General features: G+C 25.4%; 1 protein-coding gene across 1 annotated transcript; it reads right to left on the bottom strand.

Annotated features, from left to right (window-relative positions):
* Nucleotides 1-12705: 12705 nt before the first annotated feature.
* Nucleotides 12706-32837, bottom strand: LOC112604131. The gene is made up of 17 exons (XM_025353026.1): nucleotides 32772-32837; nucleotides 31876-32044; nucleotides 31669-31808; nucleotides 30650-30851; nucleotides 30419-30577; nucleotides 29790-30071; nucleotides 27902-28153; nucleotides 27087-27262; nucleotides 26850-27002; nucleotides 25655-25961; nucleotides 22741-22941; nucleotides 22491-22641; nucleotides 21632-21860; nucleotides 18851-18980; nucleotides 18484-18619; nucleotides 17660-17863; nucleotides 12706-13520 (listed from the first exon to the last, which is right to left on the bottom strand). The coding sequence occupies exons 1-17, from the start codon at nucleotides 32813-32815 to the stop codon at nucleotides 12916-12918; spliced, it is 3540 nt and encodes a 1179-aa protein (XP_025208811.1). The 5' UTR covers nucleotides 32816-32837; the 3' UTR covers nucleotides 12706-12915.
* Between the last annotated feature and the right edge of the window lie 18575 nt (nucleotides 32838-51412).

Below are 51412 nucleotides of genomic sequence, written 5' to 3'. Positions count from 1 at the left end.
AAATCCAACCTGACAATGAAAATGTACGTGTGAACGTGGTGTGATTGCGTGAGGCACAAGCTGAACAAAATCAAAAGACGATTAGAAGCGCGTCAATTCGTAGTTGACACACGCATAAATGACCGACAACGCCACAAATACATAAATTTACATCCATCATTCCTTCGTCTAGGTATTCGAGTATGGGCCTGATATTAAATATTACGCTCATTCGAAAGTAGAGATCGTGCTATGGCATAGGAATGTCCTATTGTAATGCGCTCAAGTTCGTGTGAGCCAGCCGGCCGGTTGGCGTCAGAAAGTGCAACTATTACCGGAAATTGAAACACCACCTGAACCATTGAACGGTTTACTTATTGGCTACGGATCCAGATTCTAACCTATTCCTGAAGTCAATTCGAACATTCAATCTATGTTTCCAAATGACATCGTTTGGAGCAACAGAAATAGTTAAAATAATGCTGCAAATGGTCAACAATTAATTCAACATTCAAAATCAAAGGCCGTTTATCATAGAGGGCTCATTACTACCAATGCCTAAACGAATCACATAAATTTTTAAATTTACTTTATGGGCGGTGAGGATATTTGGTATTTTGTTATTTTTATAGGCCGTCATCATTCACAGTGCTCCATTTCATCTCAGTCATATACCAATATACGACATTCCCTCTCACTTACAATAATTTAATTATTTTTATTTGAATACCAAAATATTCATTAGATATAATTTATATGGCAAAACAATGTTTGCCGGATCAGCTTGTAATACTATAATACTATAGCAATAATTCTTCCTGAAATTACTAATACATTATACAAATTATATTATTTTTGATATTATTATGAGTTATGGTTTATAATTTATATTAATTTATGTAATATTTAAAATATTGAGACTTACAGCATCCATTTTTAAAAAATTTTTGTAAAATTCGTAATAAAACATCACGTGCTAAAACTTTGAATCAAATTTTATTGGCACATTTACTAGAAACGCTGCCACTTATGTATAGAATTGATAATTATCTAAGTAGTACGAATAGTAGACTACATATCATACGTATTTAGTGAAAGTAAATATTACTTTTAGTAAGTATCTACATAATATTTATAGGTATATTGTCGTGATATATAATATTGTATACTATGTTACCTATTTTGTAGAAGTATACCAAATAGTTTATTTTATTTCAATTCATACAATTCCACACTTAAAACACTTCGCAACTGAATCTACATCCATACCTGTAGCTCCTTTGACCAGCTAAAAATAAGTATTTTCAGGTATAGGTATATTTGTATTTTGTCTTTGACAAACTATACATCACAATCCCAATACGAATTTCAATAAATAATAATTTTTTTGGATTTACGAGTATACTCAATAAAAGTTGCTTATAAAAGTTATATCTTAGAATAAATATGTGATTAAAATTAAAGTTTATTTGTAGGTTCTAAATATAGTATCATAATCAGTATTTAGCTTATTTTAACCATTGACCGTCAACACTACTACAGTACGCATAGGAGTACCATCAATATTAATTGAACAGACTCTATTAACAATATTATTACTAACTCATCAGAAGTTCACATTTCTTTTCCAGCGATTAAATGGATTTTAAACGTCTTCTTCTACAAATAATTCTGAGATAGACTTAAAACTATAACTAATACTAATAGTTTTACTGCTGACTGATTAATTGGTATAGAAGTGTCGAGATTTTTATATATTCAATGAAATTGCGTTACATATTTTACACATGCATTGAAACTATGCTTAATTTAAACAAATCATTTTAATATATACAATAGATATAATAATAATTATGTTTTCCCAATATTACTCCAAATAATTTAAACATATTATTATTTAATACTATAGATAGATAAATAATAATTTATTAATAAAACTATTATTTTACATTATTCTAATACATGAAAGTTATATTTATACGATACGTTTATAGAAATCTAAAACACAGATTTCTATAAAATAAGTATTTTTCAAATTTCATAAAAAAATTTTATTTTATTTTTTTAGATATATTTAAGCAAATAATTGTGACTATTAATTATGATATTATAAAATATGTCAATTATGCTGTAAACTTATGTGTAAAATATAATTTGCAATTATTGTACCTATTTACTGTATCCCACATTACACTAATTAATGCATTGACAGCGTAATCAACTGGGACGATATCTACTTTTTTATTCACGGACATTGGTATTGATCTTAAAAATCCAACTATGAGTGAAGTAACTATAGCAGCTAATCCTTGCATATTATCCAACCACCCTGGTTCAGGTTCATATCGTGTGCAACCTACTATACCATAGTTTAATATCTTTGATTACACATTTCAAACAAAATAAGTAAATTATTAACAATTAAAATGAATTATTGGTTAGTTAAATACATAATTAACAATTAAAATAAAACCGACCTTTCCCTAAATAAAATCGACATTCTCTTATTGAAATATTGGGGAAGACTTCTGCTCAAGCACTTTGTATTGGTGGTTCAAAATCTTTAAAAATGTCATTATAGTCGTATAGAAAAGCACGATATACCAATGGATATGAAGTGACAAATTACATGTTGAAATGCATACTTAAACGTAGTATTGTATGAAAATATAACTTTTCATACATGTCGGACATTTCGTTTATCGTTATTTGTTTTCGCTATGTATATCCAACATATAGGTAATGATAATTACTCGTGCCACAACTCACCCACAGCCTAGTGAGCACACGATATATATTATACAGGTTTTAGACCCCCTTCCGAAAAAAATAAAACTGGATATTATGGCCTTGACTATGACTATGAATCTACGCTTTAGTTTCAACCTCATAGTCGAATTTTTAAATAATAGAATATGTGATTATATTATTTTTTTTACATTTTATTACCTATCTTTTCACTTCGTTAATTTAGCTATACATTTTGTATAGGCGTATAGTAGGGTGGTCATTATTTTTTTGACTTTCAAATTTTTTATCGAGCACCCTTCCATTTTGTTTATTATTATAAAGAAATAATTTAGGTTAAATTTTATGATGATATCTCACCCCCTTCAAGTGCCAAAAAAGGGTTAAATTACGCCATATAAGCATAGTATCTTTTGCTAATGACCATTTTTTGGCTTATCGGCTTGCCTTCGGGTCTGTTATTTTTCAAAGGTGGAAACACTCTTCTATCATGTGTGCGTTGTAATATAAACAACTTATAGTTACATTCTTGAAATAATTGTTGTGATTTGCTATTATGTATTTTAGTTTTAAAATGTGTTTTAGTATATGAATGTGTTAATTGTGAGCAGTGGTTTCTAGGTATTACATAATACGTTATTAGACACATTAGAACTGATTCTGAACTGCAAAACTAGCTATTTTGTTGTTGCATAACCAAAACATATCTATCAACTATTACTATGATTACCTTGTATTATAAAAAATTCACGTAGGATATATGGTAGTTTATACTAAATTTACAAATTATTGTAATTGTAGTACCTAGGCTTTTTACTTATATGATACCAATTATTTTTTTTTTTAAATAATGGATATTATATCCATATTATAATTTGTTTTTAAATTACGTGATATAAATATCTCATTGCGTAGATTTAGTTGTAGAAGTTTTTAATATTTCTGTTACATAAATGGAATCCGTATCACTATTGTGTATGTACTATTTTATTAAAATCACAAACAAAAATTTTAGTAACTATCAAATAAAATATTTTGTCACTATTCAATAAATTATTTGTTAGCATACACGTTGGATTTTCAGCGATATGTATAAATTATTATCCGTAAATATTGTTAATCTTTAGACAGGATATTTCCTATTCGTTTAATTTCTGATAAAAACTTATCTGCAGGTGTAATTTATTTAGTTAGTTGAACGTTTGATTGTTTGATATCATTATTTGTGACCTTGTTAAAAATATATTTAATTAAATATATTATTTTCAACTAGGGATATTATGAATTTAAATTTAATAATTTGTTTATATTCATCTACTAATTTCATATTTATGTCATCAATAGTGATTTCAATTTTTTTTTCATATTTTTAACAATTAATATTTTATTATCATTTAATATTGTTATGGTTTAGTTAAAATTTATTATTGTGCTCTTTAAAATAAAGATTTGGTCTTGAAATGTGTATCATGTCTTTTTTATTATTTACTAATTTGTTAATCTTACCATCATACTTTTATACATCATTAACATCGGCAATACCGAAAATCACTCTATATAGAACCAAACATCCGACTCAAATGATTTCATAACTTTTTTGCTATGTCTAGTCTATTTAATTTTTACATGTTTCTCCAATTTATTAACAGTTATTTGGTTGGTGTTATTACTTATTTATTGTTTATATGGGTAAATTGTTTTTAACATGATCCTTACATAATTTATTAAATATTTTTAATCTAGGTATACCTAAATGTAGTTATGGTCTAACAATTTATGTAATTTACTTCCTCTAATATCTTGTACTGTAATACTAGAATGTTAGTGATAAGAGTTAGGTTGAACAATGCATTGTATTTATTTTCAATGAAAATTATATGATTGGTTAGCAGTAAAGTAGCATGGTACAAAAAATAACGTTCCAGATATCCGTTTAAACTTTAGTAAACATAAATATTAAATACAATTATAATATTATTATTAATAATAAAAAATATAAATATGAAGTATTATAGGATCGTAATTTAATAGTTTGATATTATATTACAGGTACTTTAGCTAAATTTTATTTCAAAAATAATTTGATAGATGTAAAAAAAATACAAACGTAAAAAGTAACTTTATGTAGCATTATCGTACGTATTTTATAAAAGGTAGTTAAATACACAAAAATTACAAATATCTAAACAACTCTGATATACTCGATTATATTGACTGCAGTCTTTTATTTATCTATCCTTCCACTCAAAAATGTTTTTGGTATCTTTTTTATTATTGTTATTAAGATAAGCAACATTATTTTAGCCATTGGTAGACCATTGCTCACTCAATAGAGATTTTGCTATATCAGTATTTTTTTTAAATACAACAATAAATTAAGTTGTTTGGATTAACTATTTTATAGTGATACGTATAAATGCATATACTGTATATTTGTGTTTTCAATATTTATCAATATCAAGAATCCAAAAAATGTATCAAACACTGCTGAATCTTCGAAAATTGGACTACAACCAGGCAAGTGGCATAAAATCAAACAAAACTAGTATTAGATGACATTGAATGGTAAGAGACACATACAAATTTATTACCTATATTATATAGTGATAAAACCTATCATGCAAATTGAATACTTCACATAGGTAAAATTATATAAAAATGTATTTAAGTTTACTGGAAAACATCGATATATAATGCTTCTTTGGTTAACTATTTACAATATTTACATTTTAATATTACTAAACCACTGAAAAAGGAAATCCAAAAACCACAGTTTATTTCTAAAAAAAATTTGTTAGATATGTTGAAAGATCGTTTAAAAATGTTTAAAAACTCCGTCAATATAAGAAATAGTGAATGATCAATAAAATATTGGATCAATTAAGTAATTAAAACAATTTTTAAGATTATATAAATACAGTAAAACCTCGTTAAGATCAAAGATGCTTCCGAAGGGGAAATCGTAAATATACATATTATGCAGGATGGTGTAATAAACAGAATGCTGGACACAAGACACAATAAATTAGAAAACTAGTTTATGATATCCCATGTAATTTATTTCATAAAGAAAAAAAAAACATCTAATTAAATATGTTTATAGGCACATATTTACAATGTTGTTATACTATTATTACATATACATATTATTAGGTTATATTAGATTATACTATTATATAATAATAATGTATTATTTAAAAAAAAAAATCTACGTATCACACATTCACCACTTTAACGCTCGAATACGATTACTATTAAGTATTAGATATGTAGTAATATAATTCGCTGTTGAAGGTTTTTGCGATTCGCAAATACGCGGTATTTAAGCCATGCCCACTGCTCGCAGTCAGTGGCCGACGGAGTTGAGTGACTCGTTTGGAAGCTCCGTTTATTAATTATTAATTATTGTTCTATTAAAATGTAAGCCACTGTTTACCTAAATATATGTACTAATTTATAAATCGTAGAAACAGTAGGTATTATAAGTTATAACTTATAACATAATATGATAACCAGATAACGTAAACATAATCAAAATTATCAATAGTAAATGCCATCGCCCATCACAATATTTTTAAAACCCTGCACACATCTAGTTATCAATCTAATTAAATCGTAATGAATTAATTATTTTATAAAGTAATTGAGTTATAAATGTAAACCAAGTCCTATGGTTATAAATTGTTATGCATTTTATATCAGTGAACAAGATTATTTTATAATAAATAGGCCACTTTTACGTGTGCATTTGTAACGAATAGACGTACATTCCAATGTTGTCCGAACAGCCATATTACACTGTTAGGATATATTAACCCAAGTAATATTATGCATTATATATTACACGGGTTACAATAATATTAAGATAGTTATGTAATGATATTTACATTATCAAGTCACATTGCTTTATAATTAAATATCATCATAATATTATTTATTATTTCATCTTAATGCTTGAGTAAGTAATCATATCCATAAACAATGTTATAATAATCAAAATTATATTTTTAATATTTATATCAATAATTATAATATTATATATTACAAATTACAATATCTCACAAGTTACCAATAATACCCGATAAACATGTGTATTTACAAACTACAATAATATATTAAAATAATTACAAAACATTAAGTAATAATATAATATTTATTTGTTAAGTAATTTATATCATAAAAAACATGTTTTTATAATACAAATGTATTCATACAAAATAAACAATAACAAATTAAAACAGAACAACAAGCGAAAGATCAAGTCTATAAGTAGAACCCTCATTCTAACATTAAAGTCAGTCAAGTGTCCATCAAAGATTCTGTCTCCACTGAGTAGTCTACATCCAGTCATCAGCCTTTCTTCATAGAAGCTCATTGCAATTATTCTCAAAAGCAAGAGAGTATTAATTCAACAGTCTAAACTCTAAATTAATCTTTCACTCATTGTAAAGTTTTAAATTAATGTCATAAACCTTATTCGAATTATTGTTTTTATTTTATTTATTTAATGTATGTTAAATTCACATATTAATCCTATTGGCATCTTGTTATAAATGCCTATTAGGTAAGAAAATATATTTATATACTTTAGTACATCAAGGGTAGAAATAATATCATTAGGAGTAAAAATAATATACGTAGACTCCGGTGTTGCAAGGAAGGTAAAACAATTTATATTAATAAATCTGTATCTGTAATCCTGAATAAATTAATAATATATAGGCTTAAATAAATAAAAAAACGAAGAAAAAACTTCGACACTCTTTAGTTCCATCGTTTATGTTTGAGGAAACCTAACTATAACATCTAAAAAATTAATATAGGTATTATTATAAGATAAAATTCCATCAATAACGTAGGCCAAGTTTATTTTTGATTCATTACAGCTATATACCTGTAAGAAAAACAGCTACAATATCTGAAAAAATCTCTATTTAAGGCTTAGGTAGAAAACACAGAGTCATTAAAAATCTTCCAGAAATTCATCGACATTATACGGAATGATTTTATTGACCATAAAATTGTTCATACTGATGGATAAAAATTCAACAATAAATCAGGATAAGCTTTAATATTAGATGAAGGAATATTCAAATTTTCTTCAGAATATAATTCTACATTCGCCATCGAAGCTCTTGCTATTCTAACCGCAATTTAATTAATTGAACGTAATTGGAAAAACACAGAGTTATTTTGAATAGCCAGAGATTCCCTTAACTCTATCTTAACTATAAAAAACCACCAGTTAACTAGCGAAATAATATCCAAAAAGGAGCTTTTTCCTTATCCTCACGGTTGATAACTTCCTTTTTGATACCCGTTCACAAAAACTTAACTGGAAATAAAAAATCCGATGAAGTAGCTAAAGAAGCTTTTACCAATAATAGTACACACAAAATAGAACTATTATCTCTTTAAAACACAATCAGATGTGTCTAGGAAAGGTGCGAAAAATCATATAAACTTCTATGGGATTAAAAATTCAATAATAAATTTCACCAAATAAATAATTTTTAACTCCGAACCCGTATTCTCTTTCCTGTATAACATGAGAACAAATAATAGAGTCTCGTTTAAAAATTTGCGACACATACATTACCCACGTTTACTTAATGAAAAAAGAACCAAAATCTTTGTGCGAAATCTGCAATACTTCTTTATTATCTATAAAACATCTTTTTTAATGCCCATATTTAGCGAAAGAGAGAAAAATCTTTCCACAACTAACAGATCTTTAAAATAATGTATCAATAAAAAACTATATTATACTTATGTATTTTCTTAAAAGAAACTAATTTGTTTAATCGAATTAAAATTTTTCACATAAGTGTGCAATTATATGTTATAACTATTATTATTTACAAAGCACATTTGTCATATAGGTATATGATTACTATGATGAATGTACGTACGTATTATTATAACATATAATTTTACATACATGAAAAATTTTATTTTTAATTTTATTATTTAAAATATGAAATGTAAATCGTTATTTCCTGGCTAATGATGTCATTGTTAAGCTCTAATAAATATAAATAAATAGCTCGAGCACGCCTAATTTTTAAGATAGAAATACCAATTATGTACATAATTTCATTCATCAAAACGCACAAAAGTTCGTGAAATAATGATTCGCCCCTCCTATAATAATGCTGAAAGAATACCACAATGGGTGTGGTTACGGACTGAAGTGTTTCGCCTTCTTTACCTATTAATTACAAAATATTTAAGATTTACGAAGAAAGTTCGAAGTATTAACTCAGATTCTTAATGCAAGTCGACTGTAATCGTTGTACACTGGTACCTGTGGCTCTTTTTCAAATTGTTTAATAAATAAACTTATAGAAAGAATTCAATTTATAATTCAAAAAAATGTCTAATTGAATTAACTTTAAATTATCTATTAGGTTATTTAAAGTTCCTTTTAAATTTAAAAATTATAGTGAAACCTCGGGGTAGTGAAAATTCTCCGTTATAAAAATTTTGTCTGTTATTGAGAAGGGAGGGGTTATATGTTTGTATGGGCGTCCCCAGATATTTTTCTAGGAGGGGGGGGGGCAACATTTTTTATACATTTTGCTTAAAGTAGATTATTATAATTCGTCATTATTACTTTTAGGTAAAATATTTAAGATTCAAGAGGGGACAGTGCCCTGTATTACCCCCTCCCTGGGAACGCCCATGTATGTATGGAAATCGTAAAGGTAAATATGTAAAATGAGCGAAGTGATGAATTATGCCATAGTTTTATAACGATGGTTATTTTTTTGTCTGTCTTCATTTTTTGGAGTAGTAAGAATTCTCCTATTTTTAACTTTGGAGGTAGTTTCTAGGAAAAAATTGGATCCAGTTGGTACTTTGGAAGGTTAGGGTATTTAATTTTAAAAAAAACAATATTTTTGTATTAAACAGGTAGAACAAAAATAAAAATAATAAAGGATATTCTTAATTTTTAAAAAAAAATGTCTACATTTAAAACAATACCCAAAAATTGACATAACGTTTATTTTTACATAAAACCGAATATTTAATTAAATTTATTGTAGTTTTTTTAACTATAATTTTTAATAAAATTGATTTATTATTATTATTATAACTCTAACGTTTGATACTTGATATTTTTATTAAGTATTTATATTATTATTTTCTATACATGATATAATTTTTCAAATATTTTAACTTGCATGACAAATTACAATTTTTTTTAGTTTTTTTTTTTTTTTAATGTTGAAAAAACGTGGATGGGTCAATTTCTTAAAACAATAATACAGATACATATAAGATTTTATTATATCTGTATAAAGTTGTTATTTCAACACAAGCAAAATTTTGTTTTATATTAATTTGAAAAAAATGTATTTTAACAATGTTATTTATTATTTTGCGATTAATCGTGAAAACTTAAACACTTTTATCTTTATTATAAAATCATAAATTGTAATATATGCGAAAAAAATTTTGATTTATTTTAAGATATAATTTATTTATACTCTGAATTTATTTTTATTGGTTTACATTGTTTACAAAAATATTTAATTACATTTTGAGTTATTTAATTTAATATAATGTATTATAAATACATTTTTTAATAGTTATATAGTTATAATTAATAAATTCAATCATTTTGGAAAAAATTATATCAACCTACTAAAACATTAAAAGTAAAATAAATTGCTTTAATAGCTGTGTCAAAAAAACATTATCACTTAGTCATATAAACCGATAGACTATTTCTATTCATAACCGTTTTTCGTATATTAGATACACAATTGAATTATTTTAATTCAAATTCAATAAACTTATAATAGTGATGCATTCTACAATTTTACTAATGACAGCTGAGTGGTATCTATTCGTCTACCTTTTTAACCTTATAATAAATACATCTATTTCTATTAATATTGGTGAGCAAAATGAATCAAAAATTATGTATTTATGTTTTATTCTTATTGTTCCAATTAGTATGTATTATTAATGATTTTCCGACTACATTGAAACAAGTATTATTATTATAGAGACTAATATCAGTTTTCATTGGTAAAATTCATTTGAATAAATATTATTATTTATAACAATTATATAAGCTTTTTAAGTACAAGCTTACTTTAGTTAAAAATATACATTTTATTATGTAAATTGACTACACAACATTCTTGAGTAAAATTAAATTTACATATGAAAAAATTTATTTTTAGAAATAAAACTCACGGCTTTAAATGGCACAAAACTATATTTTTTATTTAAATGTAAAAATATAAATATTAAATTTTTTTTTTTTTTTATTAAATAAAATGACTTTATTTTGAATATTACAATCTATACAGGGGTGTACAATAAGTAATAATTATAGTGAGAGAAAGAAAAACTATGAACTAATGATAACAAGGTAGGAAATTCCTCATTAGGGACACCTAGAAATATTAAATATAAAGAAATATAAATCAATTCTTATATTATTAATAACTTTCTACATATAAAGATCCAAAACTCTAAGGTTTCTTCAGCAATTATGTGATGTGATCGTGTTATTTTGGTAAAAATAGTAATTTGGACGGAGTTTTCAAGTTTTGGGTCTGTTTTTTTTTTTGTGTTGGTTGATTTTATAAAATGTATTCAATAATATATATATAATGTATAATTAATGTTTATAATATAAAGCAAATGGTTACATTGGCTAGCCTATTATTATTATATTGAGTATTATTCGGTCAGTTACCAAACATTTGTTTATTTTATTTTAACACATTTTAAATACTGTGTTTTTGGTTACCATTAAAATTTATTACTTGAATTGTTTTAAAAATTATAATATATTTATTTTAGACTCCAAAATATTTTAGTGTTATTCATATTTGTCAGCATCTTGGGTTTTAATAAATTATATATTATAATAGTAATCGTAGAATCGTCTTTTTTTAAAAGTTGTTACAAAATATTATTGACTGAACACATTTTTTCTGACTTTTAGATATTGAAACTGTATATCGAATACATAAACATATGCCCCTTGTTTTTTTTAAAAATACACAAATAAATATTTTTGTTTATTTATTAAATACAGTTTAATGTGTTAAAATATGGCATTATTATTATTTTTATATTTATACGCATTACAAACACATATGATTTAAAAATGTATTGTCTTCTTAAAAAAATAATTGAAAATTGAGTTCATCTACTATAACTTTTGATACTCCACATTAGTGTTGTCCATTTTATAAGTACTGCATTTTTGGTTATGTTATGGGATAATAAAATGGTGGTATATTTAAGTAATAACGGTTGAAGTATGATAATATATATATATATAATATATATATATATAATATATATATATATATATTACAATTAGTTATGGTTTAATTTGAAATTATTTATTAAAAATGTATGTATTAAATATCAAACACTGTTTAGATTACATTGTAATACACTACCTATTTAAAATAAAAATAAAAATTTCAAATATTATTTGCTAAAATAAATATTATTATTGTCGTTATTATTATAGGTGTTTGTTAAAAAAAGACGAAAAATCGACAAACTATTATGATCTATTATCTATAACCCGTTGTTTCATGATAATAAAAATAGTAATAATAGTAATATATATATATCACAATAATATTATATGAATCATTTATGTATATTTTACTGCAGCTTATAAATGGTATATTATGAAGTATGAATGACAAATTAATTTTATAACAATTTGTTTTAAAAATCGAAAATCATCGTGTATGGTATTACGACAATCCTTAAAAAAAAAAAAAAAAAATAGTAAAAATAATAATGATAATATTTTTACATGTACACAAAACACTTAAAAATTACAATCTTATGATAATCAAAATTACAATAATAATCATAATAATAATAGTAATAATGTTTTCGATAACGAACGTATTAATAATGTAACGATGATATAATATCGTGTACAAATATTATTTAAATAAATATATAATTTGTAATATAAAAAAGAAAAAAAAATGTAAATAGTTATTATTTAACGTATAAATAATAATCATATGTAAATTAATATAAATTCGAGGAAAACGGTAACCAAAAACGTGTTCACCGTTCGGCGAGTGTGATTCGGTGGGTACTGGGGTGTGATCGAATATACATAGTTTGTATTGGCGTTTAGAGTTTCTTCAAAGCCTTTGAATAGAATATTATGTCTTAGAATTAGGTCAGGTCTTTGATTTTATTTTTATGGTTGCAATTAGCATCACCATCGCCATCTGAATCAACTAAATTCGAGTTCATAACGTTTTTGCGGTTTAGCAGATAGTCCAAGTCTTGTGATATTCGGTCTAGAACGTCATCATCGTTACTATCACCAGCAGAGCCATCAGACCGTTCAGGTGCAGTTGAAGACGATTTATCAGTCATTCCAGACATAAATAGCATATGGGGCTGCCGGCATGGTTCCACGTCCACACTACAGACGACGATCGTCGGGGAGTCATCCGCAATAGTGGTATGCTGTTTGACCAGGCCGACTTCAACGCACACGTGCGTGGCCAACATGTCAGGTGGTGGTTGCACCACGCACCGGATAGAAGTGTCGCTTCCGGCCGGTAGTGGTGGCATCGAAGTCGGCTGTGAGGCATCTAAGAATTCCACCGGCTGCCAGTCGTCCACTACGTCTGCAGGATCAGCAACCGTCGTATCCAATAATGGTGACCGATTGTTGTTTTGGTATGAACAACAACTCTTGTCTCCATTGCCACAGTAATCACCACAACCACTGTCAGTGTCGTGGTCATCGGATGATTTTTCGTGACACCCTACATTGTAAAACAGAAAACATGATCGATGCAGTTTTTTATAAATGTATAATGTATATAGGTAAATCGTCAAATGTATGTCAATATAATAGTAATACATATATCGGTTATGTACCTTTATATAAGCGTATTATAATAAGTAAATCAGAATATTGCAAGAAAATAGACATGAAATGACTTAAATCTGATATCTGAGACCACAATAAATCGGTTTCTAAAAGTTGTAAAATATATGAAAAATGTTTTGAAATAATATTTTAGTAATATTTATATTGATTATAAAAACGTTTTAAAGGATTTTTAGTTGTACCTATAAGCATTAATGTACTCTGGCTAAGTTGAACTCCAAATAATTAAGAATAGTTCCTACTTGGGAGTAATGAAAAATAAATACGTATCAATAAGAAATTATTATACAAGACCATATGAAGATTAAAAAAATTGATCCTAATAGTCTAAAAATATGTGAAACAGAGTTAGACTTACATGTACCTATTATTTAACTTACACACTTAGTAAGCAATAAATAATATTAAATTTTATTTAGATCAAAATGTAATCGGCATAAAAGCAAGAACCTTTATTACAATGCTCTAATTTTCTGATGATCTAATTATTTTCATTGTCCTAGAAAACTACTTACAAACAGTTGTAAATTAAATGAAGAGAAAACTTAGAACAAGACACATCGTTTAAATAATCTGAGACGTAGTAGTCACTAGAAAATATCTACTCAAAAACAGAGAAAACAGAAATTTAGTTTAAAGAAATAATTTTTTTTTTTTTTTATAGTTAAAGAAATAATTTTTTTTTTTTTTTTATAGTTAAAGATGTTATTTACAAATTTTTGGATTGACATAATTTTCATATGAAAATTAAATATAATCATTTAAAATCAAATTAAATATTCCGTAATTTAAACTGTAAGGGATAACATATAAAAAATAGTTACTTAAGCACCAAACACTTTTAATAAGAAAAACACTGACTAACAAAAAAAAAAAAAAAAAATAAATAAATAATAGAATAATTTATAAATATATTACAAGGCATAAACATTATGAAGAAAATGTTTTAAACGGTAGCAAATTGTACAAAGATGTGTTTAAATTATATTATTTAAAAACTTAATTGAAGACATAATATATAATACCAACGAATCAGTACATTAACGGAATAGTTCTATCATAACTTTAAGCATCAATATAATTTAGTAGCACAATGACTATCAATATTCTGTTATCTTTCAAAGTTATAAACATAAATATATATATATTTATGATAAGTTAGATTATATAACTTGTATTTATTATATTATACAACAAAGTTACTACGTTTTGTACAAAAAAAAAAAAAAATGATATGTGATATTTCTCAAAGATTACGTAATCATAATATAGTATAATATAAAATATTTTAATATTCTATCTATATTAAATACCTAAATAAGTTTAAAATTTTTAAGAATATAAATTTAATACGATAAGTTATTAGATCAAATTGAATGTGCATAAGAAAATAATGGCTTCAGATATAAGTATTTGTCTTTATCGTTAAGATATTTTCATTCACTAGATATGTTTCATGTATTAAGTATTATAAGATGAAATAAAGTTTTTGTTATTTTATTATGTATATTTATTATATTATATAAGTATACTATATACAAGTATAATTATAACATCAAAAATGATTGCAAGTCGTAATAAAACAAATTAAGCTTAAGAGCTTAGGAAAACTTTCTTTTTTTGTTATATTAACACTACAATAGTTCAGCTTACAATAATAGTTAATTTTACTTTATTTATAAGTACACTATTGATTTAAATAGTAATTTAAATATATATCTTATTAGAAATCGTATAATATTTTTAAACTATATTCACATTATTTTATTATGTACCATACTATTTGAATAGAATGATATGAATAATTAAAAAAAATCAAAGTTTGTATTGAATATATTACTATGAAAAATGTTAAGGATGATATTATGTGGCACATTTATCAAATAATTATAAATTTGAGTGGTGGTATATTTTGTATATTATTTTATAGTACCATCAATCTGTAGTTGAATAGTATTAAAATTAAAAATAATAATAATTAAATGATGCCTTGTTGGAGTATATATTTGTTATTCTCATTTGATTTATAACATTAATTAAAAAAAATATTTAAAAAATCTTACTAATTTTAATTGCTCGAAATTTCTTTTAAAATGTATTAATTAGATAAGTTATGAACGATTAACAAACAATTACAGAAATATACTATTATGTTGTTTAATACTATTTTATAAAATAATAAATAGAATATAAATAATTATAAATCTAGTATTGTTTTACTAAAAAATAATATATAACATAAAAATAAGATTATATTATTTATAGAAACTATATCAATTGTATTATTCATTTTTTTTTTTTTAAATAAATAATATTCATTAAAAAAAAAAAAAAAAAACTACATTAAAAACAATAAGACCCTAGAATAAACATAATAATATATTTTTACATAAAATTAAATATTTCTTTTAATTTATTGTAGTTATTTTTCTACTAAAATTATGATCCCGGATTCTAACATAATAATACCTTTAATGTAAAGAGATTAAATGAAGAAAATTAACTAGATTAAATTCACGTACCGGGATAATCCGAACGATAATTCAATTTTTGGAGAATTAACGAATTTTTTTTTTACACAGTTTAAGAAGATAATCTTTAGTACGATTTTATACATAACAGAAAATTTTGATTTTAACCACCAGGAGTTAGAACTACGCGATCAGTCATACACAGAGTATGTGCTTTTCTGTCAACCCATATAATTCAAAAAGTTTTTGTTAACTGTATATTATATTAATTTAATTTGTTAAGAAAAATTAAAACACCAAATCTATTACTATTACACAATTTTAAACTCATAAACACGTTTTGTTTTATTTTATTTTCTTTTTGTAAAACGTAAATATTGATTTATTTTATGAATAATATTAATAAATGCTATTAGTTTACAGTCGTTGAGTTTTTATGAATGCCATATAGTGACCTGTAAGCTTTGTCCGAGATTTGAACAATATGTCACTGTCTTAAAAATGAAATAAGAAACCAAAATCAAATAATAAAAATAATTGACACCACTATTAAATACAATGCTTGCTTTAATAAACCTACAATTAATACTTCTGGTTTAAACCTCCCTTCAAAAAATAATATAAATATCTCTAAGAACTATGAATGGTCACAATAAAGATAGCTGGTTATAACAGATTGTAAAAAGAAATATATCAAGTATCTTTCAGTTTAGTTAAATATAACTTAATAACTCCCAATAAAAGATCACTTATTTATCTCTGCTATAAAAGTTAAAAATGAAAAAGATTTTGTAAGTTATAGTTCTTGTGGGATATAAAACCTTTTCATTGAAGTCAACCATAAAACTCTTAAAATTCAAACAAAAAAATCCAAAATACTTTACTCTAGTAGATTTTTGTAAAATCCTACAGATTAATTATTCTCTATTTAAACATTTGACATGCCTAATTTTATTTTTCACATATCAAATGTAAAAGAAAAAACCCTACTGAATAGTAATTAGAAACTACACCCAATAGCAGACACCACTGAAATCCAAGCAGTTATAGCAAAAATTGGGTTTTAGGTGTGTTAAATCGCAAATATTTTATGTTAATCCATGAAATAATACCTACAATATTCTTGTTGGTTTAAAACATCCAGAATTTAAATTTCTTTGGTTGAATTAGGTTTAACTTCTAAATCATTATTGATCCTTTTTAGAACATCAAAAGTCTTTATAATTATATAGATAATTACTCGCCTACATAATATGAAGACCGAGAATAATAATTAATATAAATCGCAATATCTATAAATTCACATCAAATTAACATTAATGGATGGCTTTTCCCTCATGTCTATAAGCTGTATGTAATTTTACTCATTTATGCTTATTGTATTGTATATTTATTTTCATGAAAAAATAAAATATGGCTTACTATTTACGTTTGATTTTTTTTTTTTACTAAAATAATATAAAATGTAAAATGTAAATTACTTCAATACGTATTCACGTTTTTAATCGTATTCGGGACACATAAAGTAATTATATTTTACCTGTAATTAAGTCATGGCGAAATGTCACAGATTTTTTTGGCTCGGTATTATTATCAAGTTTTTTCAATGAGCTAGTAAGGTTGCTGACAATCGATACTGGTTTTTCTTGTGTGATGAAATACTCTTGCGGGTTATCTGTTATTTCCAGGATATCACTTTTTATTGATTGTTTTATCTCGTAATCTACAGTGTTTTTAGAAAAATCTGAAATTTAAAAAATTTTATTATACGAAATAATTCAATATTATTAGTATTATTAATATAAAAAATAATATTATTATGAGCTGTTCATTTAAATGTGGACATTTTCTTTTTACCATGTTATAAACTACAGATCTATTATTTAAAATTTAAATAAAGTTTATTCAATATTCATCACCGTTACTTGTTCTGTTCACATCACTGTTTATGTTATATTAAATTATAATATACATTTATATAAACCTATTGTTTATGTGAAGTTCAACAATAATATATTTGAATTGATCACAATATACGCAACAAGGTGATTTTAAAGAAAGTTATAATATTTACATCAAACGTTTTCCGATTTATTTTACTCAAAAATATTTTATTTAAATCGTTGAATATTAAATGTAAAAAGATTTATTATAAGCATTAACGATCCTTATCATTAAAAAAAAAAAAAAAAAATTTGTGAAGTATATTTTATTCAAATTCCTTGTATGTTTTCACATCATGAATCAAACTTAACTATCAACAGAGTTTTAACCATGTGCCGTTAAATAAATCTTACTATTAATTTTTTAAATTAAGTTTATTTTTCTTTCCAATCTGTGTTGGTAATCAAAATTTGTACTCACGATTTAATGGACTACCAGCAGAATCCGAATGGTTATCATCGAATGATTGTGGTGGTGATGATTTCGATCGGTAAACAGTTTTCAAGTCAAAAGGATCTTCCGAGTGCAAAACATAGCAATATAATACAACGAAACCCTAAATTAGGTACACAAGAATAGTTAGAATTGGTTATAAAATAAATATATAATAAAGTAAAAAAAAATATTTATTTTTAATGCTTAATCTTTTGGTTAAAAAAAAAAAAAAAAAAAAATTAATTCGTAAATATAAATATTCTATAATCCAAGACGAGCAGACAACGTTATGTACATTGGATGTATGCAGATTTATAATGAAAGATCAAGTTCTTACGCGGAGTTCACTTACTTGTATGCCACATGATGAACTGAAAAAATATTTAGTGAAATCTCCCATGTAGATTATGTGCAGGATACTGGAAACAATTGTTACTATGACGGTTAACAGAATAGCTATTGATCTGATTATAAGTCCCATTCTAAGTGTAAACATATTAAATAAAAATATATTGTTAAATAAACGTGCTTCAAAGTAAAATATATTTGGTAAAAATAAAGGATTTTGCAGTTTATATATTCTAAATGTAATTAAATGCGTTTTGAAAGGCTACAGAAGAATGTATTAAAAACTTTCTTCTTTGAGTTATAAAATGGTGATATTATGCAGCGTGTGTCTCATGTTACATTCATAAAGTTTTGTTTAAAATTTTTACGAAGAATCTATGAAGGGAAAGCGCGTCCGTTTAACTAACATTGAAACATCAAACAGTTTCCTCCACACATATTGTCTAAGTAAAATAGTTTTTTTTTAAACTCATGTTATGAATCAACATTAATTGAAAAATATTAATTTAAATTTTATGAAATTATTTTCTGATATATTTTATATAAAGTAACTGAATCAAGGTATTTTAACTTTAAATTATTAATACATTATTGCTAGTACTTGAAATTACATAAGTTGGATATGAAAAGTCATTTTTTTTTTTTTTTTTTTGATGACTAACTATAATTTATTATAGTTAAAGATCATTCACAATTATAATTAAATACATTATACAATTTAATAATACATATAATTATTAAATACCAGACAAATATATTATTATTTAAAATATTTATTTAATTTTTCTATGAGCAAATATTCAACATTAGTAATTACCAGGGGTAGCCAACTTGCGGCTCTCGCTATAGTCAGATACGACTCGCGTCTTATTTATAAAATCAAAATGTACATTATCATGAATTTTAATGTTTTGTATATATTTATAAAAACTTAAAAAAAAAAAAAAAATATAAAATGTATATATAAATATTTTGGCACTTGGTATTATAATTGTTATCTATAGGGATCGAGTACATATCATGTTGGTCATCCCTGTATTATATTAATTACATTTTTAAAGTAGGTATTTTCAATTGTATTGTTATATGACATTTTTATGATGATACTTAATAATTCTTACATTTTGTTTTTTACGTTTTATTTAAACTTATATTTTCTTAAAATGTATCAAAATTGTTTTGTTGTACTGTAAATCAGGGCTTGCATTTGAAAAAAAATTGTTTTATGTTATTTACAATGAAAACATTATACAAAATGTAGAGTTTATCGTTATTCAAAATTACAATTTTTAATTTGTTTTATAATTTATAACTATTAAATATTTAGAAATTAATTGTTTCTTTTAATGATATATTATACATAACGTTCATTATGTTTTGTTTGATGATATATTGTGTTTTGTGATATTTAATTATTTATGTTTATCGTTTTTCGTTATAATTACGTTCACAAATTTTAATCTTTTTTGTCAAATGTAAACTTAATGTTATTATAATGTTTGCAAGCTCTGCTGTAAACTAATAAAAAGTTTTAAGGATTTTACAATTTTTTCATACAAATCTCAAAATAGGTTCTTAACTTCCAGTTGATTAACAACTTTCTTTTTGTCATAACAAAATTATGTATTTATTTTGAATATGAACGAAATTGAAAATATTATAAAACCAATAATAATACTAAATTATTTTGAAGTTGTTTGTTAGTATATAAATAAATAGATTCTTAATTTTTTTTTTTATTCCACTTTTATTAGTCAATCTTCATAAATAATCAAAATTATAAAAAATAAAAATTTTTAAATTCATTGATTTGTAATTGCAATAAAATATGTAAATATACTTCTTCCACTACATCGATACTTAACTACTAGCAGTTTAATTTTAATAATCGTGTGGATAATAGACAATATATAGTTATTCTAATTTTTTTTTTTTTTTTAATATTTAACTAATGCAATAGAATAACTATTCGGGTTTATACAACTCTGTTGAAAAAAATTTAATTATATACTCGTAATTGGAATTGTTTTTATATATTTTGTATTGAATGCATTGTAGTATTTATTTTGGAATATCACTCACGATTTACTAGAAGATGAAAAATTATTGTAGAATAATTTTTTAAAACACTTTTATGTGTATTACTTCAATAAATTCGTTAAAATATAAAATTAGTTAAATTAATAATTATTATTTTAATGTTTACAAAAATATGGTTAAAATATAAAATTAAAACGATATGGGATAAAAACTTAATAAACCTAAACAGTCGCTTTGATAATATATTTTTCAAACAATTTTATTGTATTAAATTTCTGTATGGTCATATTTAGAATGTTACTTATTATACACAAAAATGTGTATATTGTATTTATTAGAATATAATCTTATAAATAAAAACTATGCGTGTATACTTTTAGCTATGCATAAATATATATTATATATAATTTATATTTCGTGTAAAAAGATAAATAATTTACTTATTTATTATTATTAACACAATAATACCTATTTTTGCCTTCTAATTTTTGATGAAATTCACAACATTCATTTAATCCATTATATAAATTATCAGACACAAATAGTTTTGAAATGACTCATCAGTATTTATAAGTTTGTTAAAATAAATGGTTACAATAATGCGTACCATTCTAATTAAATCTGACTTGTGAAAATCATCACTTAAGTCGTTAAGTGAAAGTAAATGCGTTATGTGGAAAAGGTAAACTTGATGAATAAAATTACTGAAAAATGCGTAACAAAGCAGTAGATTAGAAGGTCTTACCTTTTTTTCATGCTGGTTGGTGTGTTTCGTTGAAGTTTTTGCTTTATAAATTTCAATTTGGGGATGGTGATTGTTAATACTGATAAATACATAATCATGAGAAGTATAAAGATTATGAAATAAATGTAGATAAATGCAGAGTTCTCCCATGACCACCATGGCCGAATAGGTTTTGCACCAATAATATTCAGACTTAACATAATACTGAGAACAAATAACACGGGTGCAGCTGAAAATATTAAAAAAATGTCATAAGTATATTAGTCAAAAAATAAATGTATCTGAAGAAAAGAACCTAGAAGATTAATTCGTATCTATGTTGACAAATAAAATAATGATTATAAAAAAATTTTGTATGAACATGTTATATAAAACCAAAAGATCCAATTTTATTTGAAAATTTAAATTATGATTGTTTGTTGTACAATTTCGACTGAGAGAAATTTGAAATTAAAATTGCCTAATTACAAATCATTTGTTCCTTCTGTAACTTATTATCGGTATATAATATATATATATATATATATTATATATATGCTTATGTTTTAATCATATTTTATAAAAATATATTTATTTCTTAAGTATTAATATGTTTTTATAAATGTAGGAAATAATATAATATAAAAATTTAAAATCTACAAAATTGTTTCAGAGTCCATCAATTTTAATTTTTTTTTCATTGCAGAGAAAAAATAAATAATGAAAAATATTATGAAACACGTTAATGGTTATTGATAAAACGCCAATTAAATGGATAACGTAGTATTTTAATTATTTAAGATTTAGGATTTATCACCGATTGGAAAACATAAAAAAAAAAAAACATCTCGCTTGTTATTAATAGATAAATTATCCTCACTTGTCGCTACGCCAATAATTGGTAGTTTAATACTGGAAAACTGTGGAAAACTAATTATCTCTGTATAGACGATGAGCAACTGACTCAAGTGCGATGTTATTTCTATTATGGTCACTATTTGCAAGTACAGCGAAAAATATCCATAGTCGTTCTGAAAATGGCAAGTTGTTGTAATTAAGCATGTTCAAAATAGAATGTCTTGAAAATAAAAACAATGATTAAAATTATAATTATAAAGGCGATTTTTTACATTTTTCGTTGCGTACAGAAACATGCACATCTGGATTATAATTGCGAAACACAGCTGTATCTTTAAGTACACAATGCACGTCGGGTGCTTAACCCATTGAGTGACCAGCAGCATCAGAGACATTGTCGATTGCACCAGGCAACAAGCACACCCAAACACAATAACCACATCTTGTTTTGAAATACTTTGACCTCCTTCGTCCTAAGTATGAAAACAAATAAAATAAAAATGCAAACATTATTCAATTACATTTTAAACCATTTTGAATCAAATGTGGAATACAAGGACGTTTACTTTGACAGAACTAAAGGTATAGTGTAATGTAAGTTATATTTAATATTATTTAGGTTATGCACATAATTTTTGATTATGTGTAGCATTAATCATGGATTTATTGAGAAATTATTGTTGATAATTTTCTATACTCGCTCATTTGATGTAATATTTCTTCATATTAAAAATGTAAGATATGTATTTGTTCATTTTAAAAATAAAAAAATATTTATTATTATAATATTTCTAATATTATTTTAAGAATAATGTTTTTTTTTTTTTTTTTTTTATTGAACTTAAGCCCGGCAACTAGGACCATTAGTTGTTTGTAGGGGTTATGAAATACGGTAAGGGATAAGGTTGGTATGGTAGGTTGTATTTTTACGGTTGTTACGGTTGATAGCAAACACGTGTATGTGTGGCAAGGTTTTTAACCATTATGATCCCGAGTGGTCACCCATCCGGGAGCTAGTAGCTGTGGCCGTTACTTACTTTCAGTCGCATTCCGCGATTGGTAGCAGCCAACGCGTCACGCTAAGCCACAGAATAATATTTGTTTCTGTTTATATGTTGTTTTTTTTTTTTTACCAAATCAAACATTTCGTAATTTATGACTATATAGTATTTTTATTTTCATAAAGCAAAATAGTTTAAATAGCAAAATATCAAACAATTCCTGAGTTATTTTTTAAGTATTTATCTTTATATTATAGGTAATGTAAACGTTTAATAGTATAAATACCATACATCTCATTTAAAATGGAATTGTCTTTTAGGTCTTGTTTTAATTCAGTTTTATCTATGTTGTTATACTTGTAAATATACAATTAAAAAAAAAACTTGATAAATATGAAAAAATAAAAACAGTATTTTTAGTTTTGTATTGAATTATTGTGGAAACCAAAGTTAATAGCTATAACTTTAAAATAACAGTTTTGATGAGTGACAACGAATAAATGTTAATAGTAACTAATAATCATGAGATGTATTATTGTTTATTCTACAGTGTAATATTATGATCCCGCATAAAATATGAATGTATGTAACTAACATTATTAAAGCTTTTCTAAGAGTTGGCCCAAAGTTGATGGCCCTTATATATATATATATACATTTATATGTGTGTGTACTCTAAAGCTTAATATCTATATAATATATTCTAAGAACGTGTATAAAAGTATATAACTTGTGTTTTTTCATTTTTTTCATTTCAGTGGAATTTCAATAATCATTGAGATGACGAGTTTTTAAAAGTTAATACCACAAATGTTACCGCGAATTTAATTGAATAAAAGAAAAGAAAAATTTTTTTTTCATTAATGTATTTTTTTTTTAAGTTTTCGTTTAATGTTAAGTGTAACAATAGCGGCATTGAAGTATGTATGGTAAAAGAATTTTAATTTTTTTTTTTTTTTTTTTAACAGCATTATTAAATTTGTCAGTAAATGGTTTTCCATAATAATAGTATGAGATAGAAGAATCTTAGTGGATTTTGCAGAAATCCATATATAGCTTTTCATAAATATTTGTTTATTATTTTATATGCTTTCACTCAACAGGGTGTATTTGTATTTAATGCATTAAATCTATGGATTTTAAAAAAATATAAATTTTATTTGATTAGTAAGTGACATTCTATATAATAGGCATTACATTTATAAATATAATTACAGATATTTGAGTTAATGTTAATATCACAGGATGGTTATAACTTAATAAGTAATTTCAAAAAACCAAAAAAATAAAAATAAAAATAATATACAATTAAATAATTTTCATACAAATATATTATATAGGTTGATACTCATCTGTAATAAACCTCTATTTGTATTCCATATAACTAACGACTCGATAACTATTCGGTAGGCGAACCCTGTCTAGCCCAGCATTAGTGCTGTTTTACGACTTAAGTGTTTGCGGCAATTTTATATTAAATCCAATGACTGGTGCTGTAGTTTATATTTTCTAATGGTATTATAAATTTATTTTATTTATTAAATAATTTACGCCCACAGAGAAGCATGATTACAATAGTGTAATTTATATCGAATTATGTACATAATATGAGATAAAAGTTAGTTATTTAATACTATGTATATCATAGGAGAACAATGTTTTAATTTTTACTTATTAATTATTATCTAAAAATAAATCAAAATTATTTGAATCTTAACAATAATTAATGATTCGATAATTTAGAACTAAACAAAACAATGATTTTATTTGTGGTTCGATGTAAAAATAACGATAACTATGAGTATTGACTTGTGTTTATATGCAAAGATAATAAAAAATTTTGAAATAAATTTGGATTGTCTATGTGGCTATTCAAAAAAATGATATACACAGAAAGTATATCAATAAAATTGCGTTTTTATTTAAATGAATTCGTGTTGTTTCAGAAATCAGATGACCGTCAAAATTGATTGTTTGTATAACAAAGAGAAGAAAACGTCGTTGCACTTTTTCAATTTCACATATTAGACTTAATTGTTCAGGGTACCAATCGACTGATTGGAATTGAAGACAGTGTGTTGTCGACATCGGTTACATTTCCTATGCTTAAGTATTAATTTTTTATATTTATTTATCCAACTACATGTGCCGTGTATTTGTATTATTATGTTAATCATATACTGACCAGGGGCACCACTCTTGCGAGTACTGTGAACAAACCGGCTGATGGGCAGTGGCAACGGGTAACGTTGGTCGATGGTAACCAGGCGTTCACTACCCGACAGGACGACAGGTCCCACTGATGATCGGTGAGCTTGGTCGTGGTTACACATGTTACATTCCATGTTCCGTTTACTACCCACGGCAACGTAAGGTTGAACTCCAACTCCGTCACAATGGTCGGCCAGTGTTTGTGGATCCGTTGTCCATCCTGCGCCACAGTGACCGACACCAGTGGCGTCATCACGTTGTACTCGATCTCGCCGTCTTTGCTAAAAATCAACAAATATCAGTATTAAATTGACATTTTATAACCGATTTAAATTTTGCAAGTGGTATCATGATATACTTAAAAGTTAAAATTATTCAAAGCAATTATTTTTTCCATACCCGTTATACTTTTTATTAACCACTTTTACAGGTCAACTATCGTGCAATTGGATAAATAAAGTCTAGATCATCCAAAAAACCCTATATTTCATATATTAAATATCACCATAGAATGGAAATTTTAAAACATCCTAGCTGGTTGCCGTGAATTTAAGATTTTTTCGACAAACCATAGCTTTGACACTATTCGTTAACTTATTATTTTTCTTTATTCAAACATTTCAAATTCAATAAATAGAAACGGTTTTATTTAATATATATTACTAATGCTAATCATCGAATGCGACTTATGATGCGTACAAAATTAAAGTATTATTAAATATAAATAAGAGTCAAGAATACATAAACAGTTAATGTCAATATAGATTTTGTTTCAGATTTTTTTTTTTTTTTATATATAAATATCATAACAATATACAATTATAAGTAAAAACGCAATTCTCTGAGTTTAGTTAAAAAAAAAAAAAATAATGAATAATAATAATAATAATAAATAAAAAATATTTAAATACGAGTATATAAATAGAAAACTAATAAATTAGATAAAGTATGCCATCATAATTTAATACATTTGAAAATAAAATGAAAACTTCAAAAGGAAATGTATTTTTTTTAATCTCGTTGACTACGATTTAAGTCACTATTAATAACTGCACACAATATTTAAAAATATCCTAATTCTTTTAGCTCTATATAAAAATGATATATAATATATATAATATATATAGTTATTAAACAATATCGTAATAAATGATCTCATTTTTGTTTACCTCTTACTAATATAATATTTTTTTGGAAAAATCTCCGATAGATTTTTAAATGTTATGACTCCTACATTGAAAGATTTGTTAATCCATTTGTCAATTTGAATATCACACATGGAAACGATTACTTTTGGTTGTTGTGAGGACCTAATGATTTGCCTAAAAAAGGTGTTTGAAATAAAGAGGCTGTAATAAGTGATTAAAAAAAAAAAAAACATAGTTATAAAAATTAGTCTTATGTACTTGTCGTAAAACCTGTGTGTTATATTTTTACTATCATTTTTTACTATTTCTGAGGCTGACGCCACATATATATTTTCGATCTGGTTGGTATATTGTTTAGTTTCTATGTTGGTGAACAAGTAAAACGCTTTCAATAGCGTCCACGTTTCGATCATATCCAGAAGTTGAAAGATTTTCTGTAAGATAAAAAAAAAAAATATTTATATATTAAATATGAATTCCAAATATATATGTTATTTGTAAAAAAAAAAAAAAACGTTGCTGTTACTCAATAGTTTGTTCGATTTAAGAAAAAACGTTGAATCATAAATTATTATGTTTTTAAAATTATGATTAAAAAAAAAAAAAAAAAATGGATCTACAAGGTTGCTATGGGGCCCCACGTAATTTTTTTAACCGTCACCATTGATTCATCAGTTACTAGTGATAACCTCACAAAAAATCTGATCATGAAAAAAAAATTGTGTCTAGATTGTGAATCTGATATTTTATCAGCTGCTATGGTAATGCAACTATTTTCTTAATCGGTTCCTATGGGCAATTAAGAAACAATAATGCGAAATTGGTCAGGCAACGTAATTGTATTGTGATTACAGTTGCTAGCGGTAACTTAGGTAGGCATTACAAGTCGAAATCATAACATAATTTAAATTTATCTGGTTAGAATGGCAATTAAAATGGTCAGGGAAAAATCTCTTAATTAAATGCTATTCATTTTTATTCATGTTTGAAAAATCCCTAAAATTAATTATATAATACTATGTTCAGTATTAAGATCCACAGAGATCAAAGAAATAAAATACATAAATACTTACCTTTTCATTAACCACCGAACCGTTTTCCAACAGCATACTGAGTATGTTGTCAAAACTATCAGACGTTTGGTTTAGGTCTGCCAAATCGTACGATTTTTGTAGGTACGACGTAACGGACACAAGGAAATCAATGATAGGTTCACCCTCGCCCGGGTACCATTTGGCGATGGTGTGAAGTTCACTGTACAGAGAACTCAATGTTTTCGCAGCCGTCACGTTGATCTTATCATAACCCAACGTTTTTTTACGAAACTGAAAATTAATTGTGTATGAATCCGTTTGAAATTCGCATAACTATTATAACTGATGTAAACATTTTAAATAGTACATAACGGTGCTGTGTATCGTAGGTGTATATATAGTATATATCTTAATATAGTGTTAACGGTGTGAACAACATAGTGTTTATGTGTTATGATTTAACAATAAAAAGGAAACAGAAAGTGTGTCGTTGAAAGGTTTTCCAGAAATGTGACATGCAACGTCAGTGGCGGCGTCGTGGGTATCGCACGCGTCTGGTGCACGTTTTTATTTATTTGTTTGTGTTTGTGTTTATATATTTTTGTTTTTGTCAGTTTTATTATAAAAACAGAGTTTATGTAAAAGTGTAAAAGCGTATAGTGTTCATTTATTGAATAGTTTTTTAATTAAACCGAAAATCCCAGGAACTTGGTCTTTGCTGAGCGGTCGTTGTATCCATTTACATAAAGCTATATTTATATGTAAATCCACATAAAAGATACAAGTCAACTTTATCTTATGATTAAATATGTAGGTGACTAATTATTCAGAAATCAGATAAATAGATAGTGCGTGCTTTCGAAAAGAACGCGATAAATGATATTTGATTTTGAATAAAAAGTTATAATAAAAAAAAACCTATTCTAATTAGATATTCTAACATACGTAATAAAACAATAAATTGCGTGAAATATCTACATATTCTGTATGCATACTATATACATTGTAGCAAGAGCCATTTTTACTTTTTAGTCTATGAGCTCAGAATGATGAGTTTTTCTCTCTCATGAATATCAATAATGAAATGGCTAGGGTACACAGCGTTATGAGTTGGCAGATTAGGTACTCTACTATCCAAAGATTACAATAATACATTAGATAATACGCATTAGATTAGGTTAGGAATACATTTGATGATATCTTCTTACAAAACATAAATATCATGTATTAATATTCTCAGTCGTTGCATACAGATTCTAGGTAACAAAAGAATCGTACTCGTTGACAACATGACAAAACACTTTGTAGCTCAGTTTCGATTTGACAGTGATAGTAATAAATTGTTATATTATAATGGTATTTACTAAAGGCCAGGTCTGTTCTTGTAAATACATATAATAAATTATACTTATCAACTTAACACTGGGCTTAAGTTTTCGCCTGTATACATATTCAAACACTACGATCTATTATCGCCACAAAAACATTTATTATATAATAATAATTCCTAAGAAACATTATAACACATATATCAATATTATCATTATTATGATATTGAAGGTTATGTTAATATTATAAATTTTGCACAGAACTCATGTATTCTGTGCTTACGTGTATTTTATATAATATTAGTGTGTTGCTATTTATTATTTATTACACATATGATATGAGACACGGGCATTTATACAATTTATCATATTTTGGTACTTGTTCATTGTAGATTTGGTGAGCCATTATCAAGTTTAAGAAATATTAACCTTTTGAATTTACTGTTTTTACATTTATCTACAAAAATGAGTGAATTTTTATCACAAAACTAAAAACAAAAAACTTCTTGTACCTTCTAAGATATTGACTGGTTCGCGATAGAACGATTAGACTGTTTAATAATATATCTTATGAACGGGCTATATACAATGATACTTACGTTCATGGTAATTTTGTTCAGGTCATCTGGCGCGCACCCTGAATAGTCGGCCTTTTGCCACTCGGTTCGATTGGCGGCTGTCAGCACGCACGTACGCGATGCGTAGTTGGTTGACCTATTTTTCGGACATTCCGAGGACGCCGATTTCCCAGCACCGGTCATCGGCCACACGCCATCCGCAGCACAATGTGCCATCACGTTCGTGTTGAGGACATCTACGTACACAGTGGCATCACGCCTGCCTGCCCGGTTAGAAGCTTCGCATCTATACTCGGCTGACGACTGTTAAATGCGCACACGTACGCGACATTAGAAAATCGTAGAATAAATACCTCATAGTCGTTTTTTTTTAAATATTTATTATACATTAGAGATAAATCTAGATTTTAAACCCATTGTTGTGGGAATATATTAATACTGCGTTGTATAATATATATATATATATATATATATATATATATAAATGGAATGTCTATAAGGAACTTTACAATTGTTTTTAATAAACGCTTTAAAGCACAAGTTTACTATAGATATGAACAGAACAGAATGATTTGGATAGAAAACCCCAAGACTAGCTAGGTACTTAAAAATGTGAATATTCATATTCATAATTCATATTATAATCTTACCGTTATATTCTTCACGTATAGCACGCTACCTCCACGGTGTAAATCTTCCCAGTATACGTTCTTGTCGATTTTCACCAAATGCATATCACTGTCTAACCACGTACTTCCAAACTTTGTGAATTCATTTTTTAAGAAACACATAATCGTCACGTTGTCACCCTGTAAGTAACAACCAGTAGGTATAAATAATTTGATTTATTAAACTGAATATGACGGTGTGTGTTAAATTACCGGTCTAACTGTTATGAACGGTTTCATTATAACTTCGGGTAGAGGGATCACGGTTAACGCCACTGATTGACATTGTTGGTGAGAATGATCAGACACTTGGCATGTAAATTTCCCAGAGTCCAATATGTCAGCGTGTTCGATCACTAACATTGAAGATTTATAATCGGGTTTGTCCACCTTTTTTATTTTTGTCCAAATGTTTCTAACAAATAAGAAAATATGTATTTGTTCAAAGTTGTACTTGGTAAAGTTGACTGCTAGTGGTATAAAATTAATTTAAATTTTTTCACTCTGTAAAATAAGTTCTAGTTTTTTTGTTTTTCTTAATGATTTATAATTTGTAGATTAAGGTACAAATAATTATATTTTTATGAAACTAAATTAAATTTTTTTTTATCATTTTGCTAACTTGAAATTTTAAAAGCAAATGCACTAAAACTGATTTCTTTTAGTTATTAACTATCCTAATATCGTAAGTCTACAAATACTACTTTTTTGGATTAAATAAAAGTTATATGTATGATTGACTATTATTGTTTAGTGTGTATAATATTAAAATAATTTGAAGTGCATTCCCGAGTAACGAAACGACAAAAAGTTCTGTAAAATAAAAATGTAATTTAAAGTTTACCTACATGATAATTTTTTTTTTTTTACACACAGAACTACTTAACTAATCTACTAAACTTTTTGTGTATAGATGTAGTAATACTACATAAAAATAAAATTATTTTACAATTAATTATTTTGGTTATTTTATAAAGACATTTTTAACCGAAAAATATTATATATTTATGAAACGAAATATGTTTATTAATTTTCTTGAGGTATCTTGGGTTATCTTGATATATATTTATCGTTATTAATTATAATATTATAGTCAATATAAGCTATAGGACTATTTTAAATTAATGTTCTTATTATTAATTTAAACCTACAGGTTTTATATAATTACATGTTCTTAAATCACACATAATGATAAAAAAAAAATAAATTTAAAATTCAATTATAAAATATACCTAGTTGATATTGACGTATTAATTGGGATTCCATCTTTAAACCATTTGAACTGCATATCTGATGGTCCTTGAGCTATGCATGATATAATAAACGGTTCTCCTTCGGGTATGGAATCTCGATTTTTATTCACGTCCATTTTCTACAATATTCAATGAGAGTACAACTCATAAATCAATTAAAAAATAAATTATAATTGTCTACATTACATTTAACCATAACGATGGTTCTTGTTGAAAGGATAGCGCTGTTTTTACCAGTGGCACAGTCCCAGATCCGAGAGAACCATTTGCTATCATATGGTTTAATAAGTCTTGTACAATTTTCTGGTCCGATTTACGTGAATAAAATTCAAAATGCACATCTCCAGTTTTGGGTCTATATACATTTCATAATAATATAATATTAGTTATTTGATTCAATGCTACATTAGTGAAATAACATATGCATATTTAAGAATAATATATTTAAGTGTCGTAAAATATGGACTATTTAATTTAAGTAGCTGTCATTTTAAAGAAAGTTTAGAATATAAAAAAAAAACAGATTAATTTAAAAGCTGAGAGGTTGAATATATTATCAATCATTCAAAACATTATGTATTGTATTAGTAAAAATACAAAAGAATTGAATTACAATTGATATATAATATCTGTATTCTGTATAAATACGTATAAAAAATAGTATTAATTGAGATAATTAAATAATTATTTTATTTTTTTTAGTTAAAAAGAATATATGATTTCATAACACAATATTTTATGTTTTATGATATTTAATTATTTATAGTAAATGATTTTAAAACAACTAAAAAATATATTATGACGAAATAAGAACTAACATTATAATATTTTGAAAAAAAAATTATACATTTAGTTGTGTCACGGTGACTAGAAATTGAATAAAAATAACATTTGGAATTTTTAACAAAATTAGAAACATTAAATAATTATTGTTATATTATTTACAATATAAGTATTTTATAGGAAATATTAGTTTACTCAAAATTTGAATTTCAAACTGCTCAAAAATTTGAATTATCGAGCTTTAACTGCATGCATGATTTTAAATATTTGTTAAATAATATAATATATATTGTACGTACACAATTGATGTTATTCTTAAATCGTATGGTTCGTGCGAATTCATTGGTAATTTCAAGTGTTTTTTTGAACTAAAAAATAATACATTAATTATAAAAAACGAAAAATAAATTAATAATTAAAAAATTATTTATTTTATTGATAGTTATTTAATTTTCTTGTTTTGCGTCAATGTAGGTACTCTGATATAAATTAATTTTCTATTTAAATAGAATCATAGCATGTTTCCCGAATGACATGAGATTATAACTTGGTGGTGTATATATTTACGTCTTATTTCTGATACGTGGCACGTGTTCCGGAGCACGGCGACAATAATTACACGCATTCTGTTTACTATCAATGAAGAGCGCTGGAAAACTTCCCGTTTCTATCGAACTTGTCTATATACATCAAGTAACACTGTTACCAATTTACCCACGAACAGAGATACATTCAAACCAAAATTTACAAAAGGAGTGTATTTTAGATTTTTTCGCTTATTTCTTGGCGAATTCAGGTGATTTTGTTAGTATTATATAAGTACATGTCGTATATTAAGCCATAATAATTTCTTATGGTTTCTTACAGCTTAAAAAATTTATTCATGTATTTGGAAATTAGGCTGAAAAAAATATATTGTTGTGTTCATATTCCTAAAAAACCTCAGAGATCCGAATCAAATTTTGTAGAGACAACTAGTGCAAATACTTTGAATGTTTAATTGTATAATTTACATTAAAACAATAACAGAAGTAGGATGCTGGTAAAATAGGAGTTTATCGTAAAAATTGGGGACATCCGTTAAATTTGCATTGTATTATACGCCTATAGTATGCATAGTTTGTATACATACTATCATATTGCACAGAACAAATACAATATGAGGCATATACCAAGTACAAGAGATTAAAATACGTAGGATTATGGAGTCATATGATGACATTTATCGGACATGTAATATAGCACAATATTAAAGCGATAATCGTTTGTTTCAGCCTATTTAACGATACATTATCAGATGTAACTATTTTTTTTACAAACTTCTACTGTATAAATCATCCTTTTGTTATGAAACACTTTTGGTCATAAATTTGAAGTATAGAAAAAGAAAACGTTATTATTGTTATTTTATTTTTTTTTCTGCAAACTATTCAAAACGAACAATATATTATAATAAATTATAATTTATTCTCATTTTGTTGGTTCGGAAATAAAACATTTAACTGTTTGTGGTTTTTTATTTATATATTATATAAATATGTTTTGTTTATTTTATTTTTGTTTTATTGTTTGTTTAACCTTAAAAAATTTAGTTTAAAATGTTTTCTTTCAATAAAAATATTGTCGATTTTTCATTATGACTGACGAATATTAATGTAGTGTTTTATATAGAAACAAAAATTTGCATTTTTTAAAAAGTATAATAATATTATATAAATTCATTTTTGAACATGAGTTTTACAAGCTCAAATTGGTTAAATCGTGTTTACAAACGTACAAGTGATATATAACTAAGAGTGGTAAAATTTAATTTTCTAAATTATTTTTATTGTTATATAATAAAATTAAAAAATAATAATTTGCTTTCTTGTAAATTCATAGCAATACAGTACGTGTAGGAGAAAAAATATTGTATATTATTTGGATTTTCAAATGAAGTCGTTTTGCGTCAATTCGGATTAAATTAGATTTTCGTTTAACCTATTTTCTCAACACACCTGAGCAGTTTACACACAAAATATCCACTTTTACAGTAAAACTTCTTATAAAATTATAAAATCACTGGTCCGTCGATAATAAATGTTTGAAATTCCTAAAAATTTCAAGTCAAATTCTAAATCGCTTAAATTTTATTTCGTGTCATCTTTTTTAACAAGACTATTTCCTTTAAATTGTCCATTTTTTGTTTTCCTTACATAAGCAAGATATATGATAATATGTATCCCAATTTCAATACATTTTTCACCATCCATTATTTTAAAGAAAATTTTGATAATTTGCAGTAATGGTCGGCTATCTTTGCATTTGTTCGAAGGTTTTGTAAAATAAAAACTATGCTATTATGTAGACTTTAGAATTAAAAAACTTAAAACTGTATCGGACATTCTAATGAATAGAATAAATCAATAATTTAGTGGGATGGTGAATCATAAAAATTCATCAGCTATGTGATCACTTGGAACAATCGATTTTTCATCGGGAGTTTTTCATACCGACGAAATATACTTAAATATTGGTTTAAAAGGCATCGTTTATGCAATACTAATTTGAAACATAAGTGTATGTTTAATGTAGAATATCGTCTTGGTATAAAATAATACGTAAATTAATAATTATCTGGTATAATTTATATATTTTTGCAATTTTGTGAACTATCAAATCATAAAATAATTATTATAATTCGTTAAATAGCTTATAATACCTGAATCAATTGATCAAACGAAATATGTAATAGCAAATGTTTCTTGATAAATAGACTATATGAAGAATATAGTATATTTTTATATTATAATTTATAAGTCTTCATACTTGATATCAAATAAAACTACGATAGTTGAATTTTATCTAGTTACTACTTAGTACGTTGAGTATAACAATATTGTCCCCCCCAAAAATATTTTAATGAGATGTATGTTAAGTTTCTTTTGTCTTTTATAAAATAATATTGCAGGAAAGAATTGATATTTGAAAAAATAAAATAATTATGATATTCAATTATATATCAAGGAAAGGGTAAAGTATACAAATAAATGTTTTATTTAAATACGCAGATAATACAGAACATTATGGAGGTAAAAATAAATAATAATAAAATATGGAGTTTAAGCATAAATCCACTACAAACAATAATAATTGCATTCTGTATAATAATTAAAAATTACAAATAGGTACTAACGGTATTTATTATGAAATTATAACATAATGCCCACGGTTTTAAATTTGTGAGTAAATGTACTTGTGATTTTTGTTCAATTAAAAATTGTATATTTTATGTACATGAGAAATTTTATAATCACTCCAAACAAAATAAAATGACATTTTTTTTTTTTTTTTGTTCTAACTGTGATGTGAAATTAGTTTCGTTAATATGGAATTTCAATTGAATTGGAATTATGATAATATGATACCAATAACTATAAAAAATATTTTTTTAACGAATTAATCTAATATTTTCGAATGCATAATTTATTGGATTACGTAAAACGTAATTATTCGTATTTTTATACTAGTTATTTATTTTATAGTAAGACCACAACTATTTCTTTGTATAATTAATAATTCAATTTATGGTAAATTTAAACGTCTTTTTTTTTTTACTTAAGTTGATAATTTTGGTTATTATATATTATTATATAATCATGTTTACATGTGTAAAAAAGACCTTTTCATGCCATCGTATCCAGAAACTAAAGGACTGAGAAAAAGTTAGTAACAACAATAACACATTTGGAAAACAAAGTTTTATTTATAAGTGTGTATTTTATTAACATTAGATTACTGTTATTCTTTTGTATCTTACAGTTTCGTAGATATGTGTTTGTGTTTTCTTACTGGTTTTTTTTCTTATTTATTATTTTTTTTTTCAATTGTAAAATAAATAATATAACTATTTATTTCTATGTCAATTTAAAAATTAAGAAATGTTCACTTGGATAAAAATTAGATGATTTAAAAAAATACGTTTATATTTACTATAGTATTTTTGCTATTAATATAAATATTTAAACGAGTTTCAATTTTTATACTAGTTAATACGTTTATAGTCTGTGTTTACAGAGCATTAAGAATAAAGAAAAAAATATCTTGAATAAAATAAATGTAATAAATGTATAAAAGGTTATTGAAAGAACTTGAAAACAAAATCTAATAGTAGTAGTCTAGAAAAATGACATGTCCTATACATAAAAAAAACTTAAACAAACATAATAAGAAAATTGAAAATTGCGTCACCAAAAATTATCTTGACAATTTATTTGTTTAAATAAGATAAAAATATAAATATTTTAACTAAATTATTTATCTATTAATAATGCAGAACACTGACACTAACTTACAAAGGTATAATAAAAATGAAAAACCGCGACTTCCTGCTTGATAATTCACATTAAAAAGGTTGGTTCTCAATTCAAAATAAAGTTTGTATCACCACAGGATACTTTTTAAATGGTATAATAAATTTAAATATTAGAAAATAGGGTTCTTAAAAACTCTAAAAATCTGAATTTGAATAATTTCATTATTACAATAAAGTAATAAGGCGGTGAGCAGGCTTGTTTAATCACCCTGCATGAGTATAAAATAATAATTTTTATTTTTATTGCGATAATAATATTATATATATATATATATATATAGTGTTAATTATAGCTACACGAAATAAATGTTTAATTAAATTGTTTGATAATATTTTATGTTCGATGCAAATGGATGGTTTGAGTCGTACATTATATTTGTAAACGTCTGAGGGTTGAGTAAATTTCCTTAATTCATATTATATAATATATACAATATACATGTATAGGTAGATCAATGTGTAATCGAACCCCTGCCTAAGTTTTAAATGTAATTACCATGTGGTCTAGATTTTATACAAATATAATACTATCTACAATAATAATAATAATAGTAATAATATAGGATTACAATAGGGTGCCGTCTCGTTATTATTATTATTTATAGAGATACGCTTGGTGATACATACACGCGCAGCTGTACCGAAATTGCCTACTCGGAACGCCGGCTAATTGACTGCTCTTGTCATTACAGTCAACTCGTCAATGTACATAAACGTAATGGTGTCTGGGTTATAACTTATTACAAAACATATAATGATCATTATCATTTTACAATGTGAAACAGTATGCAGTACACGGAGTTAACATGGAATAAGGTGTAATTCGTACGATACTTATAACATTATAAGTATGTTATAATAATAATAATAATAATATATAAAAGCATTATGCGCCATAAAATGTTTTAATTTTGTCAGAGTAAAATACACAGTGTGATTTACTTCATCATAAACGACGATGTTTTTATTATATTATTTCAATATATTTTGGAAAGTTATATATTATGCAAGCCACTTCAAAATCTATATACATTATTAATTATTAATATACTAACTAAATGGGTACCATTTCTCGGTAATATTCTAGTAAAATATTATTGTAGATATCGGCATAATCGTTGATTATAGATATATGCGATACGCAAGTTATTCAATATGCTTTCGTCAGTTAATTTACAGTAAAACGAGAATAAAAGTGCACTTGTGTTTATATAATTCACTCCTGGAAAAAAAAAAAAAAATACGGTACCTATTTTTAAATCAAACTCAGTTGCGCAACGATTTTGTATTGTTTTTTTCACGTTAAATAATTCTGCAGAACGTCGCTCTTTGTGGAGTAAATTTAATCTACAACTGTCTGCGTTAATTTTTTTTTCGAGTTTTATGAAACGCTCAAAATATATCGTCCAAATACTCCAAATTCATCCTTTTTTAAGATTGACATTTTCATATTGCTATGAAAGTTTTACCCGGAGAACACAAAGAATAATTATGGAATATAATTAATGCATTGACGGAAATTTTAAAAGCATTTTCAAATTTTGATAGGTAATGTCCCGAGGGTTCTGAAGTTTTAATTTCTTGGCTTAAGATCCAGAAATTCTGAGTTATCTTATGAAAAACCGCTGTGTAACAAAACTTTAGTACTATTTATATTATTCCGAATTAGATTTGATATTTAAGAACTTAGTATTTTAATATTTTTACAGTTTCTGAAAATAAATTAATATTTTGTTATACATATAGCTAATTATTGCGTATATCATTCGAGTACGAATAAAAGCAGCATGCTGTATACGTATGTATGATACATGGTATACATACATACATGTACACATGAATACCTACATACATACGATAAATAAACATACATATAATTAATGTAATTTAACAATTGTAAATAATAAACGATACCGTTAAGGCTAGTACGACTACCTTTAGAAGGAATGCTTATATAAACCTTATCTTCTACTTTAACGGTATATTATTAGTACTTCATGAAATCATAAATTTCACGTGTTGGAAAATAGCACTGATCTTATTTTACATAAAATATAAGTTAGTAAAATATAATGCACGATATTCATATTTTTCCTTACAACCATGAAATTAAAAAGATGCCTTATCATAATGTAATATTATCCATACAAGATACAACGCTTATATTTTGTACACATTAATTCGCATGTTATCATTTTCTAAAACGTTTAGAATTATTACTGATTTTAGAATATATATTACCTATACATAAAATAATAGCTTAAACTTTGTTGAAATAGTTTTGGGTAGAAGTATACACAAAGTTATAATAATAGTCATAACATATTATTTTGTGCTTTACCGTATTTTCTCTCGGTTTGGTAACATGATGGCGTACTATATAAATATGGCCATGGAAAATAAATTTTATACAACTCGTTTATCGTTATATAAAAAAAAAAAAAAAAAATAGGAAAATAGAAACATTAACAAACAATGCGCCATTCGGTCGAAATAATTGAATTGACAGCTGTGGACACAAAAAGAGGAAAACGAAGAATACTATTAACAATAATACACTTAAAACGCATTATTCTATACCAATTTAAATATTTAGTGTGTCTGATAATATAATATAGGTATAGTAAGAAGAGAAGACTGATTCACAAAAATGTGTAAAGATAATAAATTAAACGGACTTACAGTAATCTACAGTGACACATTAAGTAGAAATTCTCAATCATACAATGAACCAATTATAATACGTGCATCGTATTAACGTTTATATATTATTATATTATACGTAATAATATAATTACGGTTTAATAATATAAGCTTCCTGTATACTTATAATAACATTAAATATTACATATAGAGATAGTCGTGGAGACCAATAAATTAATGAATACGAACACAATATTTCATAATAGGTATCCACAAAATTGAACGACGATTTGTAGAAGTTGATATTGTTATAATAATAGCAATATTATATTGTAAAACAAAAACATTTACAATTGACGTTTCTATAGTTACATAATTGTCGCTGTAAAAATTAATCTGTGTATGAAATAATATAATATGTTCATTACACACACACGTTTATACGTGAAAAATATAATATATCATTTATTTTCATACATAATATAAAAAAATAAGTTTCGCCTCGTAATTATAATATGATAGATCACGTGAATGCCATTTTAATAATAATAACTTATACATATGACTTTGCGGGTTTCAGATACGATAATAGATGAAGCACACACGAGTTTAGTAGAATTAAATTCGTTGCATTTGATGAGTGAAATTTTAAATTAACGTCACGTAATTTACCATAATTACCCCCATAGTCTCTCGACGAGGCCATTGTATGCCAAGTCAGTAAATGTCACAGAATTTCGTCAGTAGAACAGAAGAGTTATCATTATGTTTTATCCACGTGAAATAAGTTTGGCAATTAACGGTACATGTTAAATTATTAAACGAGTCGATACGGTGACTTTTTTATAGTAGCCAGTCTGTAACGTTGTATTATTATACACATTCAAACATTATAATTATACATCTGAAAACCAAAACAATTATCATTGATAATGCACGGTATTTCAAGTGTCCTGAAAAGATATATTTAAATATTTAATCTATTTATCATAATGCAGTTATGAAGTATATGTGTTCACACTAATGTCACAACAATTTTATGATTCCAGTTGTTATCAATTTTTTTAAATTTTTATATTTTTTTATCGTTTATTTAAATAGGTCTATATATTTTTTTCATCATCATGATTAGGTTCACGGGTCTATTATTTAGAATGGCACTGAAAAAAAAAAAAAAATTAAGGTTCCTTTAATGAAAGATCCAAGTTAAACGATAGTACTTTAACTTGAAATTTTCATAGTTTATTGCTGTACACATGTTTTGCATGGTTTTAAATATATATTTTTTATCGTTTTGAATCATATATTTAGGGATATTGTTTGATATTATTATACCGTAAAAGTGAGTTCGGTTTTTATACATATAGTAGTTATACGTATGATTCTATATATCTATATATTTAAGTATAAGTACGTGCGTATACTTAAAGAAACGGACAGACGTGAGAAATCGAAAATTGCCCAGCGGAAAAGACCATAACACAGGCGCGTCATAAATCGGGGAAGTAGAATTTTATTTTCCCGGCACGCGTTGACAACATCTAGTAGAAGTATAAAAGCGTTAAATAGTGTAGTTTTGTGTGAGAGGAGAAGTTGAATCGATGGGACGAAAGAATCGAATATTGTTCTTATTAATGGTGATGTTGAAGTCAAAAATCAGTCTTGAGTACTCGCTGCTGTTTAAGCTTACGATAAAGTTTAACTGGTTCATATTTATATAATATAATAAATGTACGCAGTATAACTCACTAAAACTATATTTTTTAAAGGGTAAAACGTCCGTTTAATCACCAGGTTTTTTGTGTGTGTTTTGGAAATTAAATTTGAATTTTTATCGTAAACATTTACACTAAACAAAATTTTTTTTTTTTTTTTTAATAAAAATCAAATTTACGACGAACCTGCAACTAATATTTCATGTTCCAAAAAAAGTAGGTATTTATCTGCAAATTATGTGTGCAATGTTTATATATCGACTATCGCACTAATCTATTGTTATTTATATAAATACCTATTTATAGTTATTTAAGCATATAAAACATAGAAAAGTAGAGAAGTAAACTATGTAGGTTGTCTTTTAGATTAGGTTATATTATATGATTGTAAAGTGGTCTATATTTAACGTTTGTAAAATAATACTATAAAATATTAAAAAAAAAAAAAAAAATCAGGAGATTAGATCTGATGAATAGTTGGTATTGAGTGATCCCCATTATTAAGTTGGTCACTACAATGGATAGAATTAAAATTAAATAATATACTATAGACTATATAGTATACGGAAAATGATTCTAAGCGGAGATGATCCGTTGACTGTCAGCATACATTATTATTATAAATTTGTACTAATATTAGTAATTTGTTTTTATGTCTTTTTGTACTAATTTTTACTAAAAATCAAATTATAACAATACAATAATAAATACAATATGTTTGTATGTAACATTGAATAATAACTTTTTATCAGATTAAACAAAAAAAAAAAATATCCAATTTAATCAAACTGTTTAATTTTATGCCTATGTAATATTAAGTTCATCATAATACCGATATAATATTATCATAGTGGTATGCTCACAATGACGAGGTATACTAGAAACTAACTTTATAAAAGAGTGAGTTTCTTGGCTTGTCAATTATAAATTCGTTTTAATATTTAATGAAAAGAATGCAGAAATCGCACAGTTACAGAAATGTATGAAAACGTCAGCCGTGGTGATGTAATAATAATTATATTACATCGTTGGCTATATTATAAATATTTCCGCTGAAGACCATTGAAACAATATCTATTTATTTATGCGAAGCGATACGATTCCGCGCGCAACGCTATGCCGTGGCTATTTTTCAACATTAATTTTCTGCTCACGTTCAAAAAACGTACAGCGACCGTAGTAGTTATACGTTATACTATTATAGTATTCACTATACATATATTTATAAGCATTATAACATATTATATGAACCTGCGACGACAGCAGATTTTATCGCCACCGTTGAAATTATTATTAACGGCGCCGGACAAAAGGGAATTCGGCAGTGGACGTAGGTACACGCAAGTTTGTTTGTTCCATTACGTAAGCATTGTCGACAACTAAAATATTTTGCCAAGACGATATAATTAAAAATAAATACGTTTTAATCATTGAAACGCGATGGATGTTTATTTATTCGTGAACACACGGAGTTGGTTAGCGATGGTCACTAATTTTCCCAACGAGTGAAAGTATAAATACCATACAAAATCGGATGCGCACGTAAACATAGCAAAACATGTTTATTCAAAAGCGGTATATACAATTTAGTATACGGTATTTGGGTCCTATACTCATACTTTACATTGTAAAATAACATGCTTAATGTAACACTACGTTAATAGCATATTATATTGTTTTTAAATAAATAGAAAGGTCGATTAAAACTTTAGTGTAATATTGAAAACTGTAAACTCTACAATGCAGTACACTATATATTTGTACAGATATTTTATTTATTATTATATTTTTTTTGTTTTTTTTGTAATACTATATAATACGTGACAATCGTGCTGGTTCGGTAATCTTCAAATGTAATATGATATTGTATACGTATTTTTCTATAATTGGTAGCTGATATAAAAAAATTCTAGAAGATTATTAAGAAAATTGTTATTTCTTTAAAGATCACCCAATAATAACAGGGTTTAAACATTTTTACTTGTGCATATTCCTATATTATTTGTTATTTCGAAAAATACGTTTTACATTATTTAATATAAATATTAGATGTGTTAATTCATAAAATCTAAATTAGCGATCACAGATAGAAGTCAACACATATTTAATATATTTAATAATTTCATATTAACGTAAAAAACGATAATTGTATTACTAGTTACGAGTATATCATAATCACCGAAATATGTATTCATACAATTATTGAAAGTTTAAGTTATTTAATTTTTATCCCTCGTTGAATTCTATTCTAAGAATTCTATCTACGCAAAACTACTTTTGAATATATCTAATGACTTTTAAATGTTTAAAAATAAAAAATATACGCTTAACTGCATTATAAAAATGAGAAATTTAAAATTATACATTCACATTTCACGTGAATGTAGTTTCCTGGAATTAAAATAATTTACAATGTCAATGGTTTTAAATCGTTCGTCGTGACTTGAAATATGAATTTAAAAACATTGAAAATTAGTTATAATTATATTACAATTTTTGCAGTTATGTACCATTGTAAATGCAAGGGGTGTAACATTCTTTTTGATAAATTTTGTATTTAGCGATACACATGAAAGAAAACTACATACATTAAAACTTTACCTATTTGAGTAAAATTATCCCCAACGTAAGTTTTTCTTTGATAAATTTATTGTATATATATTATATATACGAGTATATATTTATTTTAAAATCAATATTCAAATTATTAAGTATAACATTTTACATTAATCATAGTAATAATAAAATGCTTTACGCAACTAAAATTTACAATGTAAAATCGTTATCGATTATAATATTGTTTAATTATTTTAATCCATGTAAATTGTATTCTCTTTAGAGTTTTGAATTATCCATCATTGTGAATATTTTTAAATATCTTCGATTTATTGTAAAAATTAATAAGAATGATCTTTTTATAAATTTTAAACAGCGTCAATCAATGAATAAGTACCTACATTTTAATAGACCTTAAAAATGTTTAACATTAAAACCATAGACATAAACTTTTAAAATATAAAAGCATCCATAAAATTTAATATTAAAATAAAAAATTAAAGAGAACTAAGATATTGTATAGGTGTAAATTAGTTAATTTTATTATTAAAATGTATTAATTACTATTCGTTGTACAGAAGAATCATAATTTTGAGTTTTTTATTTATATTTATCATAAAGTTAACAAATATTTTTTAATTAAACTCACATCTGAAGTTGATGAGAAACAAATAGTCTTATCAATATTTAAAATATAAATGTTTTTAATTGATATTTAAAGAATAACTTGCATACGAGTGATGTATTTTCAAAATATAAATCTAAAAACAGTATAAATAATTTATTATCATAGGTACATTATATATATATATATATATATATATATTACTTTTTAACATTTATAATTGATTATTAAATAATAATTATTTACTTCTATTTATAAATAACACTAAAACACAATAATACATTAATTTGTTTTTAATTAATTAATGAATTCAAATACGAATATAATTTTTTCGTTGTACTGGAAAGATTCATTACAAGATGTTGCTTTTGAATTTTTATAGCTGCGTATTTATTAAAGACGTTACAAATTAATGTTTGATCAATTTAATCATCGTTTTCTAATTAAATTTACCATTTATTTTTTCATGTTTGGGTTCGAAAGTTGATTAAAGTTCATAATTGCAGATAAGCATATTAATTGTGATTATTTAAATCAATTGAAAGGAACAAGTGCAATAATATCCGGTATAATAACATCTGGTATGTTATTTACATAATACCCTGAAGAATGTAGAATTTCTAAGAGCTGTTTTAATACACCTAGTAAAATATCAATAAATATGTATAAATATATTATAATGATATAATATAATCCTAAAGCATAAGGAAACCACCACATTTTGGGTAATTTTATCGGTTTCGCGGACATTAACTCCTAATCGTACTCATATTGGCCCCCGGTGTTTCATATTCATTTGCGAATTACAACACACTATGTACCTACATTTTATATACAAAGGAATTCATAATAATAATACCATATGTACTGGTGCAGTATAATAATAATACGTATAAATAATAAAGTAAGTCGAATCGTCCCCTATAACATAGTTCAGATCGATTAATACAGATTCTACGTGTAATAATACAAAATATATTACATTCACGACTGATAAACTATTTTTTATTATTATTTTTTTAGCTGTAAAATTAGAGTAGGGCGTTGACATAAAAAAAGGACTTAAAATATTAAATTATAATATTTATTATTAATTAGTCAAGCCAAGCAGTCACAGTAAATACTAACAATAACTGTTTTAACAACGTTTATTTTGCGTTTTTTCTGGAAAATATCATTAGGTTACTTGTATATTAACTAAAATAAGTAAAACGTACAATTTTATTGATTACATTTCGGTTAAGGAAATATTTATTATGACATTATGATTTTGTTTTAGTAATCGAAATAAAAGCCTAACGCTAGTACTGCGATATCATAAGCTTATACTAATTATCCAGTATAATAGTAATGTAATACATAAAACCAATCATAACCAAATACAAATATATCTGTTGTTAATTTTCGAGCTAACAGAATAACCACCAAACCTTTTGAATTTTGTTATATTCACTTAAACGGGGCGCATGTCTCGTAAATCAGCTTACATAACATTAAAGCATCTTTTGCGATGTATTATTGAGAGGTATCAATTTTTCATTAGTTCTTACCATACTACAGTGAAACCTGTATATAACGGACAGTCACTGGACCAAAATAATTGTCCGTTATAGACAGGTGTCCGTTGTAGACAGGTTATAATATTTTAAAAATAAAATTAATCTACAAGCGTGATCTATACATTTGTTTGTATTGTTTTATATATTATAATATGTATTAGGTATAATCTTTATTAATATTATATATTATACATATAATTATTATAAATTTAATTTTAATTATTATTTTTATATTATATACATACAATAACACATAATAATTTTATTATATATATTATATTAAGTTTACGAATAGACCAACCGCCATTTGAGTATTTAAAACGAATAATGTCCACCTTTTGTTTTAAATTTTAAGTTTTACGCGGCACAGGAGGTGGCATTGCTAAGGAAATGATGTACAACAACTCTGACTGCGAACCGATAGAAACTGAATAAAAATGTTTGATAATCATAGTTATCATTTATACGTATTGCAATTTATATCTGGATATATTTCTGTTAAATTATATTAACCTAAATTGTTGTACAGATTTCAACTTTATGAATTCTATAGGTACTTGCAATTAGCGTTATCGTAATCGGCGATAATGCAATTGGTCGTAATCCGTGTTTTCACTGAATGACCTAATTGCGTTCCTTATCGACGCTGTTTTGTAGTATGTATTTTTGTCCGTTATGAAATTTTCGGGTTAAATATTAGTGTCCATGTCCGTAATAAAAGGAGTCCGTTATAAATAGGTTGAAATACATTGGAATGCCTATCTTTTTGCCGGGACCTGGACATTTTGTCCGTTAAGAGAGGTGTCTGTTATATACAGATGTCCGTTAAGTCAGGTTTCACTGTATATAGTAAAAATTAGTATAATATCGTGTATAGTATTTTTTTTTTAAATATTAAATGACAGTCAAACAATTATTGTTTGTTTATAGTTATTGATAACACTATCGTCGATTGACCGTTAATGTGCGTGTTGTATTTGTTATTGGTTTTTTTAGGTTTGTGATACCTTCAAAGTGATTGCTAGGTTTTTTTTATTTTATGCTTAATTATTATTATTATTATTTATTTTTAATTAAGAATATACAATCTATACCCAAAGGTATAATAAGAATATGGGCTACATTACATTAAAAAACATGAATAGGACGAGGAAAGAAACCACCCAGTGATCGCACTTCCTTTTGCTTAAATGTATGTGTAACTATATATATTTTTTAATTATTATTATCAATTTTTTTTTCGTTATTCATTATGAATATCTCTGCACCAGTTTCTTTTTAAACGCCGTGGAAGGTTTCAAGGAATTGTGTGAGTGGCTAGACCGGATATCAGAGGATTTGAATCACTAGACAGTTTGTTGAAAAACCGTTTGTAATACTTTTAGCTTTTTCGTGGATAGTTTTTATTTTTGTCTGAGTGGAAAGTAAAATTAGAGATATAAGGGGGGGGGGCATTGGTGATGGAGCGTATGGTTTTATTTTGAACGGTTTGTATTTTGTTGAGATTGGATGTTTTAGCATTACCCCATAGTAGGAGACCATAATATGTCCACATAGGCTTAATTAAGGATTTGTAAGTAAGCAATTTGATATTTAATTTAGTATGTTTGTTAGTTAATAATGTTTTGAGCAACCGGATATGTGCATTTAAGGCGAGTTTTTTTTCCTTACATGATGTTCCCATATAAGGCGACGATCAATGGATAGTCTTTGATACTTAACAGATTGAGATGAAGGTATAAGTATGTCAGCTAAGGAAACTTCAAGGCAGAAATCAAGGCAAAGAGTAAAGGTAGTGTGTAATGATTTAGATTAATTTACTTTAAGTCTCTAAATTACTCATCTGATAAAAAATATATAAAATAAATAAATATTTAAAAAAATAAATATATTTATTGTTTTATTTTTACTGAAAATTATGTGAAAAATATATTCTCGAAAACTTTAATACATTTTGAAGTAATATGTGTTGTCTGATAAACGGAATCACTCAGTAATCAGTATATATATTTATACAGGTGCAGAAAGAATTTGATTAACTCAGTGAAACGTTCATTTGGATCTATTGAGTGAAGCCCATAACCACGTGATCATATTATCTCAAAGTAGCTTTTGGCAACGCACGCACAACCGACTCGTTCAAAACCCGCTAAATATAAATGGGTGGTTTGATGCCACCGCATTATTTGGCGATATTTTCGTGTTGGTAAATGAATCGAAACAAACTATATTACAATGTACAATACTAAAATATAATCTTACTAGGCAAGTGAATTCAGTGTTGATCGGCTATGTTGATAGAATTCGATATCATTAAATAAGAAACAAAAATAGACTATATCATAAAATATATTTATGTATTTTTTTTATTATAATTATCTGAACATTTATTGAACTCTATCGTTGACAAAATGCCATATTTTAGTGTTATTATTGATTATTGGATTATTTAAGTGGTGAGTGAAATCCATTATTTCATAATTTATACAGGTAATAAAAATATCTATGTGCTTATGTAATTCAATTCATAGTTTATTTTTGTACTTAAGTTTTTTTCCATAATTTTACTATGCTCACATTATAGTTTTTCTGCTATTATTCTTTATAATAGAGGTTTTGAGGATTATACTTTTGATCGTATTCGAATTTTATATTAAAAAACAAGAATCGTACACACAAAGGCTTATCATTATTCTCAAAGCTTTTTCAAATAAAAAAGTTTAAATACGTTAATAACTATTATTGTTTATAGTTATAAATTATTGCCATTCAGTTCTATTGAACGCCAATAATATATAGTTAGCAATACGAGTCGGATAATATTAGTTACGCATCTGTTCGGAAAGTCGAAGCGGACTAAATCCCATTTTATGTTTCTGTCAAATTTCGTCGCATTTGTAATTGATTAAAGCTCAATATTATTTCAATACGCTTACACTATTTAAAGTGATATATAAATATTATTTTTTATCGTGTAACATATTCTTGGTTTGTGTAATTTAAATGACGTATCATAAAATACCGTGGTAACTAAAATATAAGATTAATAAAATATCCTCTATGATTAAATTATATTAGCCGATATAACTTTAAAAGAATGAATACTAAACTCTAGAATAATCGAATATGAATTATGAAATGTAAATAAGAATTGGTATAAAAAATAATACAATTTTTTTTCAATATCGCTAACGATTCGGCTCTCTTGTGTAGGTGATTGAAATACAATTTACCTGATCTTAGATCTTCATTAAACGTACAAAATCAATTTTAATTTAAAATTATATACAGACCGTACCAAATATTTTTAGCATTATCTGTATTTAGCGCACATAGATATTTAAACAAATACATTAAACAATGCCTAAAGTATAACAAAAAACTACTTATTACTTGTTAATTTAAAACTAATAAATACGAGTAGGACCCACTTAATTTTTAATAAACATGTTTTAAGTTTTCTTTTACGTCTTATTGTAAACTACTCAGCACAGTGTTTGGGGTATAATTTAATTAGGTTTTAACAATAACAAAATTAATTTTAATTTAATCATAATAATTAGAAACTGTTTTATGACTGTACATTTAAAAAGTAATATTATGCTATTTAATATTAAAATTGTATAATCATAATGATCATAATAAAATAATCATTAAATTTAACTATTTTTTTTTTTTTAACTAATCAAAATAACCATTATTTTGTTCGGCTTATTTGATGAGGAATTAAAAAGGATTCAGTTTTAAAAGTCCAAAATGAAATTAACTACATTTTCTATTTACAAAACATATGTATATTGACGTTCATGGAAATAATGCCGCTACAGTGCAACCAAAAGATTCATCGCTGAATCCATGTCTATTATTACTCATGCCGTCTTTTTAAATGGCAATCTTACCTCCTTCAATGTCAAAAATAGTGTTACAAGTAGCTGTGTATACATCACGTTTTCACAACGCTAGTAAATTGAATTGGTATTTTATGTTTACAGTGAAAATAGTAACAAAAATGTTCTCGACCAATAAATAAATAAGTAATAAGAATAGTTACATTAAAATGTAAATAAATGTCAATGTTGTTGTTGTTTTTTTTAAGTAATTTATTAAGTAAGTATAGTATTATTTATGCCACGTAAAAAATATATTTTAAAAATACACTTCTTGAAATCATAATACCATAATTATAATATTAAAAGATAACAAAATAATAACATTAACTGTAGTAATACAAACGTTAATTGTATAGTATATTTATCTTTTTACAAAACGTTTTATCAATCACAGTTATTTATATTTTAGAAAATATCAAGTTAATACTTTTAAAGAGAAATGAAAAATGTTAAATTATATACATATGCTTACTATATTGATACATTTTAGAGTAACTAATGGAAGTACAGGAATGAAACAATAAGCAGAACAATACGGAGAGAATGGCGGGAAACGCCTTCATCTTAAACCAATTTAAGATTCAATTATAATGACACACTCACTACAATACTCTATACCGCTTTTGTCATTGCTTATTATTGTTGTATGCTTTTATTGTCTCCAACATTTAGAGTAAATAAAATGTATTCACAACTACACCACACAGGATTGGACGTGAAAATGTACGGTACATTGGCATTATGGCGAAAGTGTATATTATAATATGCATGGGAATTGTGTATTCACTGCAAGAATATCATATAAAATTAATAGATATGTGATTTTCTGCAAGTATTTTAAACGTAGAAATTACATAAATAAAATACATGACAGAATTCTCGTTATGTGTAAGATTCAAAATTGTAATGCTTAAATGGTGAATACGCATGATTAATTTTACAAGAAAACATTTCATAGTTTTAATATTTATAGACATTATTTGAAATTTTAATTTTATATTAAGAAGCTAACTCGGTCTGGCTTTGAAACATTTAATTTTTAATTTTAAATGGGTGAAAAAAAATCAAAGTACAGATCAGTTCTTTTCTAAATGTTTGAACGAAAAAAAAATTAATGAGCTTTTTGGTAAATTGTCCCAAAGGGATAGAATAAAATATAAACTTAAATTTAAAATTAATGATAATAAAATAAAGTCACTGATTATTTATCAAATTCTTAAAATTTAATAAACTAACCATTTGATCACTGATTTTATAGAAAAATTTACCGAATGCTTTAAATAATGAAACTCAAAACGTGCTAATCAAAAATAATTATATTTTGTTAACCAATATTCAATATTTTAAAAATTATAAACTCTGTATTAGTAATTAGGAAATACGTGATACACTAAATTGAAGAACTCATTCTGCTATATAGTAAATATTGAGTATACATTTTAATTAAGTTCACTGTAATAAATGGTTAATTTGAATTAATTAATAAAAATTTGAATACAAAAAAAAAAAAAAATTAAGTGAAAAACGAATGTCTGCCTGGTAATACAATTAAGTATATTTTATTATATTTTTATATTCCTGTTTGTAATTTATTTTAC

The sequence above is a fragment of the Melanaphis sacchari genome, unplaced genomic scaffold (assembly GCF_002803265.2).
Source record: "Melanaphis sacchari strain LSU unplaced genomic scaffold, SCAv2.0 Contig11_pilon_pilon, whole genome shotgun sequence".
In the NCBI taxonomy this organism is placed as follows: domain Eukaryota; kingdom Metazoa; phylum Arthropoda; class Insecta; order Hemiptera; family Aphididae; genus Melanaphis; species Melanaphis sacchari.
The sequence above is the reverse complement of the archived record's forward strand: the minus strand, read 5'-3'. Positions and strand labels throughout refer to the sequence as shown.

Coding starts and splice junctions, on each gene's coding strand:
- LOC112604131 (XM_025353026.1), bottom strand. CDS start 32,815: ATGAATTCGCACGAACCATACGATTTAAGAATAACATCAATTGT. Junction 30,072..30,418: donor TATACGTGAAGAATATAACG/GTAAGATTATAA, acceptor CGCATTTAACAG/TCGTCAGCCGAGTATAGATG. Junction 22,642..22,740: donor TTCTGTACGCAACGAAAAAT/GTAAAAAATCGC, acceptor TGCCATTTTCAG/AACGACTATGGATATTTTTC.